We start from the raw sequence: 71194 nt of genomic DNA on the forward strand, positions 1-71194 counted from the left end.
ATGAGCGGGGAGCATCCCTCCCTGTCTCCGACGGGCAGTGGTGCCTTTGGCCAAAGGAGGACATCAAATGCCATTGGAGAGAAGTCTCTGCATAAATGATCTAAGGAGAGCGGGGAACACAGCTGATGCCCTGGGCTCCCATTGCGGGATCGTTGTGGCTGCCCACAAACCTTAGCTTGCTCCCCAGAGAAGGGAGATGTATCAGCTTGTGCTACTCCCTCGCTTAAACTCTCTGTTCATTAACTCCACCCAACCTCATTAATCAAAGCTGCAATGAAACGAGCCCCAGAGAACACCAGGCTTCCCCCTCTGTTTCCAGCCTGCTTTAATTACATTCTCAGTGGGAGGGCTTCCTGCACACACACACACCCCACCAGGCCCATTGTGCTGCCGAGGACCTAGGGACGCTGGCCGGCCGCAAAGGCTCCAGGTCACAACCTGGCCATAGGAAAACAGACATCTTGACCTCTTCTTTGTGTCCACTTGGCAAGTACATGTGGCCTTCCAGGCTCTGAAGTGCCCCCACTGACAGTCTGAAGAATGAGTCAATTAGTCATTTCATCCCAAGTGCCATCTCTCCATGGCGGCCCCAGCCCCACAAGGAGACAGCTGGCTGGAGCGGGACAACAGAGGTCTCGCCAGTTGCACTGGTTAGCCTCTGAGCTGCATTAACAGCCAACCGTTTAATACTGCCAACGAGTGCCCCTCCGACCCCGTGGCACAGCTCAGTGGGCTGGGCTGTCTCTGGAATAGAGAACACGCTCAGCTAGGGAACTGCAGCCCTGTTTCCGGGGGGCAGAGGCTAGGAGCAAACCCTAGAGTTAAAGGTGAAGTGAAGCCTCCATTGTATCCACTCGTCTCGTTCGCAGGCTGAAAATTGTCCGGATCTGCTCTCTGCTCGGGGGCAAAGCACAGGGGAAAGTGCCCCCCGAGCCCCAGCAGTTGGGTTTGAGTTCTGCAGGTGTCACAATAAACAATCCAACGCACGTCTCCTGCAGGTTCCAATCCGAGATGTGGAACAGCGGGGCCGACCCTAGTCAAACGGGGGGGCCGCGTGGATCTCATCGGAGGAAATGGGCTGCAAAGCTCTGAGCTTCTGAGCGTGAGGAGCATTGTCAGGCATGGCCAGTAGGATTTTCAGGCACTTAGCCCCTCAGTCTCTGGAGTGGATGTGAACGGCCAGGGCTTTCCAGACCCAGCAAACCTCACAGAGCACATGGGGGGGCTGGGATGGCTACATGCAGCTTGTGTGGGGCTTTGTGAGCTTTCTGTGGGGCTCAGACGCTGCAGTGCTGAGTGTGGTGGGAAAGCTTTACAGCATGTCCCAGGCAGGAGGAATAGGAGTGGCCCTGCTCCCAGAGGTTGCATGGCAGAGAGGAAAAAGCACAGACTGGGGACCCCTCACTTCTATCCCTGCCTCTGGCCTCGGCAGCACTTACAGGCCCAGGTTCTCTCCAGGGTCCCCACCGGCAGGAGCCAGCACAGACTGGGGCTGCGCAGCAGAACCCCTACAAGCATGGCAAACCTATTGCACCCTCCCCCTTGGAGCGAGGAGCAGGCACCTCCTAATCCCATTCGCACAGAAGGAGGCAAACATCTTGAGGGACTGGCAGTGACCTCACTAGAGAATGCAAAGTATCTGTGGAGGGGTGGGAGGGGGGTGCTCAGGGAGGGTGTGTCAGTTTCAAAAGCCCGTGAGCTGCGCCTTCCCTGCCCTCCTGGGCAGCCAGCATCAGGGATCCCAGTTCTGGGTGGGAGCCAGTTAATGCAGAAATGTAACAAACACGCTCCAGCATCACCAGGGCAAGCAAAGTCAAGGAGCACACACTGCACCTTGCTCCCCTGGCCACCGCTCTGCGTCCTCCTCAGGGTCGTAAGCACACAGCCCTAAATCCATGCACACAGCTGCAGCTCCAGCCAAGCCAATCCTCAGGATCCCAGTGGCCTCCCAATGACAAATGACACGGAACTGCAACCCACCCAGGTAGAGCCAGCATGGGCAGGGGTGCTGGTCTCGGCTCTGGGACGCCCGGCCAGCCGGGGCTGGGGGAGACTCCAGCCCGCGTAGGCCCCACATGCGAATCAGGCCTCTCGTGCGAATGGGAAAGGCCTGGGATGGCACTGCCTGAATTGCGGATTGGGTTCATTTTGCGTGGGGGTGCTCACTGCCATCACACAGGGCTCAGGGGGACACGCAGGCTCCCTCACAGGTGAGAGCAGATGCTGGTGACCTGGCTGTGTCTCACGCTCAGGCACTGGACACCTGCAGCAGGGAACCCACCCCCAGGACAAACACTCATTGCCCCCCGTAAGGGACTTCAGTGGAGACGCTAAGGAGTGAATGGGGCCAGAAGCCTGGACCTGCTCCCCGCTCCTGCCACTGCCCATGCTGCACCAGGCCCCAGACCTGCCAGTCTGCCCCTCGCCCGCTCCCCCTGGCCCTGCAGCATGGCATCTACAAGACGTTTTCTAGGCTCCCTTTTCTCCCCTCGGCTTGGAGCCAGGGCCGTGTCCAGTCCCCAGCGCATCCCTTGTTGGGAGCACTAGCTGGGCAATGGGCTGGCTGCCATCTGTTCTGCACCTGGTCACTGTCCAGCGGTCATTGTGCTTTAAGCTACTGCAGACAATAAAGTGGGCCATATATCAAAGAGCTGCTCAGACCTCCCGCTGCCTGCCGCAGCTCCCCCTGCCCCCAGGCTGACAGACCCATGAGCTGCTCTGACATCACCCTCTGAGCTCTCCCGGGCCCTGCCACATGCCCCTGCGCTCGCCCGGCCCCACCTGTGCTAGCCTGGCCTCTCCCACACGCCCCTGCGCTCGCCTGGCCTCCCCCACACGCCCCTGCGCTCGCCTGGCCTCTCCCACACGCACCTGCGCTCGCCTGGCCTCTCCCACATGACCCTGCGCTCGCCTGGCAGTTCCCACGCTCATCTCCCCTTCCCTGCACTCGCCCAGCAGCTTAAACGTGCCCCTGCACTCACCCAGCCCACCCACGCTCATCCGGCCCCTCCTGCGCTCACCTCCCCTTCCCTGCACTAGCCCGGCCCCCCTGTGCTCACCCGGTCCCTCCTGCGCTCACCTCCCCTTCCCTGCACTCACCTGGCTGCTTCCATGTGCCCTGTGTTCTCCCAGCCCCTCCCTCACTCACCTCCCACGGAGAAGAATCCCCCCCCGAAGAAAGGGTTTGGGCATGTAGGCACCTGGGGAGGGGCCCAGTTCACTGCACATGGGAAGCGCAGGAGGGTATCCCTCCTGCCCCAGAGGAACCCGAAAGGAAAGTGTGAGTGGAGCTTGGGGAAAGGGGGTTCTGCAGCAGGGTGGGGGACATGGAGCCGTCACTCAGCGGAGGGTGATATTCTTTCTGGGGGGTGCGGGGAGGAATCCCATTGGAATTTTGGCCCCTGCAGCTCGACAGACCATTTGGCTCCAAAGGCCAGCCTGTTCCCTCTGAATCCTGCCCCACCTACCCAGAGGAGTCACGCTGTGCCATGGGGAGCGAGGCGAGGTTTGGCGGAGCCACTAGACCCACTCAGGGTTAAACCAAGGTCATTCGAGGTCATTCCCAAGGACAGGCGTGTCCACATTCACTGGCCATGTGCCACTGGGCCTTGCCAGCCCCCGTGGAAGGGGAATGAGGGAGAGGGGAACAGGGGGAAGGGGAACAGGGGGAAGGGGCTGGGCAATGGGGGAAGAGGAGGGAAGGGGGTCTAGGGACAGTGTCCGTGAGATAGCGTCTCTGTGGAGATGGGCTCCGCACCTCGGGGAAGCGTGGAGATGGCTCCTGCCCCGCACTGATGGTAGAAGGTCTCGCACTGGCTGTTGCTCTGGGGAGTGAGGTGGGGGAAGTGGAAGCTCATGAGGGCTCTGTGGGGCCGGGGAAAGCAGCTCACACCCCAAAATCTAACTGCCCCTCTCAAAATGCCCCCTATGCTGGCCCTGCGAGATGCCTAGCGTCTGGGCTGGCTCCAATAGCCCCGGGGCAAGCTGCGTGCTCTCCGTGCCGAGCTCCCGGCAGCCCCTCTTTGCAATCAGCCCGGCGCAGCACGCTAATGAGGCGCCGTGTGATGGGAGCATGGCGTGGCGCGCTGCATGCCCATGGGTGTGTTTGGGGATGTTCCAGAGAATTACTCCACTGTCTCCAGCTCGCTCAGCACCTGCTCTTCCCGTCTTTGGGGCAGCCTGGCCTGAGGTGTTACCGGCCCCCCTGAGACAAGGCTCAGCTGGGGCTGCAGTTGGTAAAGAGGTCCGCAGAGAGGAGCGGCCAGGCTAGACTCCCCCTTTACACTGAACCAGAACAAGGGAGGAGCAATAAATCTGGAGCAGATGCTGTCCGATGAGCTGGCTGACAGGACAGCGGCTGCTAGGGGCTCAGGCTGGGGGGACGTTCAGGCTCGTTCAGACTCTTCAGCAGGACCAGCCTGCAGCTCCCTGCCCACCTTCTGCTGGGGACCAGGTCCCGCTGGTCCACGCAGGGCTGGCAGCTCTGCCAGGTGGCCGGGGAGCGTTGAGGCAGCTTCTGTTTGTATGAGGCGGAAGGTGGCAGACACCCCACACAGCAGGCCACTGTCTGTACCATGCTCGTCACCCTGGTACCCAAACAGCTTCCACACTCACGCAGCATGCAGAGGGTGTCACCCGGTCCCCCCTCACCTGTCACTCAGCCAAACTCAGCAGAGCTAATTGTTTCACTCTTTGTGCGTCCATCAGTCCATCCAGCCCCTGATCATTTCTGTGGCTCGTCTCTGAACATCCTCCACCTTGTCAGTGTTTGAGCACAATATCAACAGGGCAGGGGCCCCCAGGGCATTGTAATCAGCCTGACAACCTCCCTGCATGGTGATGGCATGGCTCTGATATGAAGGCCAAAACTGCCTTGGTCTTTTGTTCTGCCAAAGAGCACTGCAAACTCCTTTATAACTTGTTCGCTGACATCCAGAGATTTCTCACAGCTGTTACACCTTTCCAGGTTTCTGCCTTCCCTGGGGTAGCTGGAATGTAAATGATTTTCCCCCATCTGTGTTGGCTGCAAGACGCCTAACACCCCCACTTGTATCGATTTCAGAGAAAGTGATACGACTGCAGTTATATGGGTTACGGGTGCTTATTCCGGTGTAGCTATTCCTGGGAAGGAAGGGGAATAAGCTCTACTGGTATAAAGCACCTTTGGACTGGTACAGCAGCATCCACACGCGGGGCTCTATTAGTTTAACTATTCTCGTAAAAAAATCACAGCTCGATTCACTTCATTACACCAGAACAAACACTGTGTGCAGCCCAGGCCCCAGCACACTGTTGTCAAATGTGTCTAAGTGGTTTAGGAACCTCAGTCCCATTTTATCAGTGAGATGGGGCTCAGGATGCTGCATGACACTGACAGCCAGTGGGATTTAGGCTCTGGAGGGCCAATGTTGCTTGTGAAAATGGGACACCAGCTTGTACATTGCTCAGGTGCTTTTGAAACATTTGTCTTAAAACTCCCAGGCTTAGCTCCCGCTGAGGTTTCCAGCAGCCGCAGGCCCCTTTGTTTTGTTCTGGGTGGTCCCCGCTGTCTGTAACTCCATTCAGTTTTGCATTATCTGTGAATTTCATTACCCTGCTGTTTACTCCTGCTCTCCTGTTAATGAGACTGGTCTAACGCTGATCCCTGCAGGACCTGCTACACACCTCCCTGCAAGCTGATCCATAGTTCTTTATCTGTCCCCTTGTTTACAGCCTTTTAGCCAGCTTCCAGTGACAGATCCAAGCCGCTGTGAATTAAGGTTTCAGGTAAGATGCTGTGGGATCCAGAATCAAACACTTGCCGATACCCCAGTACATCACTGTGAGGTCCTGCTTGGGACACCCAGAACTGTGAGCCACGGTGTTACCCCTCTGGCTCAGTGAGTGAGAGCTTTGCTGCCAGCCAGCTCCTCAGGACTCTGCTCATCCAAACCTTGTCTTGCAGGTAAAGTTCCCCACCCTTTTTATATAAGTGAATGTAAATGTATACATCTAGGAACAAAGACTGCAGGCCACACTTACATGATGGAGGACTCTATCCTGGGAAGCAGTGACTCTGAAAAAGATTTGGGGATCCTCGTGGATAATCAGCTGAACATGAGCTCCCAGGATGATGCTGTGGCCAAAAGGGCTAATGCAATCCTAGACTACATAAACAGGGGAATATTGAGTAAGAGTAGAGAGGTTATTTTACCTCTGTATTCGGCACTGGTGACTGGTGACCGCTGCTGGAATCCTGTGTCCAGTTCTGTTGCCGGCCGCTGAAGAAGGATTTTGATAAACTGGAGAGGGTTCATGTAAGAGCCACAAGAATTATTAAAGGATTGGAAAACACGCTTTGAGTGAGAGACTCAAGGAGCTCGATCTGTTTATCTTAACAAAGAGAAACTTAAGGGGTGACTTGATCATAGTCTATAAGTACCTACATGGGGAACAAATATTTACTAATGGGCTCTTCAATCCAGCAAAGAAAGGTCTAACACGATCCAATTGCTGGAAATTGAAGCTAGATGAAATCAGACTGGCAATAATGTGTCAATTTTTAAGTGGGAGTAATTAGCTACTGAAATAATTTACCAAGAATTGTGGTGGATTCTCCATCCCTGACAGTGTTTAAATCAAGATTGGATCTTTTTCTAAAAGCTCTCCTCTAGGAATTATTTGGGGGCAGGTCTCTGGCCTGTGTGATACAGGAGGTTAGACTAGATGATTATCATGGTCCCTTCTGGACTTGGAATCGATGAATCTATAAGAACCAAAAACAGAGAGAGAGAGAAAGCAAGCTGTTCCTTAAGAGAGAGAGGCACAGCTCATTCCACCTTTACTGTTAGGCTCTCTGTCTGCAGACTGACTGCTGCTAGGTCCAGATCACATGCATATCTAGCGCGCAAGCAGGAACAGGAAACCCCATAGCACTGATAGTGACAGCTGACAATTTCAGTACAGTTTTCAATACACTGCAGTACCCGAGTTGTCGGTACGGTGCTGGAATTCAATCTCTGTGCAGGTCAATCCAGAGCCTCCGGGAGGCCAGCAGGGCCTTTCCACTGACCTCACCAGGCTTCAGACAGACCCTAACTTTGTTAAAAAGAAGAAGAAAAATCCCTTTGGCTTGCCCCTTCCCATTGCTGGTGGCAGCCCCTAGGCAGCTGCTGAAGGCCGGCGTGAATCTGCCTGGCAGAGCTGGGTTTGTGTCACAGGAAGCAGAGGGCGAACAGTTCTGATCTGTGTAGTGTGTAGCCCCCAGCTTTGGTCCTTCCCTTCCGACAGCACAGGAAGGCTCCAAAATGCTATCCGCAGAGATCAAAGGGTTTCCAGCCTCGCGGACACTTCTTGATCTCAGGGAAGGGCAAAGCCTTTCAGGCCACCGTGGTTTGCTGGCTTCAGCTTTAGAATGAGGGCAGAGACATTACTTGCAGCATCAGACACAAGGACAGGCGCTCCAAGCACCATAGAAAAGACAGGGGTGAGATCCCCAGGGAAGCCGGCACCCCTGGACAGACAGAGAGAGCTCCAAGGAAATGAGCACAGGCAGGCAGCGTGAGACATCGCCTGCTGTCAGGGGACACTGAAGTTAGACCTCGGTTAGAGAGTGACTCTGCAGAAGGAAGCATGGGGCAGTGGTTAGGGCACCCACAGCTTGATATTGTGCCGCCATGAGTCCAGCCTTGCGGCCTCACCAGCTGGCATGTGATGGGGCAGCAGTACCCACACGGACTGGCCTCGGCTGCTCCCAGGAGACGAAGGGTGGCTTGGCCAGAGAGGGGCAGTGCTCAGTAGGGCAGGGCTCTCCCAAGCACTGAGTCCCTGTGCTGTAGGAGGTAGCCTGACTTCGTGATTCTCTCTCCTTCTCACGCGGGGCTCAGTTCTGGCACCTGCCGGACAGAAGACAGCACCAGCCCGGCCCTGTCTGCTCCATGGAGACACGCGCCATGCAGAAGCACCGGGCTCCCCTACATCTCGTGCTGCCCTCCCCACGCCCACTCGCTGCCCTGGGGGTGGCACATGCCAAGACTTCAGTGGCTCAGGGTAGACCTGAGAGCAGCCTCCCATGCTGGATATGCCCCCAGCCCTGGGGAGCTTTCCTTCCCTGGGAGACGGTGACCCAACCCATGCCCTCCCCCATGCTCTCCCAGGAGCTGTGAGAAGAGACGGGGGCCGGGGTAGCTGAGAGTGAGCTAGTGACGTCCAAGGGCGGGCAGGCGCTGGGGGCTGGCACGCTGGCTTTCGAGGTGAGGCAGCCTCACGCACCACACAGAACTGCAGTGCCAAGAATCTGTTCCTCCCTCCCCTCACCCGAGCCCATCTCCCCGGTTCCCTCCCACGAGCCGGGCTTGCTGCCCTCTGAACCGTGCTGCAAGCATGCGAAAGGAGCTGGCAGTCCCCAGGGAGCAGCTGGTCCCCACCAGAAAAACTACCATCCCCCTGGGCACCCTGTCTGGTTGTGGCTGTGTGACCCCTGCCCCAGCTGCTATACAACTGCAGGGGGGCTGGGGGCCCGGTGCTCCTACCGCCAGCCACATGGGGCCCTTTTACTTTGTCCTAGCCCAGACAGGCCCTGAGCGCTGAGGCATGTGGAAAAGTGGAGAGGGGCAGTGCTGGCATGTGGCAAAACTGCAGCCCTTGCCCTCCAGGGCTGTCAGTCTAGCGCCTTGCACCCCAAAATAAAATCAAAATGTGGCCAGCTCCTCCCCTGGGGCCTCCCAGCCCTTCCGCGGCTCGTCACTAAATACAGCCACCGCCAAAGGTTTAAAATATGCAGCTCAGTGCGGTGTGGACATGGGGAAATGGCATGAGCCACTCACTGCCGATCCAGCCCTCTGCACATGGCTGTCATCTTTGGGGCGTCACTTAGAGACACAGCTTCCAACCAGCTGCTTCCCAAAGCACTGATCTACTCCAGGCCCCCAGAGCAGCAAGCCCACCCCTGCAACCAGGAGGGCCACGCATGAAGGGAGAGAGGGTGAGAGAGGAGAAGCAGTTCTCCTCCAACCCCTTCTCTGAGCGCAGGGTGCCTGGGCCAGGACAGGGTCACGGCTAGAACTAGGCAATGCCTACGAAGCAATCCTCCCTCCAGCTCAGTGTCTTCCAGGGAGTAAGAGCTCCCTCTAGAGTTCTCAGCTAGCATAGCCCCTTCCTTACCCTGTTCCCATGCAGTGCATCGGACAGAACATCCCCAACTTCATAAACTCTGGAATAGTGAGATCCCGGGGGCACTTCCAGACATGCTGCTGCCATGCCTCCTCTCCACAGGCACCAGTGAGCCATGCTCTTTGCAGGGGAAAAAACCCGGTGCGATCAGCTCAGCCTAGCACAGAGCGGGAAATGACACATGATGCTGCCAGGCCTTGCGCATGGTACGAGAGGGAGCAGCCGTAGAGCAGGGGCCTTGCTCTGCTCGGGGCTGCACAGGTCCCTCTGTGCTCCCCGCCTGCTCAGCACCTTCAGCCCCGTTCAATGCCCCACCCAGGCACACTGCAGCATCGAGCCCTGAATGCCACCGCTGCAAAAATTGCACATGGCCCCAAGGCAGCTTCCCATTGTTCGGAGGAGGCTGGCCATGCAGGGTCTGGAATCTGCAGTCTGTGGGCAGGTGCTGCTCACTGTGGTTGTGAACGAGGGCACGTGCCTCATTCAGAGCCCAGGGTGCAGCGATGCCCACCCTACAAGGGCAATAGGCCAGCGGGGAGTTAAACAATGGGCAAATCGCCGGGGCTTGGCTCTGCCTTCTGATATTTTAACCTTTCCAGGAATGCTCCCTGCCCTCAATTGACACATGATCTTTGCAACTTACACACCAAGCACAGTCCCTCTGCCTGCTGGTGCAAGGGGGCTCTTCCCATGGGCGGGGTAGCTGCCGTTCTACCCCTCTTCTTCCCTTGCGGCCTCCTGCCCCTGCACTGTCCCCTGCTCTCTCTCTCTTCTCAGTTTGGGGCACCTAGCTTTTGAATCTGTTGGCTTTGCTGCACTGAGATTCTCAGATGTTAATGTTCTCAGGATATCAGCAGGAAAAGGACATTTCCTGAAAGCATCACGGCTGGTGGGTGTGCTGAGAAACCGTGAATGCGTTAGGGCACTGCCTATGTAGCTACCCTCTGGCCCTCTTTGCTGTAGTATCTGAGAGCACTGCTTAGTATGTCCCTGAACCCCAGCAGCACCAAAGAAAGGGACCAGCAAGTGCAATGAGCCGTGTCTCGGCACAGTTCTAGTGTGTCAGATGATCTCTAAGTCTGTGTCCTTTCAGACCGGGACAAAGGACATTATTGTGGTGACCTGGGAGCTATTCCCTTACGGGAAAAGAAGCAACCTTCACATGGGTGGAAGGTTCTTCCCAGTCACCTAGAATTCTTTATTGGTTAACCACTTCCCTCCACCCGTGGTTCAGCCATGCCCCTCGCTCAAGGTGATGGGTCCAGGCCAAATTGGGGATCTCAAGCCACAGCCATTTTTCATTATCTAAAGGACCCAATACATTTGACCTATGCATATAATTGAGAAATGGGTGAACAGAATTTGGGTCAAGACAGAGCAGGTGCCATTTCAACCCCAGAGGAAAATGCAGTAAGAAATGGCTGCATATGGGGTTCTTGGGGCGCTGGCTCTTTGAATATATCTAGCTATATGGTGACATAGCCACTAGCAATCCCCACGGGGATGGGTGACCAGCAGAGGTCAAGGTTCTGCCACGCTCAAGAGATTTTACAAGTATTCTCTGAACTAGCAGAATGAGGTTGGGCCGAGTATGCGATCCCGTGGCTTTCATAGAAACATAGAATATCAGGGTTGGAAGGGATCTCAGGAGGTCATCTAGTCCAACCCCCTGCTCAAAGCAGGACCAATCCCCAATTAAATCATCCCAGCCAGGGCTTTGTCAAGCCTGACCTTAAAAACTTCTAAGGAAGGAGACTCCACCACCTCCCTAGGTAACGCATTCCAGTGTTTCACCACCCTCCCAGTGAAAAAGTTTTTCCTAATATCCAACCTAAACCTCCCCCACTGCAACTTGAGACCATTACTCCTCGTTCTGTCCTTGTTCAGTGGCGATGTGATTAAAAACCCCAGGGAAACAGCACAGCAAGACCATTGAAGGCTGCATGCACATTACTGCCGTACCCAGTGCTGCAGTACGGCGGGGCAGTTCCAAAGCAGCTGAAGAGAGCTGGACTAATCGCCATCCAAAGAGAATCTGCTGGCTGCCCAGTTCTGCACTCGGAAGCGAGGAAAGGCCACCACTCAGACAGCACTAGTGCTGCCCTATCTGCATTGCAATCGTCATTAATTACAGGATCATCCACTAGTTATCGAGCAATGCAATGCAACCTCCGACAATTCCTTCCATTGGCTTCGCTATGCATGTGCAGCCTCCCACCTTACCGGTCTGATTCTTCTTTACTGAAAGGAAGTTTGCTGTCAGAAGCCTGGCCTGTAAGATGGGAGGCGGGCTTGTGGTTAAAAGACTCCAGCCATCTGGGTTCGGCACCTAGCTCTGTCACAGATTCACTGGCGAAGTCCCTCCAGCTCTCAGGCACGGCTGTGAAATGAGGGGCGATATTTCATTCCTTTTCCCCACCCTATGTGGATTGTGAGGTCTCCACCAGCTCTCACTGACTGTAGGTATAGCACCTAGCACACGGGGCCCTGCAAGGAGACCCTCCTGGAGATTTCCTGCCATTTAGCCCCTCCCCGTGTCTTTATAGTAAGATGCCTGAATGAAGCTCCCCTGAGGGTGCTGAGCCTATAGGGACTGAAAGAATTCCCGCTGTCCTTTGATCCCAAGCCCCTCCAAGTAGCAGCACGTGGCCAGGGTTGCTCTTGGGGGTGTGAGGCAACACACCTCTTTCCTCATGCCAAAACTCAGTGTTTCTCCCTCTGTCGATGGTGGGGGGACGGGCTGGAGTAAATCCGTCCTTTGCCAGAGGTTTAATTAATGAGGTTGGTTCATTTATAGGGTAGGCCCAAAAGTTGGCCAAAGAGATTTCTTCAGACAACAGCAAACAACGAAGATTTCTGAACTCCCACTGCAAGCCCCCCGCTCTAATGCACTCTAAGCCCAGCCACGCTGGGAACCAAGGCCCCCAAACAGACATAAACACAAGCTGTCCCCTTGATAGAAAAGGGGAGTTCTTAACCCAGAGAGGCCTTTCCCCCTGGCTGCACACAACCCTTCGGCACCTTGCTTCTCATCCCTCCTCTCCCCTCTCGCTCACTGGCAGCAGAGGTATTGCAAGGTCACAAGCAGCCCTGAATTGAACTCGGGTGCCCATATTAACCCAAGGTTACCTCTTGCGGTTCATAGGAAAACGGGCTTTCACCATTCTACAATGGACGTACCTGCCTTCGACTGCCCCGCCAGAACTGTCAGGTCTGACTTTGTCATACGGCACTTGCAGCATGTTGTCCAAGCACCGCAGTGGGTGAATTTCTCCTAGGATTCCCTTCCCTGGGGCGCTTGTCTGGTGAGCACAGCGCCCACTCTGTGTGTGTCTCAAAGGCCTCACCCAGTGCCCCGCAGCACCACCTAGGCCTAATCAGATGGAATGTAAAATCCTTCCAGCCTCTGATGGGGTTGCTCAGTGAAAAATAATCTCCACGAGAGCATCAGTGATTCCCAGATGAGAGCAAAGCAAACACCCTCTCTCTGGGCCGCACGCAAAGCGCAAGCACTAGGTGCCAGATTCTGCCACTGTCGCGCTAGCTGAACCTTCCTGCACAAGTGACAGCTTCTTACCCTACGTGAATTGCCTGAGTGATGCCTCTGTGCCCAGTGCCACACGGCTACAGGCGGGATCTGTGGAGACCCCTGAGCTGGAGCTGCCCTGGTGTAGATGGAAGGGGACCAACACAGGGTGGTTTCCATGAAGGCACGAGGAATGTGCTTCCCTCCCTTGGCCCAGCCCAGATCTATGAACAGGCTGCAAGACTTGCTTTGGCCGTGGGGGGAGGGGCAAGATGGGTTATTTTACTGCTTAGAATCATAGACTCTCAAGGTTGGAAGGGACCTCAGGAGGTCATCTAGTCCAACCCCCTGCTCGAAGCAGGACCCTGGTGAATGGTGGTGGGTTAGAGATATCTGGGCAGGCTATTGGTATGTTATTGTACTGTGTCTTCAGTGCTGATGGTTATAGTTTAATTATTGTGAATATGAATTGTTAACGTGCCGAGAGCTTTGGATGGGCACTTTGATTTGTTGTATAGTTAAATGCGTACAAGTAATTAAAAGACAGAACACACAACATACGACAGGTTTAGAGTAGCAGCCGTGTTAGTCTGTATCCATAAAAAGACCAGGAGTACTTATGGCACCTTAGAGACTAACAAATTTATTAGAGCATAAGTTTTCGTGGGCTACAGCCCACTTCATCGGATGCATAGAATGGAAAATATAGTAAGAAGATATATATATATATATATATATACACATACAGAGAAGATGGAAGTTGCCATACAAACTGTAAGAGGCTAATTAATTAAGATGAGCTTATTTGGTTATTAACACTTTAATTCATTGTCACTAGGTGGCAGCATTGTCCCCTAGAAGAGTGACCCAGAACACGGGAGCCTTTGGCCGCCAATCTTCCTCCATGTTTCGTGGTCTTCACGCAGCCTCAAGAAGCGCTGTAGAGCATCCTGTCCAGTCAGCCACCTCCTGGACCCACGCTCATCGCGAGTGTCCCCTGCTCCTGGCATGTGGCAGTCAGCCACATCCAACCAGTCAGCCTCACTTCAGTCCCTGGAAAAATCATGGAGCAGGTCCTCAAAGAATCAATCCTGAAGCACTTGCATGAGAGGAAAGTGATCAGGAACAGCCAGCATGGATTCACCAAGGGAAGGTCATGCCTGACTAATCTAATCGCCTTTTATGATGAGATTACTGGTTCTGTGGATGAAGGGAAAGCAGTGGATGTATTGTTTCTTCACTTTAGCAAAGCTTTTGACACTGTCTCCCACAGTATTCTTGTCAGCAAGTTAAGGAAGTATGGGCTGGATGAATGCACTACAAGGTGGGTAGAAAGTTGGCTAGATTGTCGGGCTCAACGGGTAGTGATCAATGGCTCCATATCTAGTTGGCAGCCGGTATCAAGTGGAGTACCCCAAGGGTCGGTCCTGGGGCCGGTTTTGTTCAATATCTTCATAAATGATCCGGAGGATGGTGTGGATTGCACTCTCAGCAAATTTGCGGATGATACTAAACTGGGAGGAGTGGTAGATATGCTGGAGGGGAGGGATAGGATACAGAAAGACCTAGACAAATTGGAGGATTGGGCCAAAAGAAATCTGATGAGCTTCAATAAGGATAAGTGCAGGGTCCTGCACTTAGGACGGAAGAACCCAATGCACAGCTACAGACTAGGGACCGAATGGCTAGGCAGCAGTTCTGCGGAAAAGGACCTAGGGGTGACAGTGGACAAGAAGCTGGATATGAGTCAGCAGTGTGCCCTTGTTGCCAAGAAGGCCAATGGCATTTTGGGATGTATAAGTAGGAGCATAGCGAGCAGATCGAGGGACGTGATCGTTCCCCTCTATTCGACATTAGTGAGGCCTCATCTGGAGTACTGTGTCCAGTTTTGGGCCCCACACTTCAAGAAGGATGTGGATAAATTGGAAAGAGTCCAGCGAAGGGCAACAAAAATGATTAGGGGACTGGAACACATGAGTTATGAGGAGAGGCTGAGGGAGCTGGGATTGTTTAGCCTGCAGAAGAGAAGAATGAGGGGATTTGATAGCTGCTTTCAACTACCTGAGAGGGGGTTCCAAAGAGGATGGCTCTAGACTGTTCTCAGTGGTAGCGGATGACAGAACGAGGAGTAATGGTCTCAAGTTGCAGTGGGGGAGGTTTAGGTTGGATATTAGGAAAAACTTTTTCACTAGGGGGGTGGTGAAACACTGGAATGCGTTACCTAGGGAGGTGGTAGAATCTCCTTCCTTAGAGGTTTTTAAGGTCAGGCTTGACAAAGCCCTGGCTGGGATGATTTAACTGGGAATTGGTCCTGCTTCGAGCAGGGGGTTGGACTAGATGACCTCCTGAGGTCCCTTCCAACCCTGATATTCTGTGATTCTATGTGGCACCAGTCCCTGCAAAACCAGCTTCAGCAAACTTCCTCCGCTCATCCACCCGCCTGGCCCACAAACTCAATTTTCCTTCGTCCACTCGTCCTGACAATGCCAGGTCTCCCTCTGGGTATGCTGTAAAATCGGGCGATTGCGTGTGTGAGGTAGAGCTAACGCGCAGCAATCACCTGCAGCATTTCAGTCTCTTTCGAAGTGACGTTCAGCGTCCCTCGTAGTCACGCTGCCCAGATATTCCACGTGCTCAGCGCACTCCAGTGCCTCCTCAGATTTGGGTAAGAATATCTTCGCCTTAGATGTGACCATTGTCTTTGTCTATTTGTGGGATATCTTTAGATCTAACTTCTCTGCTTCCACTGCTAATCCTTCTAGCAGTTTTTGCACCTAATGACCAATGTCATGCATAGGTGACTAATTTCCCCCGCAACAATGGGTACACCCTCATGCAGGTTTCCATCTGCGGCTCTTCTGTCCGACACCTGCCCTCGATTCCAACCGACTACGCAGCTCACACCCCACAAACACTGAAGCACCATGTTCCATAAAGATTTTGTATATGCCTTATTGCATTGGACCAGCTCCACCCAGACATACAATTGCCCCACTAGGTTTGTGCCATATGCTGTCAAACGCCTTAGCAAAATTCCCCCAAACAGGGACCGCCTTCCCATCATTCCCCAATGTTTTCTCACTGCACATGCAGATGGAATATTTGCTCTGCCGTACCGCTTTTGGGTCTAACCCCAGCTTGCCCTTCAGCCAGGAAGTTCTCTCTCCTGGGTGCCATTCTCTTCCAGCTGACTCAAAGCGCTGTGTTGCTGGGGAGTGGCAATAACAAGACTGTTTGGTAATTGTCACAAACAGCGAGCTCCTCCTTTTTGTAAACAGGAATCATCAGGGCCTGTGTCCAAGGCTGGGGCATCTTCCAGACCTCACAGGGGTTGGGAGCTCGTCCCCAACCCCAGCCTGGACATACCAGCTCTTTGGGAGGTGAATCAAGATTGGAGGGCTCTCCAAGATAGGCTCCAGCTCAGCCAGACATGGGCTTCATGCCGGGCTCGCTGGGTGGGGCTCTCTGGCATGTGCAACGCAGGACTCAAGAGTAGATGATCACACAGGTCCCTCCCGACCTTACACTCTATGAATTAAGACCTGGGAGCTGTGCATGGTGGGGCACATGCATCAACAGCTCGTCCAACAGCTGGGGTCTAACAGCAGAGGAGCAAAGGCCAGGGAAGCAGTCAGGGTCAGGACTGCGCGCCCATGTTCTGAACGAAGGAAATCCTCCAGCCCACGTTTTCAGAAGTGGGCAGTACCCCAGTGTTTGGGTTCCCCGCTTATGACAGACTTGGGCCTGACTGTCTGAAAACCAGGCCAGTGGCAACTCGGGAAAGGGAGCTGTTTTGTCTCCACCAAGGGATACTCATCGACACACATGCATGTCGTGAGGTTCTCTGTTCTTAGTCAATCTGTCTGCGTGCGATGACTGGGCAAGGGACACCCCCTCATGGCTTTATCCAGGCGAAGTGCCACCCTCTGGGAGGCTGCCAGGCCCAGGAGGTCTGTGGAAGTCTCCTTGGCTTTCCTTTGGGGGAACAAATAACATATTTCAGTCTCACCAGCTGGCCTGAGAATCCAGGGCAGTCAGCGCTCTGGAGTCATCCTGGGGTTGGGGGCAGCCACCCCTGGCCAGCCCATCTTGTGGTGTCCACAGTGCAGTGAGGATGCTGATAAACGGGAGAGGGCTCAGAGATGAGCCACAAGGATGACTGCGGGACTGGAATGCTCGCCCTGCAGTGAGAGGCCCCAGGAGTTTGGTCTCAGTTCAGGAGCTGACGGCTAAGGGGTTTATGCCCATATGTGTAAGGACAGGCAGGGAGGCTGTCTCAGAGCAGGGACTTGAATGGGGCTCTCCTGAGTTCTAGGCCCCGTCTTTAACCACAAACCCACCCTACCCCTCTGGCAGCGCCGGGGGCGGATGCTGTATCCATGCTAAATCTAGTAGTTCCATCAGCAGCCTTGGCATAAGCTGTGGCTCTTAGGCCTATGGGCTGGGAATGCACCTGCAGAGGACCCAAAAGACAATCTTTTCTTCTTCCTCTGCAGTGTCCTCCAGAGTCAGAGATGGGCCCTTGTTTTTCCCCATAAAGATGACCTGAAAGGCTTTGTTAAAAAATCTCGCCCGTTTTAACCCTTAGACGTATCAGGAATGCCGAGTTTGGGGCTCCCTGGTTTTCTGGGGACTTGCCGGGCTCTCACAGGGTCCCTTTCCCCACTAGCTCAGGTTGTGCTGCCTTTCCTCCTCTTTTCCTTGGGCTTCCTTCTCTTTCAGTTCCACGGTTTGGTGGTGTGCTTCCTCCTGCTTTTGTTTTTCTGCCCCTCTCTGTCCGTCCCTGAGTCAGCTTCCCGGTTTTGGTGCTCATGTCCTTTTTCTCTTTGTGCAGCTTCCCAGCTCAGCCACTTGCTTGGCTTCTTGTGCTATATCTTTTCAAGCAGCCTCTAATCTGGCCAGTTCTAACTTTGTGGTTGCTTTGCTGTTGCTCATTTTATAGGTTTATTTGTTCTGTTTCCTCACCTGAAATAACCAGACAACCACAAACTAACCTTTTCTGTTTCCAGCCCGTCACTCTGAATTACGTAAGGATTTAGTTTAGCAGTGCTTGAAGTGTGAACCTCCCTCGACCAGCAAGCTGTGTGTAAATCCTGCTGACTATGCCACTGTGACATCATGCTCAGGGCACCCAGAACCAAGAGTCACCATGTTACAGTCATAGGTGTAGTTTGGCTTCTGTATTTGCGGGGACAGCTCCAGTCAGGCCACAAGGGCTGTTTGGGGGGGGGAATTCCACACCTGCCTGAGGCTTGCAGTTTGAGGGGGCAACACCCCCCTAACACCCTCCAAACTATGCCCACTGTTATCATTCTGTCTTAGCTTCTAAACTGCATATCAGCCTGTCTGCTTTGCCAGCCAACTCCTCAGGACACTGCCCGTCCAAACCTTGCCTTGCCAGTGACAATCAGTGAACCCCAGTTCCTGAGTTCCCCCGAGATGTCTCCCTGCAGTGTCCAGCCCCTCTCCCTGCAGCACTCACAGGAATGATCAAGTTCACTGCCTCCAAAGAGACAGAGCACTCCCCAGCCTCTTAGGGTCACTGAAAACTCGCACTCCACTTCAGTACAGCAGCACTGAGATGGTTTATAGTAAAACTAAGAAAATGTTTATTAATGAAGAACAGAGATTTAAACGATACAAAGCAAGAACAAAAAAGGCATGTCTGGTTACAGACAAAACAAAATGCTTTCTAGCAAGTGAAACATAATTTTAGCAAGTTACAATCTTTGCCTAACCAGTTTCCTTACTCACATCAAGTTACCAGCATCCCTAGACTGCCAGACTAGGGGATCCAACTTTCATAGGCTCAGAAGGTGCTGTACCCTGTGTGCCCTCTAATGGATAATTAAAGGGTTTTTTGCTCCCTTTTTATTACCCAAAGTCCATTGTCTCTGTCTCAAGAGGCAGGAGGCCTTCCTGGGGTGCAGATTCTGTCCTCTGGTGTGATTATTAAACACTCTTCTCTCACACTCATTCAGCCTGATGGCTTTGTTTACCTTATAAGTAAATGTACTTTCATTGTCTTCTACCTGCAGCCATGCCGGTCAGACAGGTAAATACACATTCCTTTGTCTAAAGCAGGTGGGGTTCATACTCTGCCTCCCACACTTATTTCAAGAACATATTTCTAGCACAACACGAAGAATAAATAAAAATGATAATAACCGATTACAATACACAAGAAAGAACTTGGGTAAGAACCAGCAAGCATAGAGCGATTACTTCTGGAAGCACACAAGCATGAGATGACCTTTCAGCTGCAATAGCATGTTAGCTAGGAATTGCAGGTGCAGTATAAAAAATGTCATGTGCTCCACTTGATGAAACCCAACCCGAGGATCTGGAACAAGCAGTGACAATAAAGGTAAGCATGATAAAGGCATTGCGAGGAATAGGCGATGATAAATAGCTACGAATGAAATGCTAAAGCAATAAACAAGCTCTAAGTGATGTACACTTCCCATCTGCCCAATCTCACTACAACAGTGAGCTTTCAGTGATTTAAGGGGTTGTGATGGGGCGTACTGGCCAGAAGGGGGTAACGAAGGTCTGTGGGCCCTATTAACCCTGCCCTGCTACATCTGCCATACATGTAGGTCAGACAGGAAGGAGAACAGAACATATCTCTGCCTGATTACAGCCAGGAACCTAAGTCCACTCGCCAGCTAGACACTCGTCCCTCGGGCCCAAGAAACTGGGCCCAGGGAGACTGACTGGGTGACTGTTTGTCCAAAGACAGGCACTGAAGGGAAGCGTGGTGTCCTACTCTGATGAAGTAGGAATTTTCTGCGATATTTTTATAAATCCTTGGCTTGCCTCAGTTTCCCTCTGCACATTGCATTGTTACCCAGTGGGTGCAAAAGTGTTAACACTGCTCCTGGACCAGCACAAGAGACAGAGGGGTGTGTATGTGTGTGTGAGACCTCGCTGTCTGGGCAGAAAGAAGAGAGTTATTATGTAACTGGCTGAAACCAACCCAAACCAACAGAAGGTCCAGCAAGACCAAGGGACACCCCAATGACTGAACAATCAGTACATAAAGACTGCAAGCAGGGCTTGGGAACCAAGCGGAAAAACAAGGTGTCAAGGGACTGGAATGAGGACTGCTCGTCCAGAGGGTCTCAGGAGCCTGCGGCCCTGGGGAGATGGAGAGGATGGAGAGAGAGCCAGAGACAGACTCCCTCACAGCTTGGCTGGCCCCTCATGACACTGGCTTGACCAGGATGATCTCTGGCATAACTCTGCCTCTCTGTGCTAACCTCAGGATGTTCAGAGTCTGTAGCCAGGTGACTAAGAAATGGTCCCTTTGTTTGGAAAAGGCTGCCTGTAAATACTCAGTGAAAGCACTGCACCCTGGAGGGGCCCAAAACAAGCATCTGGCTGTGCTGCATTCATCACAAGGAGAGACAGGGATGGCTGGGGCTGAAGGCCCCATCTTGGAGTTGTGGAGGCCACAGGCCTGCCTCGGTGGGACTGTGTGGGTCCTTGGGATCTGGCGCATGAAAGGGGTCACTCCCAAGAGACTTGTCAGAGCTGGGCTATAGACCGGACCTAGGACCCCATGACACCCTCTGAAGACTCACCAGGCATTTCTCTTTGGAGACCCTTGTTGTAACTTGGCTTTGGACTTGGCTACCCTGGAAAGACTGGAACTGCCGTGTGTCTTAGCCAGAGGGCTACAGCTCCACAGCCCTGCTCCTGGCACGTCATGGTGACCAGGCATTGGAGTCCCGTGTGAGTAGCACCATGTTGGTCCCCAAGGGACTGCCCTTAAAGCTACTGCTACAGGCCTATTTGGGAAAGGAACAATAACTGTGTTCCCTCAGTGCTAAGAAGGGAAGTGGTGGTGAGAACACAGGAAGGGCACCTTGGAATGAGCCAATCCAAAGGAAGATCGGGATAAATTGGATTTTGGCCACAGATGAACAGTGATATTGATAAAAATGGCGAGCAAGAGTGGAACCCACCTGAGATTCAGGCATGCCCAACGGTCTGAGTCTGTGGCACAGCATAGACAACCTAGAATTTCTTCCCTGGGTCAGAATCTGAATTGATTTGTTTGCTCTAGGAAAATAGCCTATCTGGTCATAATGGACTATAAGCCCTGGTCTACACTAGGACTTTAGGTCGAATTTAGCAGCGTTAAATCGATGTAAACCTGCACCCGTCCACATGATGAAGCCCTTTATTTTGACTTAAAGGGCTCTTAAAATCGATTTCCTTACTCCACCCCTGACAAGTGGATTAGCGCTTAAATCGGCCTTGCCGGGTCGAATTTGGGGTACTGTGGACACAATTCGATGGTATTGGCCTCCGGGAGCTATCCCAGAGTGCTCCATTCTGACCGCTCTGGACAGCACTCTCAACTCAGATGCACTGGCCAGGTAGACAGAAAAAGAACCGCGAACTTTTGAATCTCATTTCCTGTTTGGCCAGCGTGGCAAGCTGCAGGTGACCATGCAGAGCTCATCAGCACAGGTGACCATGATGGAGTCCCAGAATCGCAAAAGAGCTCCAGCATGGACCGAACGGGAGGTACGGGATCTGATCGCTGTATGGGGAGAGGAATCCGTGCTATCAGAACTCCATTCCAGTTTTCGAAATGCCAAAACCTTTGTCAAAATCTCCCAGGGCATGAAGGACAGAGGCCATAACAGGGACCCGAAGCAGTGCCGCGTGAAACTTAAGGAGCTGAGGCAAGCCTACCAGAAAACCAGAGAGGCGAACGGCCGCTCCGGGTCAGAGCCCCAAACATGCCGCTTCTATGATGAGCTGTATGCCATTTTAGGGGGTTCAGCCACCACTACCCCAGCCGTGTTGTTTGACTCCTTCAATGGAGATGGAGGCAACACGGAAGCAGGTTTGGGGACGAAGAAGATGATGATGATGAGGTTGTAGATAGCTCACAGCAAGCAAGCGGAGAAACCGGTTTTCCTGACAGCCAGGAACTATTTCTCACCCTGGACCTGGAGCCAGTACCCCCCGAACCCACCCAAGGCTGCCTCCTGGACCCGGCAGGCGGAGAAGGGACCTCCGGTGAGTGTACCTTTTAAAATACTATACATGGTTTAAAAGCAAGCATATGAAAGGATTAATTTGCCCTGGCATTCGCGGCTCTCCTGGATGTACTCCCAAAGCCTTTGCAAAAGGTTTCTGGGGAGGGCAGCCTTATTGCGTCCTCCATGGTAGGATACTTTACCACTCCAGGCCAGTAACACGTACTCGGGAATCACTGTAGAACAAAGCATTGCAGTGTATGTTTGCTGGCATTCAAACAACATCCGTTCTTTATCTCTCTGTGTTATCCTCAGGAGAGTGAGATATCATTCATGGTCACCTAGTTGAAATAGGGTGCTTTTCTTCAGGGGACACTCAGAGGAGCCTGTTCCTGCTGGGCTGTTTGCCTGTGGCTAAACAGAAATGTTCCCCGCTGTTAGCCACAGGGAGGGGGGAGGGTTGAGGGGGTAGCCACGCGGTGGGGGGGAAGCAAAATGCGACCTTGTAACGAAAGCACATGTGCTATGTATGTAATGTTAACAGCAAGGTTTACCCTGAAAGAGTGTAGCCACTGTTTTATAAAATGTGTCTTTTTAAATACCACTGTCCCTTTATTTTCTCCACCAGCTGCATGTGTTTCAATGATCACAGGATCTTCTCCTTCCCAGAGGCTAGTGAAGATTAGAAAGAAAAAAAAACGCACTCGTGATGAAATGTTCTCTGAGCTCATGCCGTCCTCCCACACTGACAGAGCACAGACGAATGCGTGGAGGCAGACAATGTCAGAGTGCAGAAAAGCATAAAATGACCGGGAGGTGGTGGGCTGAAGACAGGGCTGAAGCTCAAATGTGGCGGCAGCGTGATGAGAGGAGGCAGGATTCAATGCTGAGGCTGCTGCAGGACCAAACCAGTGTGCTCCAGTGTATGGTTGAGCTGCAGCAAAGGCAAGTGGAGCATAGACTGCCACTGTAGCCCCTGTGTAACCAACCGCCCTCCTCCCCAAGTTCCATAGCCTCCACACCCAGACGCCCAAGAACGCGGTGGGGGGCCTCCACCACAGAGGATTGCCCAAAAAACAGAAGGCTGGCATTAAAATAAAATAAATTTTAAAGTTGTAAACTTTTAAAGTGCTGTGTGGCATTTTCCTTCCCTCCTCCACCATCCCTCCTGGGCTACCTGAGGCCAAAGGCAAACTTCAAGGAGAAATAAAAGACAGATGAAAAATTGCTGTTCTTGTTTTTAAAGAATTAGTGGGATTTACAAAGACAGATGCTAACGGATGAGTGTGGCAAGACAGAAAAAACCACCTGACTTTTGCAACAATATACCCATCTGCAGAGCCCTTCATTCCATGTATGTAAAATATTACACCCAAAAAGCTACACTAAAGGAATGGTCTTAGGTTGCAAATCAAGCCCTTGAAAGTTAGGAAATGCCAGATTTATAGTTGCCAGTGCAATGTTAGTTCTACCCCTTATGTGTCCACCCTGAATGCGACTGGGGATCTGATCATGTCATTAGTGATTGTATCACAATGCATAGGCACCAGGGAGCAGGTCTGGCATTGCTCAGGCAACCTAAACTCTGGTATTACCTAACTTTTGAGTGCTTCACCTTGCAACTTAAATAATTTTGTTAGTGTTTCAATGGAATGTTTACCTCCCCCCGCCCCCGAAAAAAAGGTTAAAAACAAATTCTATGATGTGCAACTGCAACAACTTCCCCACACTATCAGTAGGGCTTCAACCCCGAACTGTCAGCAGTGCAGCATAGACTATTATCTCTTGAATTGCAGGACATTAGCTAGCAGCTGCAGAAGGCCCCCAATCCTGAGGTCAGGGTGTAGGGTTGCCACTCATCTGGTTTTCGACCAGATCGCCTGGTCGAAAAGGGACCCTGGCGGCTCTGGTCAGCACTGCTGAAAGTCATTGAAAGTCTGGTTTGCCGCCCGCAGCGGGGCAGGCAGGCTCCCTACCAGGCTCTGCGTGGCTCCTGAAAGTGGCTGGCATGTCCCCCTGGCTCCCAGGACAGTAAGGGGGCTCGCTCCCCACGTGCTGGCTCTGCAGCTCCCATTGCCCAGGAACCGCGCCCATTGGGAGCTGCAGGGCGGCGCCCGCAGACAGGGGCAGCGCAGGGAGCCAAGACATCCAGTGCCCGCACCCTGAACCCCCTGCCCTGAGCCTCCTGCCGCACCCAAACTCCCTCCCGGAGCCCAGGCTCCCCACCCACTCCCGCACCGCACCCCCCTGCCCCAGCCCCGAGCCACCTCCTGCCCTCTGACAGGCTCACCCCCAGCCCCTTCCTGCCCCCCAACTCCCACCCCCGGCCCCACCCCTTGGCAGGGGAATGGAGTGGCCAGGGGCGGGGCCTCAGAGAAGGGGCGGGGCCTCAGAGAAGGGGCGGGGCATGGGGCGGTTTTGGGGTGCCCCGCCCCTTCTCTGAGGGTTTTGGGGTGCCCCGCCTGGAGGCGCGACGCTGGTCTCAGGTTCGCTGTTAGACGGGCGCAGGGAGCGGGCGCAGCCAAGCCCAAAGACACCCCCCCCCCGCGCGGCCCTGGAGCCCCGCCCCGCGGCCAGGAAGCCCCGCCCCGCCCTGCCCTGCCCTCGAGCGCCCCGCGAGCGCGCGCACCCGCTCCCCAGCCCACGGCACGTGCTTCCCGCGCGCGCGCGCGCGCTCTCCCCCTCCCTTCTCCCGCCTTCCTCCCCTCTGCCGGAAGCCCCGCCCCCGGGCGCGCGTCATCTCCGCCCGCTCGGCTCCGCAGCTCCAATATGGCGGCGCCCTGTGGCTCCTCGCAGCTCCCGGCCGCCGAGTCGCCGCTGAAGATCCCCAAGATGGAGGTCCTGTCGCCGGGCTCGCCGGGGGCGCTCAGCGACGGCAACCCCAGCCTCTCCGACCCCTCCACGCCCAGCGGCGCCTCCCCGCTGGGGCCGGGCGGGCCGGGCTCTGCCAGCGCCGCGGGGGCCGGGGCGGGGGGCGCCGGGGCGGGGGGCCGCGGCGGCGGCGCGTCGCCCTCCGTCTCCTTCTCTCCCGGCGGCGGCGGCGCGGCGGCGGCGGCGGCCGCGGCCGCTTGCCGGGGCATGTCGTGGACGCCGGCCGAGACCAACGCGCTGATCGCGGTGTGGGGCAACGAGCGGCTGGTGGAGGCGCGGTACCAGCAGCTGGAGGGCGCCGGCACCGTCTTCGGCAGCAAGGCCCCCGGGCCCGCCATGTACGAGCGCGTCTCCCGCGCCCTGGCCGAGCTGGGCTACGAGCGGACCCCGTCCCAGTGCCGCGAGCGCATCAAGGTACCCGCCGGGCGGGCAGGGGGGCGCCCCGCGGCCGGGAGGGGCTGGGCAGCGCGGCCTCGCCCCGCCCCGCCCCGCCGGCCGGGGCAGGGGGCCCGCGCCCTCCGCCGGGGCTGGCGGGGCGCGTCCCGGCCTGACCCCGTGGACAGCTCCCGGGGCCGGCGCCGGCAGCTCCGCCACGGGGCTCGTCCGGCGGGGCCGGCCCGCGGGCGGCTGCTTCCGGCGGGCCCCGCGGTGGGGCACCGGGGGGCCCTGGTGCCGGGCTGCGAGCCGGCCGCTACGCAGACGGCGGAGTCGTGTCTGGTTTGTGGTCGCCTGAGCGATGGACGGAGGGACGGACGGGCGGATTTTCTGCTTGGCGGGGAGGCAGTGTTCCCTCCTCAGGGCTTTTCTCCCCTTGTCTGGGACTCTGGGGCAGACGGGGGAATGGGCATGCACATGTCGTGATGAGCGAGGCTCCAGAGGCAGGCTGGGTGTCTTGCTTCGGAGCATCCTGAACTTCAGATAACCATCCTATTCTCATGGGGCGGGAAATCTCTTGCAGGCTACTTTTCTTGCAAGAGTTTTAGTCAGGTCATAAATATGGTGAAAATAGCTGTGTTTCTTGAAGCAGGTGCTGGTGTTATGCTTCTACTTGGTCATTTGATGCACTGTAAAACTTCTTTAAGTCCCTTATTCTTGGGCATCTTCCAAGGATTTGCTGTGTAAATCAACTGGACTTCCCTGCAACATGTGCATTTCTAGTTTTACTATAGGTACTAGACCTGGTGAAAAATTAATTAAAACTACTCCTCACTAGGGCTGCATTGTTTGTCCAGCTTTCTTTCATGACAGTCTTCCGCTGTGTCTACACTTAAAACGCTACAGCGTTAAGTATAAACACTTCTTATAGCAATGGGAGGGATTCTCCCATTGCTGTAGGTAGTCCACCTACTTGAGAGGCAGTAGCTAGGTCGAAACAAGAATTCTTCAGTCGGCCTAGCACTGTCTACACAGGCATTAGATTGTCTTAAATACATCTGTGAGGTGTGGATTTTTCAGATCCCTACAAGACATAGCTCTGTCGATGTAATTTTTCAGAGTAGACCAGGCCTTGGTTGCTACAGGATGTGGAGGGAATCTTATGCAGTGACTGCGGAAGACTGTTGGATTAATTCAGCTGTACTAGTTACGCACTCTGGAGTAAATGTAATGTTTCCCAAGAGCATTACGTAGTAGGTTCTGTGGTGAAAGGCTGTCACATTTAGTGGCATTTGGGGCACTTGGTTTGGGTGAGCCTGTTGGTTTGAACAGGTCAAAAGATTGCCAAAAAAAGTATCTGTATACCAGAGTGAACGTTTTAATGATTAAGTCCATTCACGTACACTGTTCTAAGCTTATTTCTAGGAAGAGTCTCCCCCGCCCCTTCCAATTAGACTGAAAGTTTTGAACAGAACTTTGTTAGCCTGAAATGATCAAGGTTGGCAAAGTCAATGAATTAGCTACATTATTTCATGCTTACGTATCACAGTGATAAGCAGTTGAGAAAAACTAAAGGTTTTCTGTTATCAGGCTTGGACTTGTCATGTAGCGATATCTCCAGCAGCATCACTTAGCATTTTTGTCAGATACTTGTCTATAGACCCTTCTGGATCAATCTGATACATTTATAATGAACTGCGTAGGCTATTCTAAGCATTAGAAAGTATCACTTAGGCCCTGTCTGCACTGCCACTTTACAGCGCTGAAACTTTCTCGCTCAGGGGTGTGGAAAAAACACTTCCCTGAGCGATGCAAGTTTCAGCGCTGTAAAGTGGCAGTGTAGACGGTGCACAAGCGCTGGGAGCTACTCCCCTCATGGGGGTGGGTAGTTCTTTGTTTTTTTACAGTGGTGGGAAACCTCTCTCCCACCGCTGGTGTCGCGACTACACAGTCATGTTAAAGAGCTGCCGCGGCAGCACTTTCACGTTGGCAGTGAAGATACACCCTTAGTATCTGTTAAAACCATTTGATTTACTTTTTTTGTGAGAGTGGTTCCCATTGATACACTTTCTGTGAGAGGCTAAGCCTAAGGCTTGCTGCCAAAATGGACAGGTGAAGAACAGCAGCTAAGTGTTGCTGCTGTCCAGTAATGTGACTCAGCTGCTGCCCCTTACTCCATGACGATGACTTTTTTTGGTGCATTCTTATTACATCTTGAACACATTCCATAACTGCGCTTAATGCGTGACAGTGAGATCATGCCGATACCTAATCTTCTGCATATCCTGGAACCCTGCTGTTACGATGCTCTTTAGTAGAGTCATCTGGGAGGATGAGAGTCTCATATGGAAAACCTGTTCAGAGGACCATTCAGGATAGTGCTGGGGTGCTCAAAACCAGAATTTTCTCACTAATTATCCAGCATCAACCAGGGCTGGCATTTTTTTTTTTTTTTTCAAAGGAGCCAAGTGTTGGTCTTGATGCAGAAATTACTGAGTGAAATTCTCTGGACTGTTTATGCACAACACCAGGCTAGATGATCACAGGGATTCTAGTTTTCCATGATATAATATTAAAAAAAAAAATTCTCTGATGGAAAAAACAGTCTGAACTTTAGTTTTCCTAGCCACGCTATATTAGTTGAACATAATGTTTTATTGATACGGTGGAACCCCATTTATCTGATCTAATTGGAATCAGGCCCAGCTCAGACAATCAAAAATTCAGATAACCCAGAGAGCTAAGACCCAGGTGACAGGACTCGGGCTCTCGGCCCCAGTTCAGTTAATACAGAGAGCTGAATAATGGAGGCTCAGATAAACAGGGTTCTACTGTATGGATTTTTTTCCCACAAAATGTAAAAACTAAAGATTCTCCGTAAAAACACACATTCTATGTTTTGTGTCGTCTCCTCCCCCCCGCCCCTCCCCGGGCAGTCCGATTTCTAGGATCCCCGATTATCACAATTGTACTTTCTGGCTTTAAAATACCAACTCCCATGGAATTTCAGTGAGATGTGGATGCCTGGCTCCTTTGGAAATGTCGGCCTAAATTACTTAATTAAATGAAGTTATAGCCGAACCTCCACTTTGATTTTTATAATCTATTTTGACTGGTATCCCTTGACATGCATTGAACAAAAACTAAAATTAATGATGTTGCAACTATAGTGTATAAACATAAAGTATTTGGGATGCCACTTAAGTCAAGATTTATGTTTAGTGTTTTTAAACAGGTTTCAGAGTAGCAGCTGTGTTAGTCTGTATTCGCAAAAAGAAAAGGAGTACTTGTGGCACCTTAGAGACTAACCAATTTATTTGAGCATAAGCTTTCGTGAGCTACATGCATCCGATGAAGTGAGCTGTAGCTCACGAAAGCTTATGCTCAAATAAATTGGTTAGTCTCTAAGGTGCCACAAGTACTTTTCTTTTTGTTTTTAAACAAAAACTTTATTTTGGTTTTCCTCAAACACTTAAATTCCATGGAATCTAGAATCTTGATTCACCTCCACCCACGAACTCATTTAGCCCACTCTTCTGAAGAATAGTGTTTTCCCTTTTTCAGTTGTATCAGATACATGCATCATGTTTGAATTAGGGTAAAATGCAAAGCATGATTACAGTTCAAATCGCCTGTCTTTTAACATCTGCATATACTTTTCTCCACATATGCACATCTGGCCTGCAGTCTAGGAAGTTCTCTGGACCAATCGGCTTGGTAACCACGAAGCACAGAAAATTCAGATCTTAGTTTCCAGATCAATGAAATCCCAAAAGATTTTTTTTGAGCACGTATTTTCCCTATTCTATAAATTTTAAATGATATCCTTAATTTTATCATTTCTTGGTCATTGATACTTTCTACTGATTGTTCAAATTGCCTGTGGTCTCCTAGTTCATGTTAACAGAAGAACTATTTGCTAAAATACATGTGGTTGTTGCCCTGTACTACAGTTACTCTTCACTTGTATGTGAACAAAAATTATTCAGTAGAGAAACCAGGCAAAGTGGTTTACATGGCGTTGGCCTAGCTACCCTGGTGCAGTAATGTGAAGAGAGAGTCTCTACTGTTTGATTTTGATTCAGAATTAAAAAAAAAAAACTTTCTCCAGAATATAGCTATCACAAAACATCCCACATCCTGCATGAAGTACAAATTTATTTTTTAAGACTATGTATCTTCCCTTCACCTAAAACTCTCTCTGCATTAGAGAGTGAACAAGAGCTTAGTTCTTAATCTCTGTGCTTTGCGATTCAGGTTAACTACCTAAAAACTGAGCTTTTATATAGTGCTTTGCATTGTCAGACTGATGTATGTACAATAATGTGAAGATCAAAAGCTGATGTGTTCGTGAAAGTGGTGTTCCTCAGGATTAGTTATAACTGAGTTACAATACTTGGGTTATGTGGTCTCATCCCAGTCCTAACATTTAAATGCATCACTAAAAACAATACATATAGATGCACTGTGACAGTGGGCACAGTGTGTGAAATCTTAGATCAGTCAATCTCCTCTGGCCAAAACAGCAGAAATGTTCAAAGGTTCTGCTTTTAGACTTTTTTAGAAGGGAAAAAGAGTACTGTTAAATAGTATACCTATATCAGTTTAAAAAAATACTTTGCAGTAATCTTATACATCTTAAAATCCTTTTAAACAATTTCTCCTCCAGTAACATTTACACTCTTCAGCAAAGGAAAAATTGTTTATCTTGTGCATTTGACAGCATTGTGTTTATATGTTTGACTCACAGACAGAATTTTCATGTTAAGTTGTGTCAGTTTATCTGTACCTACTGTAGCGACAACTATCACCATCTTTCAGATTAATGTGCCTTTCCAGGTGGACAGTACCCTTCAGAGTTGCAACTTAACATTGTATTGATGCTGGTAATTTGTTTGAATTTGTCTCAGTTTTTTTATAAATGGACTATTTATCTGCCATTGTTGTATTCAGTATTGCCATGTTGGTCCCGGATATTAGAGCAGGGGTGGGCAAACTCTCTGGCCTCAGGGCCACATTGGGGTTCCAAAGCTGTTTGGAGGGCTGGGTAGGGAAGGCTGTGCCTCCCCTAACCCTATCCACCCCCTTCCACTTCCTGCTCCCTGACTGCCCGTCTCAGAAATCCCGACCCATCCAATCCCCCTCTACTCCTTGTCCGCTGACCACCCCCTCCTGGGACCCCCGTCCCCTATCCAATCCCCCCTGCTCCCTGACTCACCCGTCCCCTATCCACACCCCTGCCCCCTGACAGGCCTCCTGTGACCCCACTCCGTATCCAAACCACCCCCTCCAAAGCCCCTTTCAGAATGGGGCCCTGCGAACATGGGCAGAGGACTCGGGAGGAGCAGGGGCAGCTGCGCAGCCGGAGAGAAGCGGTGGCTTCCCCTTCAAAGCGCCACTTCTCTCCGGCTGGCTATGCGGCCGCCCGATGCTCCTCCCGAGTCCTCCGCCTGTGTTTGCTGCACTCCCACTGCCTGCCTGCTCCCCTGTGGCTGCAGGTGAGCCTCCCTTCCTGCTCTCCCCTGCCCCTGCAGTGCAGCCCCCTCCATGCTGGCGCACAGCAAGCTGAGGCTTCAGGGAAGAAGGGATAGCAGGAGAGGGGCAGGAGGATAGCCTCCCCGTATGAGAGCTCAAGGGCTGGGCAGGATGGTCCTGTGGGCCAGATGTGGCCCACCTCTGTATTCGAGAGACATGGTAGGTGAGGTAACGTCTTTTATTGGACCAACTTCTGTGGGTGAGAAAGACAAGCTTTTGAGCTACACAGAGCTCTTCTTCAGGTCAGAAGAAAGCTCAAAAACTTCTCTCTCTCACCCACAGAATTTGGTCCAATAAGATGTTACTTCACACTGTTTGGCTTCAGCTAGGGTATGAATCCATTACAAAATACTGACGCTATATCTATCCACTGTTGTGACTGAGCCCTGCGTGGCCAACCTAGTGTTGATCTCTAGCTGTATAATGCTGATCTGAAGGAAGAGAACTTATGACACAACTCAAGTGATGATTAGATTACAGAGTAACTACCTCCACTGATCTGTCCACGTGATTCCCATGATCTTAGCTGAATACTTGTGTCTAGCAATCATACCCCGCGCTCCAAACTGTTTGGTGGATTTCTGCTGGTCTTCAGATATTCTCAGCAGACATTTTATTTTTTAATTGTAAGAGTATCTTTTAAACAGTTTTCCTATGATTGATCCATTTAATCTCCAGATGTGGTTTAAATCACAGAAGAAAAAAACGCCCAGTCTGGCGTTGGAAAGTCTTCTGCTAGATGACTGAGAGATACAAGTAAGGGGGAAACAACAATCTGTATTTGAATATTAACTTAAAGTGACCAACACTAACTCTAGAACACATCTCTTGGGCATCCCATTTTAAATGAAAGATTTCAAATCGTGATCCTGCACATCTTCTATTGAGCTGTTCCAGTGGCAAGTTACTCACTTTTAAAAATTTGAAACTTGTTTTCTGTTTTTCTAGCTTCAACTTCCAGTCACTGGCTCTTACCCCTTTTGTCTGATAGATGAGAGCCCTGTATGGTATCCTCCCTGGGCTGATACTTATAGACCATGTTCAAGTTACCTCTTAACCTTTTCTTCAATAAGCTGAATAGATTTAAATGCCTTAAGTCTCTCAGTGTGAGAGATGTTTTCCAGGACTTGATCGTTCTTGTAGCTCTCCTCTGAATAATCACCAATTTCTGAACCTCCTGTATCTCTGAATAGATGAGAATAGTTCTTCCTGGTGGCACCTGTAAGGTGGGGGGAAATTACAATAGACAAATACAGCAATGATTGGGATGAGTTTTGGAACTTCCTTGTGGACATCTTTTTGAACTATGGTGGAGGAGCAGCTCCTGGAGATTGCAGTGGGCTATTGCTGATAATTGTTGTATGTCCTCAAACTATGAGTAGATCCTGTTTTTCAGAACTCTTAATATTAAGGTTTTCAAGGTATAAACTTCTCCAAGGTGACTGAGCCCTGTCTGTTTACGCAAATATACAATGGAGGAATCTTTCTTCTGGAAATTGACTACAAGAATATTGAAATATACAGGGTAATCTGCACTAGTCACTTCCAAGTGGATAGTATAGTCTGTCCCAGGTGACAAAAATCACATGAATAATTCCGTAAGTGTTGGTCTATTGGCACTTCGTTCACTTTTTTAATTATGTGTCCTTAACTAATTAAGGCAGACTATTATTTGGGCCTCCTGTCTTTGACAATGATGTTCCGGATTACTTTGTTGGTAGGTAAAAATCTGAATGGCCAAGATGCAATAGTTGCTGCTGGAAGATTGAATGTTTCTGTTCTGTCATCTTCTACATTCTGTTAAGTGTTTCAGAATTTACTGGATGCACCTGAAACTAATGAAACCCACAAATTCAGAGCAAAGTTAACTGTGGTACACTGGAATTGTGGGTTTCTGTTTATATGGCTAAATGTACATCTACATTAGTTTCTTGAGCAAGGATGGCTAAGACTGTGGTCTTGCCTGTTACCTTTTCCTGTCTAACTTTTTGGTTTTGGGCAAGATTGAGAAGGTGGTATTGGTGTAATTTCTTTCATTAACTGAATTCCACACATTTCCATGATCTCAGACAATCTGGTTTCAGATGTGTATGTTCTCAATGGAGGCTAATAGCTCTCTAGTGATGCCTCAGGTCAAAGTGTCAATGCTTATCCCGGTATGTCAGCAGCTCTTGATGGTGTTGACTAAATTCTAGGTTCTTCTAAGGGTGGATGAAAGAGCCTCATGCTGGAGTAAGGCCTTCTTTCAGAGGTTAATGCTGGTCTGCTTACTTCCAAGAGCCGCGAAATGCATGGGTTCCATTACATCTGCTCTCTTTGGCTTCCTGTGAAGCTACAAGTGAGTCACAACAGGATGTAGTGTCACCTAGGCATTAATATTGAACAATGTCCCCTCCCCATCATTCCTGCTCTCAGCAGTCTCTTTGCTCTCCAGTGCTTCAGGGACTGTGATCTGCATGATGAACCAGCTGTGATTCAACCCAGGTCAGAAACAGCTGATCTCATGTTAGAGAGAAGCACTTAGAGGAATGGATGGAAGCAACATCTGCAGAGGATTTCAGCTTTTTGCCAAAGTGGCTTCTGCTCTCATGGTTCTATTTGATCCACCACGTCTCAATTCTTAGATGATGCTGGCCCTTACTGCCATATATTCTGCTGCTAGCCAAGAGGCTTGACCTATCAGCAGTGCTTTTTGTCACTTCTGTACTGGGAGCTGCCCTTGAAATCTGCCTGCATGACCAGACCGAAGGAATTTGATAGGAAGGTATAAAGGAGGCCCTAATACAGTCTAGGATGAGGAATGCATCTGAAAAGTAATCCTTGATGGCCCTTGAACAGTATGGAGGGTGTTTTCCTTGAAGGCAAGCAAATCCACTCTGGGATGCCCTTATTCATTAAAGATCACCATTAGTGCTTTTTAAGGACTGTTATTAAGTAGTCTGCACAATGTCTTGGTCAGCAGGTGAGAGTGCAGTAGCAAAGATCTGGTGAAGAAAGTAATCGTCCCCTCCAGCTCGCCCCAAATGCATGAGCTAATGCACCATGGCTTTGTTTTTGCTCAAGGAGCTGTATCTTGAGATACAGCTTGACACAAGGAAGGAATGCTTTTAATGGTAGCTGTGTTGAAGTTCAAGTAATTCATTGATATGGAGTCTAGTTTTTTCCCTTCCTTTTACAGTCACATGCTCAGATCTAGATCTGTTTAGTGCTTATTGCCATGATATTGGTGCCTAGATGGGTTCCTCATACCAAGTTTGAAGCATTTTTTGTACTCATTAATGCCTCCATTAGTACCAGTAAGACTTTCTGTTGTCTGTCTTCGACTGTAGCAGGAATCCTTCCCCTGTTACTCCACTTCAGGCTTTGCCACCAGAGCCTTAGCACCTAGGAACACTGATGGTTGTGTTGCCATGAGGGGTGGCACTGACAGTCCATGCCAGACTTCTTTGGTGCCTTGACTAAGTTGGGACTTATTCTGCTTGCTCCACTGGGCTGGATAACAAGCAAGGGTCTCTTCCCTGAATATGCATCTGCCCCATCTTTGCCCTTTTTTTTTCTAAAGCCTTCTGTACTTGTGGAGATCTTCCAAACTGCCTCATCCTTATGGAGCCATGGGTCCTCAACTTTTGTGGAAATGGACTAGACAGAGGTCTAGATCTCCATCCTCAAAGGTGATGAGGTCTAGCTGCTATTCTGCTGCTTCCAATTTGGCTTCTCCGGAGCTGTCATCTCAGACATGATAGGTTAGTAAGTAGACACTTCAAAACTTCCTATCATTCTAATTTTCTTCAGGCATTACTGTGGACTTCTCATTGCTCCTTAGCTGACAATGTCTCCACTACTAATATCAAGTCCCTCAGAGGATAGGAATGGTTTTACTCCGCAGCAGCTCTGGCTACTGCTGCTGCCACTGATGGAAAAAATCAAGCCAGTTGGATCTCCTTGGGGTCTAAAGCATGTGCCTCAGCCATTGCAGATGAGAATCACTAACAAACTACTGCTTTAGTTAAATGAACTGAGGATGGAAGAAAAGTTCAGCATGTCTGAGGGCTATCTGGTGACCAAATAAGTCCTAAGAGCAAATCAAGAAGTGGTGGATCTGAGGTGGTCCAAAATAAGTCAGAGCTATCTCAGCTTTCTATCTTCTTGTGTGCGGGTTGTTAGTCTTAACTTACCATACAAATGACCATTTTTGATGGGTTTGAGCTGTGTTCCCATGGACTGCATAAAGTTCAGATCTCAGGACAGAGGCAAATGGAGCTCATGAGGTCATTTTCCCCTTATCTCTTCTATCTCTGTAAAGACAGCATCCTCTCTGCTATTGTAGTAGATAGTAGACATCCCTTACACTGTTACATTGGATAGAGTAGTCCCGTTTCCTCACCCCAGATTCCTGTCTCAAGTGATCTCTGGTGCTGGACATCAACCTGCTGGTTTTGTTCTCCAAGCCTTAGTAGCATCGAGGGAAGTGTTTTTTCACATCAGGGTCCCTAGTGTGGACAGAAGACTCTTAGCTATTTAAATGAGACCAAAACAATCCAAACATCCTTGGTCACTCTGGCTCATAGGGATAAGAGATAGGGTCAGTCCTGCTCAACCCACAGGGTGATTTATTTTCACAGTCTGTGTATAATTGACTGTTCCAACTTGGCACATGTTCAGCCACCTCTGGGGGTTGGATCACATTCAGATAGGTGTAAGGCAGCCTCTGTTACTTGCTTTTTTCAAATTCTTTCTTGCTGAACTATGCAAGGCTGCTCTGGTCCTTTGGAACTCTGGTCCTTTACTCAGCATTATAACTTGGACTTGGTGGTCTTATGGCAAGTTCTGGACACTCTTAACTAAGCCCTGCTTGCCTGCAGAAGGTTGACTACTACTTATTTATTTGCTGAGAGAAAGTCATATGGCTAGCTCTCAAAGGGTCAGCAAGGATTCCTGAATTAATAGAACTGATGGTGGTTTTGGCATCTGTCCCTTTTGTGCCTTATAACTCCAGAGCAATGGGGAGGAGGCAAGTGTCCCCAATAGAAACTGCTTGCTTGAAGCTTCTGAGCTGAGCGCACACTATCAAGATTGTAGATCTAGATGAATAATTTGAAGAATCAGTGTTACAACTTCTTGTTCTGCCAGGATGGTTTTCAACTGGGTTTTGGTATTTGCTCCCTATAGGCTCTAGTGACAATTTTGAGTAAGCATGTTGGACTCTGACACTAATTCCAGTCTCTTGAATCATCCTCTCATTAAAAAGTTCTTCAGGGCACTAGTTACTGAAAGTATTTCTAGTACAGAGATGTTAAACTCCAAACCCTTTCAGTCCCCTCTGTGTTGCTTTGCTTGTATCTGCTACCATGGCAAGAGGACTTCTGAGATGGGAAGTTTAGTAATATAAAGATGTTTAATGTACCATTCATTGGATGGGCTCTACCCACCGTTCCGAACTTTATACCAGAAGTAGAGTTTACTGGTCTCAGAAAACAATTCCATTCTTTCAACCAAACTGTCTTTTATTAAAAAAAAATAAAATAAAAACCTGCTTGCACAACCCGCCTGAGCAGAACAAAAATTCAGATCATCCATGTTTTTCATCCAGTATGTAGAATTTTTTTTTTCAGGCCTAAAGGGACCATTATGATCATCTAGACTGACCACCTGCTTAACGGAAGCCAGAGAATTTCACTCAGAAATTCTTGCATCAAGCCTGTAATTTCTGCTTGGGCTAGCGCATATCTACGGCCCTTTGTTTTCAGTTGGGTGTTTTTGTTTGTTTAAAACTTCCTGGTAATTTTAGTGTCTTATTACAAAATTAAAGGGCATTTTCTGGATAAATATTCTTCTCCTGTATCTTTTGTTTGAAGTTGTTTGTTTGTTTTAAACTTCCACGTTCTGAAATGTAACTGGATAGCTTTTCATTTTGAACCCATTTTAGGACGAAAAGTAGTTCACTAACATTTCATTTGCTCTGAATGCTGATAGCACGGATAACCATCTCCAACAGTGGTAACACGTATGTGCTGAGCATTGGATTGAAAACAATACATACACCAGTGCTCAAGTCATTCTGATACTTCTGAATTGGCTCCCCCAAAGTCTGGACTGGCTCCTGGCTCCAGAAGGAGAGAGACCAGTTAATAAGCTACCATCTCTCCTTCCAAAGTGGGAAGCTGTGTTCAGAGAGTTCTGGCACTTCCAAAATATGGGTGAAAATCAGTAAAAACTGAATAATAGCTCTGGCAAAATCTGGGAAATTTTCAGTAAAAATCAATAAACTGAAAACAAAGGGTCATAAATCTATTTTTGATCAAGATCTGGAGTATTTCACAGCAAAAATTTGTAAGACCATTACCTGGTCATACATAAACTTTTAGCAAGCACTACAAAAGACCTTCCCTTTGAACTTTTTCCCTTTAATTGGAGACAGTTGCTTGCTGTTGGAGAAATAAACGAGAAGCTGAGGATCACCGACTTGTGTGAGCTTTTCTCTGTTAACACTTTCAGCATGTATGGCAGCTCCTCAGCCCATTGCCTTTCAGTCTTTTCCAGGGAACTTGTTACTTTTGCTTAGCTACGCTGGTGATTCATAACGAGATCAGGTGAGTCAGGTATACAGCTTCAGAAAACATAGCTGCAGTGGGAAACTGGTGGGGATAAGGACATCAGTGCCCATATTGACTGGTTGGAAACTGTAGCTGCTGAGGGGAGCTTGGTTTCAGCGTTGGCGGGTAAACTACTGGAGGTACCTGTATGCCGCAGCAGCGGCGAGGGGTGACCTGTTTCCAGTGTGGCTGAGCATGAAGTGCAAGCGTCTCTGGATTTCCTTGTGTCACATTTTCTATGTATGGCTTTTAAGTTATAAATGTTGAGCAGAGATGGTCTTTATTTTCTGAGCATAGGGCCCCCAGTCCCAGTATTTGTTTAGTAATAAAATCTGAGAAGGCATCTGATGGTTAGCACCAGACATTGAATAGTTATATTAAAAATAGACTTTTTTCCCTTCTGAAAAGACTTACGATGATATAAAGGTGCTGACAGGACACTATATGGAGATGCATTGTTAATGCCCTTGAGCAGGAGTCCAGTTGCATTCTGGGAGGGACTACAACGCTTGAAAAAGCCACTCTCCAGTGATAACACAGGAATCCTTATAGATGTAGGGAGAGTTAAGGCTTCATTTTCAAAAACACCCCCTCCCCCACTCCTAGTTGTAATAATTATGCAGAAAATCTGCAGGATGTTGTGCTGCATTCTTGAGCTTGCAAACACCTGCAGAGTGAAATGAATAACTCTTGTTAGCGTCAAGGTGGTCATGCAGAATCATGTGGGGCAGCAGTGAACCAGACCAGAATATGCCAGTTTTAGTTCAATGCTGTTAAAACCGTGTGCTGTAGAGGCACAGAGATATCCATGATGAAGAGAATGGAAAATGCCTGTGTGGAGTAGAAAATAGTGGTAGTCCCCTCTCTCCAGGGAAAGAAAATAGAGGTCCCACCAACCGTTTTTAGCTATGGGTTGTTGGCAGGAGGAGGGAACCTTTTCTTTCAGAAGCTAGTGGGGTTGTAGAAAGCTTTGAATTTATCAGACCTCTACTAACCAGAGGTGGATATGAAAGATGGAATCATCCTAGCAAGCTCCTGGGTCCTTTTGGCAGTAATCTCAGCATATGCTTTCCATCCTACCAAAGTATCTGGAGATGTGTTCTAACCAGGGCACTGCCTCCTTCATCTTTTGCATTGGTCTCTGCTGAGTAGGTGCTTGGTGAACTTCTGCCATGGTCTTAGCAAAATAACATTAGAGTGGGGGCTGAATGAAATAAATGGCTGCTAATAAGATTGCCTCTGCTCAAGTCTTAAATGGATAATTTGGTAACATCCGTGCAAGGGAGAACTCTTTTGAAACATAAAATTGAGTTTTAAGCATTTAAGCCAATGTTTGCAGATGTTGAGGGCTCCCAAAGGACCTAATCAGAGAATATGGACGCTTCTCAGTTAACTTTGCTGGAGACAACACTGTGTTTATTTAGGTTGTCTATTAATAAAGCAGTTAGAATCTCTTGGGCCTTAAAATTGAGACAGCTGTAACATTGTTTCTCAGTTGGATAAGGAAATATTGTAAGGCTTGTAAGAACATAAAATTGTTAGGAAAACTGTTTTAAAATTTGAGTACACTGATTTCTAAGAATGATATGCAGCGGTGGAGTAGCTGTGTCAGTTGTAGGATCTTAGAGAGACAAGGTGGGTGAGGTAACATCCTTTATTGGACCAACTTCTGTTGATGAAAAGGACAAGCTTTTGATCTTACACAGAGCTCTTCTTCAGGTTACAAATGATATAGTAGTTTACATTTTCCCCTATGAAACTGTAATAAATGAGGTGGAACATTAGTCTAGAGTGAGACAAAGTATCTATCTGAAAATGTACTTCTGCTCTGCAAAGTGACTGTTTAAAACTGGTACTTCCTACTCACGTATTCTCCTTGCACCTGGGTATTACCTGCTTGGTCTAAACACTGACCTATTTAGTGTTTACTTCTTTAGCCTTGCAGTGCCTTCTTGCCCTGCCCTGCCCCTCAAAAAAAAAAAAAAAAAAAAAAAAGGGATGCAGTTCTCCTGTGGATCATCAACAGATTTAAGCATCAAATGCAGGATCTAGTTCTACCCACAATTACTCATCCAGCCCCACTGAACACAGAGTTGTTAGACAGGTAGAAAGTGATGATCAACACTTGAAAAATTTACGAAATGGAGGACTCTGCCTAGTAATCAGCAGTAGATACGAAAGACACAAGTGGAAGGGGGACAGTAGCCCTGCGATCAGTACCCCATTGAGAGGCCAATGCCTCTGCTACCTTTGCTCGTATTTCAACTAGAATATTGTCCTACAACCTTGCTTGGGAGAGACGGGGGTTATAGCTCTGACACTTTAAAGCACCTCTTTCCATTTATGGAAGAAAAGGAGTTTCTCTTCCAGTCGGGTCTCCTGGCTGTTGCATCTTGGGTGGGATGAGATCTCTGCTACTCTGCACTGTCACAGTTTCCATTTTTTGACTCTTCACCATTGAATAATGGTGCGCCTGCTGTTGGTGCTGTTTGTAGCTTTCCCAAGCAGCGGCATGGAACTAGCATGGGTTTTTGATAGCTGCACTCCTTCCCTCCAGATTTCTGAATATCAGCCCTGGAACTGATCAGAGTTGTTCGTTTCCCACTGCTGTGGCTAGAGCAAGCTAAGAGCCACACTGGAGCTGTCTTGAGAATCAGGAAGAGACATCAGTGTACATTCTTGGCTTGGAAGGCTTTTTTTGCAACCAAAGGTGCTAGAAACTTGGTGGCTCTGTAGAAGGTGACATAGTAGGGCCCAGGAGTGCATCTTTCAAGCCCTAATGGTTGCTTTTGTGAGAGAGAACGCAGCTTGATTTTCTTATTCAAGGTTCAGTTTGAAGTGATGGCAGTTACAAGAAAAATGTTTTGTAAATTGAGTACATCTGATAGGAAGTCCTTGAAATACAGTAAATATGGAATCCTACAAAGCAATTTTTAGTCACTTTTCAAAGTAGAACCACACTTTGAATTAAAAACATTAAGGGATATGAATAAAGACTTTCTAAACCAATCCTCCTTGACTTGGAAAATTGGAAGCAGATGCAGAAGAGTTAGATTTCATACTGTATCTTATAATAATGCATAGTACTTAGCCTCTAGAATAAGAAATCAAATAGGTACAAAAAACCTGGTCTAAACTTGGTGATACGTCTTTATTGGAGGCTTCAGAATCTAGACTGGACTCTGTTGTAATGGATTATTAGATGTGGCCATCTTAGTATTGTTTCTTGATGATTTGATGTGTGAGTCTGGGAATTTGGAGCATTATTGATTTGACCTCTTTTAAATTTCAGCAGCTTCCCAAGAGACAGAGTGAGTTAGTAAGGAATGCAAAATATGTAAGTAATAAATTTTACTAGCTAACTAGTTTAGGCAAACATTTTTTACCTTGTATCTCCTTACTAGAATAAGGAAGGTTGGACTGTCTTTGCTTTTGGGGACTCTTCTTTCTTTCTCTCCCTCCCCCACCTTCTCCAAACTGTGGGCACAACAACAGCTGTACTCTCTCCTTCCTGTAGAAGGTGTGTGCATTCTACGGGCTGGCTGGTATATTGGATGGGATTTGTGTTTGTTTTCCTGTAATATGTAGCAGATTTATGTATTCTCTCCCCTGCCCTCAAAATCCCCAACTTTGAAACTGGTGAACCTGTAGATGCTATACAACTTTATTCTTTGTAATTGATATTCAAGCTAAAGCATCGTGTGTCAGGAACATCAAAGTTGTGATGCTTCCTGTCTTACAAAGGTTAATTTGGCAGTTTGGTGATTGGATTATAGTACTTGAACACATGTGACAAAGATTGAGCAGTATAAGTAAAAATAAACAGATTGTCTAGCATTCTTATTCTATCTGCACGTGAGTGTGTGCCGTTCTGGAAAGCTAGCACCAATTGAGTAACACAAGGTTTTGTGTCTTAGACCCTTCGCAGGTGTTACAGTCGAGTGAAAGAACATGGTGTTGGGAAAAGGAAAAGCAGTTACACATTTGAACAATTGGAACAGGTGTTTGGTCAGGGAGGATGGGACTCGCAGCCCTGCCAACCTGTACTCATTAATAGTAGCGGCCTGTACCAGGAGCTGGAATCGGATGGCAGCACTATGGAGGAATATTCACAGGAGGATTGGGGGAACCACAGTCAGGATCTTCACTGCTACCAGGGAGGAGACCCGGAATTGGGTAAGAAATTGATTATTGATCCTTCTGTATGTTTTGGTTTTGCCTGTGCTTGTAGCCACTCTAGTGCTAATCCTACTCCATGATCCTAATCCATCCTATGCCATAATGCTGCTGTACCTACTTCTGTGCCTTTCTTATACTTGCTGGCTTAAGACTTGTCACAAGCCAGAACAGTTATTGGGAAGGAGGGGAAACGAATTCCTATAACTTGTATAAATCTAAGGTGCATAATTTGCAGGGCTCCCTAAAGCTGTCAAACACCTTCTCTGTGTAACTGTAAATTGTGGACTGAACTGATTTACTGCTAGTGAATTCTAACAAGTAGAATATTTGAAATAAGTAGACTTTAACTTGTTTGCATTGTTTTATTTTAAAACAGGTACAGTAGCTCTTTTGTTCCTGACAAGATGCTAGAGTGGCCCTTTGTTTAAAGTTTGAGATTTGAGTTTTAATTTGAATGAGGGGTGGGAGGGAAGAAAATATGAACTGTTGAACTTGATGTTAATTGATCTGTACTGCTGATGCTCATGGTCACACAACAACAAAAATCTTGCAGGTAGATCTCAGTATAAACTCATAATTCGTTAGGAGACCTAAAAAGCTAGCAAGCCACACACCACAACTACTTTTATGCTGTGCAAGCAAAATTGCCAAATTTTTGCTTTTTCCAAAAAAAAACTCCCTAGTCTTCCAAATGTTGTTGTTGCCCAGCCCTGACAGATAGATATTACAGAAAGATCTACTTTCCTGAAAATATGCTTACATTTAACGTCTGAGTATTTTACACAGAGGTACATTCTTGCCTACAATAAATAGGAGGGGAAAAGGTTTATGTATTGACTGAGTCTATGGAAGCTTATCAAAGTTAATTTAAAAAATGATTCCAGTGGGATTGTAAGAGTGAGGCAACATTTACAGGGGAAGATGAATAAAGGCACTGTTCTTCCTTTTTCTATCCTATTTGTAGGTTAGATTGGGGGGTGAGGGGAAAGGCACACAAATATACCTCCATCTGTAGCTGTATTCAGGGGACTGGTAAATTCTGACTTTCACCAAGAGATGGATTAAATTGTATTTTCAAATGAAAATAGCAAACCTCCTCAAACGAACTGAAGTATGAGAAAACTAGGAATGTTAGCTCTTTAGAGGATCAGAATGTATGGGGGGCTTGGGGAGAAGAACGCATAAAAGGGAGCTACTTGAGATAAAAGGGAAGGAGTTTCTTAAACCATGTATTTTAAAATGTACATAAATGAGGACTGTAATTCCATATAGGGGTTCTGGTGACTCAGGCTTTGCTCTGATGGTTTGTCACCATTATCCTTCAGAAGAATTACAGCAACATTTACGTGCAGTTGGGGCTCACAATATTCTTTATGTTCAGTGAATGGTGCACACAGTCTAAATGGGATACAGATACATTTGTTCTGGTGCTTACTCTTCGGATGTGCTGTTGAAAGCAGAATGGCCTTTCCCAGAATGTAGTTTACAATGAAATCAACTTGTGACTTAAAAGCAGGAATTACTCTTGTCCTTGAACGATCTTGCCCATGTGAAGCCAGGTTTTGATCCTGTAGCTAAAAATTCAGTCATGGTGATGTAGCTTACATAGTAGCTGGTTTTAAGAGCTGAAGCAGTCTTCTCAGAGTGTGACGTCAGAATTTTACTGGAAAGCACGAAGTGGACAACTTATTACCTTTCAAAGTAAAAAGCTTTGGGAAAGTTTTAAATATATAACTATCTGTCTGAACTTTGCTTTTCAGATGAAATGCCTGCCACAAAGAGAACATTAAAGATAAAACAGGAATCTTCAGAAGAAGCACAGTAAGTAACTTATGAATGCTTTGCTATTGAGTGCATTTCCCTAGGGGTGCTGCGCGGGAGGAGAGATGTTTGAAACTTCTGACTATAATTATAAATACATTGTGCAAGACTATTGAAGAATCTGCTTTTTGCATCATTCCAGTTACCTCAAAACATGTGGAAAGCTTCACAACTCAAGTCTCTTTTGGCTCTGTTATACAGCACATGAAACAGAACTCTCTTTACATGAATGCAAAAATTTGAACTGTGTAAAAGACACATCCTAACCTTTGGGGATGTGGGCGGGCAGGTCTTGGGGTGCGCTGGCAAAAATCGTGACTCTTGGATCTATTTGTAATTTGGTTTCCATCTGCCTAAAGTTTTGTCTCTTTGGGCATGCAGGAAAAGGAGCATTTTAAATGTAGGTTTCAGAGTAGCAGCCGTGTTAGTCTGTATTCGCAAAAAGAAAAGGAGGACTTGTGGCACCTTAGAGACTAACCCACTTATTTGAGCATAAGCTGCATCCGATGAAGTGTGCTGTAGCTCACGAATAAATTTGTTAGTCTCTAAGGTGCCACAAGTCCTCCTTTTTCTTTTTCTTTGAAATGTAGATGTTCATTAAAGTGTATGGGTATTCCCACTAATGAGTATAACTATAGTAGCTTAAAATTAGTACACAGACCTCTATCTAATACCAGCATAATGCTGGGGAATACAGAAAATAGCTTAGAAGAGGGGGGAAAATCAAGACAAGGAGGAGAGGGGTATTGCTAGTTGAGCAATGTACATTTCTGTTGGCCTTGAGCCTTACTTGCCTTATACTTGAGAACAGGCAAGTAAAACGTTTAGCATTATAAGGGATGGGCAAGTTTACTCTGTGCCTAGATGGTAACTTTTTCTGCAGTTTTGCAAAGCTAGATTGTAATCTTTTGCTGCATTGGTTTAACGTGGCAAATGGTGGGACGTTTAATGTGCCTTTGCTCTTGCGGGAAACACATGAATCTCACTTTCTCCACCACCCCCTATTTTGGGGGCCGGGGCGCACATGCTATGTGTGGATATTCTTTGCTGGAGAATGAGCCAGTGTGGAATAATAGTTTAATCTTATTTTGGGGCAGCATTTTTATGTAATGGCATGGTGACTAAGTGATGACTACCTTACATATTTCTCTATGCACTTAACTGTAGAGGTCAATGCCCCTCCTATTAAAGTAAGCACCGTGATTTTCATTCTACTACCCTGTTTTCAGTCTCTAATTTTTCAAGCTTTCAGGCTGGGATTTTCCAGACTTGGTGTATGCCTCAAAGTGAACTTCAAATCTGATCTGAATCATTTTAGCAGATGGAGCGTGAATTAGGAATTTTCATTTTCCCCCATGTAAACATTTGTGGCCTCTCTTTGAGCCGCTCTGCAGCTGGAGGTCAAAATTTATATTTAAATAGTCCCGAGAAGTGTCATTTCCTTAGAAAATGGACTTTCATTTTACTATGCTCAGACTTTGAAGGACATGTTCTCCATGATAACAGTACACTTGACACTGTTCATACAAGGCTGGGAAGATTGATTTGTTCACAGATGTATGGCTAAATTACACAGTGGCTTTACATCCTGCATATCTTAAGATACCTTTTCATAAAAAGCAGAGGAGCTTTCTCTGAACCCCTGCACACTTTGCAAAGTGCATAGGAAGTAGACCTGCACTGAAGCACTTCAGGAGCTCCACAACTGAGAGGTGTAAAGCATCTTCCATAGCCAGACTTTTCCTGAGATTGTGGGGGAGTTTGGTTTTTTTCCTCTCGCCAAGGAGCCTTTTAATTATGCTTTAATTCTTTATTTAAAACAGGCTTAAATAAATACAGAGTTAACAGGATTTGCAACCTTTGCTGGAATTTTGATAGCATTGCATTAAGCAATCAAATTCTGAATGAACATCCTTCACTCTGTCCTTTGTACTTATGAACACGATGTAGGCTGTAATTGGGTTGCTAGGGATGATCATAAATGGGTGTGCATGTAGAGTTGTAGAAAAACAGGGTCTGAACTAGAGGCTGTAGCATAATGCTCACAGTCACACTAGGGCAGCACGTACATTGTCCAGTTAGCCTTAACTTCCACATTCTTTTCTCCTGAGGGCTAATTAGTGCTATATTAGAATTGGAAAAGGTACAGAGAAGGGCAACAAAAACAATAAGGGAATAGAATAGCTTCCATATGAGGGGAGATTTAAAAGGCTGGGACTGCTCGGCTTGAAAAAGAGACGACTAAAGGGAATATGATAAAGGTCTATAAAATCATGAATGCTGTGGAGAAAATGACGACTAAGAGAAAGTGTTTATCTCTTCGCATAACACAAGATCCAGAGTATCCAATGAAAGTAATAAGCAGCAGATTTAAAATAAACATAAGGTAGTACTTTACACAATGCAAAACCACCATGTGGAACTTGTTGCCTTGTTGTGACGGCCAAACTACACTGGTGTTCAAAAAAGAATTGGATAAGTTAATAGAGGCTAGGTCCATCAATGGCTATTAGCCAAGAGGAATGCAACCCTATGCTCTGGGTGCCCCAGCCTCTGACTGCCGAAGCTGGGAGTGGACAACGGGATGGATCCACTGGATTGCCTGTTCTGTTCATTTCCTCTGAACCACCTGGCATTGGGCATTGTCAGAAGAAAGGATATTGGGCTAGATGGACCCAGTATGGCCATTCTTATGTTCTAATTTTACAGCAGTTGCAGTTCAAACATATTTCATATAAAATAATGCAGAACTGTGAGATAGCTTGACTACTTGTAAAGCTACTAGCTAACACAATTAAATTGCATATCTACTGTTGCACGGCTTTCTCATGATCACACACGCTAACCTTTTTTGTATTTGCTTATGTATCAAACAGTGTCTCCGCTTTCTTTTTGGAAATAAGACAATAAGATAAGCTTTCCAGTTGGAATGGTTAGAGCAGAGTCTGGGAAAATTTGGCCTAACATGTAGAAATGCCAGGTTTCAGAGTAGCAGCCGTGTTAGTCTGCATTCGCAAAAAGAAAAGGGGGACTTGTGGCGCCTTAAAGACTAACCCATTTATTTGAGCATAAGCTTTCGTGAGCTACAGCCTGACGCTTATCTAAAAACTTGTATAATATTAAAGTGTACAGTGTGTTAAACTCTTCTCTGCAATGTTAGCAATGCTATGCTAATGCATGAGAATTCGTGAAACTGACTAGAAACACAAATGAGATTAGTTTTATTTGCATGGTCCAAAATGAGATTGCACAAAACAAGCTACATAAATAGAAAACTAGAGAATGTTATTTTTAATCATGTATTAGGAATAGCCAGTGTTCTTAAACTGTATGGTTGGTAGAGCATTGGGGCCCTGAGTCAGCAAGGTACTTAGGCTCATGCCTAATTTAAGCAGGAGTAATTCCATTGAAATCATTGGACTTAATCACATGTTTAAAGATAGGCAAATACTTAAGTGGTCCTTGGGCCACTTACTTAGTACCTAAGTATATGTTTAGGAGCCTAATTCTTGGCCCTAGCCTCTCTTCCATTCCACAGGTCAGCTTAAAGTACCCAGGAAAGGAAGGGAGAAAAGCCAGTGTAGTATGCTCCTTTTTCCCCCTAGCTCAGAGACGACCTGTGTCTACTCTGCTCCTCTGGGATTGCCCTGATTTTAGGAAAGTGGGACTGGGGGGATGTTCCCCTGCAGACCCTGGAGGTTGAGCTTGAATTTCAGGTAGATGTTAATTCTATGACTGCTGCTTTTATCAGAGACAGGTGGGACAGGGTAGGCATCCAGCAGTAGCATACTTCCATGGCCAAAAGCAGCTGTAAGAGTAGTGTGGAGGAGCTGATTCTTTGCTCTGCAGATCTAGGGGGCTGTGCCATACCTATGCACTTTTCCTTTAGGGAAGCTTGGGGGAAAATTCCACAGGGTATACCTTGTGTGGTGTCCTAAGGCCTTCATACCCCTTCTGCAGTCCTATAGTGAAAGGACACACCATAACACATGTGGTGAGGTTTTTCCGACAATGGCCCTTTGCAGTGGAGGAAATCAATGCAGCTAGTGAGGGGCAACTTTCTAGGAGACTTGTCGCTGAACCATGCATTGGAATTAGTATGGCACTTTCTGGACACTGGGGGTTCTGACTAAGCCTTTGTGGCTGCACACGTACATACATGAAAACACCTTTCCCATCAACCGCCTGCAGAAGCAAGGAAAATGGTACATCGCTTCTACCCTGTTCTGTGAATTAATGGAACAGCTCCACTTTGGGCACTGTTCCAGTAGAGGGACCCGGTGCATAGGTTTAATACATAGTCTCTCTTCACTAAACCAGTCGTGTAAATACACGACTCATCACACTGACTCTGCTGCCTCTCTTGACTTAAGAACGGCCAGACTGGGTCAGACCAAAGGTCCATCTAGCCCAGTGTCCTGTCTTCTGACAGTGGCCAATGCCAGGTGCCCCAGAAGGAATGAACAGAACAGGATCAAATGATCCATCCCCTGTTGCATATTCCCAGCTTCTGGCGACCAAAGGCTAGGGACACCATCCATGCCCATCCTGGCGAATAGCCATTGATGGACCTGTCCTCCATGAACTTATCTAGTTCTTTTTGAACTGTTATAGTGAGCCTTGACAACACCCTCTGGCAAAGAGTTCCACAGGTTGTCTGTGTTGTGTGGGGAAAAAATACATCCTTTTATTTGTTTTAAACCTGCTGCCTATTAATTTCATTTGATGACCCCTAGTTCTTGTGTTATGAGAAGGAGTAAATAACACTTATTTACTTTCTCCACATCAGTCATGATTTTATAGACTTCTGTCTTATCCCCCCTTAGTCATCTCTTTTCCAAGCTGAAAAGTCCCAGTCTTACTAATCTCCACATTAGAGACCCCAATTCATTTTTGTTGTCCTTTTCTGAACCTTTTCCAATTCCAATCTTTTTTTTTTTTTTTGGAGATGGCGCGACCACATCTGCACGCAGTATTCAAGATGTGGGCGTACCATGGATTTATATAGAGACCATATATTTTCTGTATTATTGTGTGTCTGTCCCTTTCTTAATGATTCCCAACATTGTTTGCTTTTTTGACCGCCACTGAGTGGATGTTTTCAGAGAACTATCTACGGTGACTCCAAGATCTTTCTTAAGTGGAAACAGCTAATTTAGACCATCTTTTGATATGTTAAGGTGTCAGACAGTAAATGCCTCCAAGCTCTTATGTGAGATAGGTAATGATAATTTTCCCCCTTTTATAGAGGTGGGAAGTAGGGAACAGAAGTGAAGTGGCTTGTCCAAGGTTACACAGCTAAGTTAAGAACATCTGTGATAGAATTCAGGAGTCCTCCCATAGTCCCTTGCTCTGTCAGTAAGCCATTTTCTATCTCTTCCAAACTTAGCTTTGACAGTTGGGCCTATAATATCTTTACCCCAAAATGTACTGAATTTATGGCATAGCGTGCTTGTGCTTCTCTTGCTAGACCAGTATAGTGCCTAGGACTGGCTTTCTAAATTTTTCTGCAGTACCTACAACAGGATCACAGGGTAGGAAGTGCACATGTGATCGTGCAGTGTTAGCTTTCTGCTGTGCTGCTTGGAACTCTGTATGTGAAGTCTGACGTTCAGTGGGACCCTTTCTTAGTTGATATGGGCCCAACCATCATAGGACTTGGAACTTACTAACTCCATGAGCTACTGTCTCAGAATAAAATGAAGGGGGAAAATATTTAAGAATTTGTTCTGCTATTTTTATTCTCTTGTGAGACAAAATAAAGAGCTTTGAAACATGTTGGCTCCTTCACTGAAACGGCTGTGCTAGCCGCTGCTGCTTGGAGTCTGATTTGTACAGAAACGGTTTAAAATTCCCACCAAGCTTTGAATCACCACTCATTTGAATCATGTAAGATTTCAGCAAGACCAAGGGAGCCATTCCACCATCAGTGGTCAGTGTCCTACCTGCAGCCATGCAGTTGGGAATTCCAGCTCTACCGGTAACTTGCTGCGTGGCCTTGGGAAAGTTTACTGAACTCCTATCTGTCACTGAGTGACCTACCTCACTGGCTGTTTGGAGCGTTAATTCATGGTTATAAAGTGGTTGGGGAAGCAGTTGCAGCGTAGCACACTTTTCTCTGTTTTGTGTGCACATGTGGTCACTATTACATCTGAATTTGAAATTCACAGGTAGTTGGTACAGTACAGCCTTTTAAATTGCATGATCCCTATTTATAACTTCCCTATTGGTTTGAAGACTTCAAGTCAGACTGAGATGCTGGATATAATCGTAGAAACCCTGAGTTAGAAGGAACCACTGCTGAACCATCTGAGCCTCAGGGAGATGTCAAACTTTGGGTGTCAAAATAGTTTCCGTCATCCTTGTAGCTTTCAGAGTGCTTGGGTTGGTGATTCTGTCCTTGGCAATCCTTGCGTCTTCTCTAAAGCTCTTCTTTACCTATCACTGTCCTAAGTGAAGTCACACTGGTGCCTGCCAGCACTGGCCTGTTACAAGAGATGTTGTTGTTGTTGGTTGTTTTTCACCAGGAGTCTCCTTTTGAATTCATCTGAAGTTAGTTTATTAATCACCTTGTGTAGTACTATTTTACAAAAGACTTTATTCTAAGCTGTCTCTTCCACTGTTCAGTTGAAAATTACAAGTTCTGGTTTATCAGGTTTTGAACAGAAGTGTTTCTCTAAAAGAAAATTGAGGCTGTCAGCTGCCTTTTAACAAACAAATGTATAAATGCTGCTGCCAGCATAACTCTGTACTCAGACAGCAATGTACTTAATAAGACAGCCAATTATAATGTCACCTTGTCTGTCTTGTCCCTAGAAGATGATGAACTTACAGTCCCAAATGTCTAAAGTGAAAGTTTGAGATGGCATATTCCAAGCTGTAAGTGACACAGTGCTGCTCAGCATCTCTGAGGCTTGGAATCTGAAGAACCAACAGCAAAGCCATATATAGAAGGCTGTCTTTCCATCTTTATCCATTGCAAAAGTACAGGCTTGTATGCTATAGTCTTTCATGTGTAAGTGTAAATGTGTATCTTGTATAAATACTTAGGAATATTGTAAAGGTGCATATCTTTATCCTCCTGTTCCATGCTGCTAAACCTGAGCAGGTCCAGGTACTCCCCCAGCCGCCATTAACACTGCTTCTAGCATGAGAATGGGAGCCCTGGCACAGCAGCAAATGGCTGGCTGAGTCATAACTCTGCTCCTGTGGGTTCTCAGCGGGTTCTTTCAATGGCTTTCTCATAATTAGGTGCAGCTGAGTAAAATGTTGATTAAAAAAACTGTCCAGAAATCATAGTGCGTTTATGGTATAATTACTCTTGATGTGTGGCTGAGACACACTGGATGTTAATGACATAAAGCCACTGCTGTGCTGGCTATTAAGTGCTCTGTGAAGTGAGTGGTCTGACTACTCTTAATAGAGCTGTTGCATCATTAAATCCTCCACCAAAATTGCACCATCACCCCCTTGTTCATAGTCTCGTCAAGGCTCCAAGGCTTGACTGGAGCTGGGCACACACTACCCTCTCACCTGGAATTGGCCCCCGTAGGTCAGGGGTGGATACTGTGGGGAAAGCGCCATTCCCGTTCATTAGGGTGTGAACTAATGCTTGACCTCCAGGGCTATCAGCCAGGCACCATTTACTATTCTAAAAGTGCAAGTGGGAGAATCGGCTGTTGCACCCATTCCCAGCTTACATCCCCTGTGGAAGGGGTCCTGGCTGACTTGTGCAGCCTTAAGGCTCACATTTACAAATGCTTACTATGACATCCGTGAACAGTGGTTATATAATGTCTTTCCTGTGTATAACCCAAGTATTGCAACTATTTGAGGTCTTCAGTAGAGGCGTGTGCATTGTGTTTGGTAAAACATTCAATGAGTGCCTATCCAAGGCTCCAGTTTAGGTTAAATGTCTGTCAGTGTCCCACTCTTACCTGATGGAGTTAGTTCTCCAATACCCTCTAGCAAACTAAGGGAAGCCTGTCTCCTCATTGCCATGTCATCACTCCCACCAGTGCAAAGTGCCATAAATGCATTTGTATTGCACTGGTGTAAATGACACAAGGTGTAGGCCAGTGGTGAATTGGGTTCCCACTACCCTTCATCTTGGGCATCGTGCTACCCCTTCAGCCTGTGACCCATCCTGTCCCCAAACGTCTGGAGAAAAATATGGCCTCTGTAGCTCGGGCAGACGTTGGCAAATCTGGGCTCTGGTGGTGCAGAAGAGGAGAATTCCAGAGCTGCAAGGTTCCATGGAGATTGGCTTCCTCTTGGTTGTATAAGGCGGGCTATAGGTCAAGCACCGCTGCTGATTCACCTGTGGCAGTGTGCCATTGGGTGAAAAGGGGGGCCTCAAGTAACCTGGGCCCAGTCCACGTAGGGCTTTAAATGTTAGAAGCACCACCTTGAGTTTCACCCAGCTGCACTTGTCTGCGGCTTGTGGAGTGATGCTCTCTTGGCATGTAGGCCTACTTAATACTCAGGCTGCTGCTTGTCTCCTTCATTTCCACTTCTAAGCGATCTTGAAACAGCCCCGAATTACAGATGTTATGAGAATCTGATCTTGAGGAGTGTAGCCTTCAGTGGAGTGATCTCCATCCTGGAGAAGAAAATAATAAATCATTGCGGAGCTGGCCCAGGCTCAGAATAAAGAGCCTGGACCAGCTCCGCAGTTGGTGTAAATTGGCATAGCCCCACTGATTTCACTGGAGCTATGCTGTGGTTTCTGACAGCTGTACTCTAACCTGAATTTCCATGCCAGTTACCTTGGTGGACACAGTCTGCATATATGGTATTTTCCTTTTTCAACAGAGTACGTATGAAGCTTTCAGGGAGGCATCAGTAGCTCTTTAAATTCTGAAATCTGTGGGATACGCAAGGAAGAATCTGCAAAATAAATGAGTTTTTTCTGGTTTTTATGTAACTAGTGGCCAAATGTGGAAAATGGCAACATTTTAAAATGTACTGCTGGAGGAAATGATTGATTGGGCACTCTGCCGTCTCCTTTTGAGAGCTCTCCTGAGCTCACTGTAGGCCTTTCCCACTGCTGAAATACCAGCTTCAGCTATAGAAACATTACTGATCCGCAGCCAGAAAACACCACCTAGTCCTGTTAGTCTATGCAATATGGAATGTCTGTAGTCAGAGACGCTCTGTGTGAGGACGGAGTACAGAGCATGTTACTAGGTGTACACGCTGAGTTTGAAATTCAAAACAAAGTGGTTAGCGAGTTATCTAAATACAAAAGATTCTTTGTGTTTAAATTCTCAGATATTTTTTTAAATGAAAAAGTACAATTGCATAGCGCATGTCCAAAGGACTGCCTAAGGCGAGGATTTAGGTTTCCTTCCCATGTCCCCTTTCTCTGTCTATCTCAGGCACTTACCTGGCCCTGTTGTAGTATTTGGATGCCCCACAATTTTCAGCGTCTTCATAGAGAAATGCTCTTACCCCCATTGTATAGATATGGAGCTGAGGCTGCCTCATTTCACCATAGCTCCTCCACCACCCAAGTTGGTACAGGGAATCTGTAGCAGAGGGGGAATTGAACCCAGAGCTGCTAGGGCGTAGCCTAGTGCTCTAGCCACTGGCCTGTCAAGAGTCTCCCTTGCTAATTCCTCTCCATGACACTTCACAGCACCAGGTTGGCTTTTCCAGAGTCGGTGCTGCTTCTCTCAGATGCAGGGGCATAGTTTCATAGAGTATCAGGGTTGGAAGGGACTTCAGGAGGTCATCTAGTCCGACCCCCAGCTCAAAGCAGGACCAACCCCAGCTAAATCGTCCCAATCAAGGCTTTGTCAAGCCAGGCCTCTAAGGATGGAGATTCCACCACCTCCCTAGGTAACCCATTCCAGTGCTTCACCACCCTCCTAGTGAAATAGTGTTTCCTGATATCCAACCTAGACCTCCCCCACCGCAACTTGAGACCATAGCTCCTTGTTCTGTCATCTGCCATCACTGAGAACAGCCTAGCTGCATCCTCTTTGGAGCCCCCTTCAGGTAGGTGAAGGCTGATATCATATCCCCCCCCACACACACACACACACTCTTCAGCAGACTAAATAACCTGTTGCCTCAGCCTCTCTTCATAAATTGTGCCCCAGCCCCCTAATCATTTTCATTGCCCTCAGCTGGACTCTCTCCAATTTGTCCACATCCCTTCTGTAGTGGGGGATCAAAACTGGATGCAGTACTCCAGGTGTGGCCTCAACAGTGTCGAATAGAGGGGAATAATCACTTCCCTCAATCTGCTGGCAATGCTCCTACTAATAAAGCCCAATATGCTGTTGGCCTTCTTGGCAACGAGGGCGCTGCTGACTCAGATCCAGCTTCTCATCCACTGAAATCCCCAGGTCCTTTTCTGCAGAACTGCTGCTTAGCCAGTCGGTCTAAGTTTTTTCTGATCAGACTTTGCTGTCTCCTTCTCTTCTAATGCTACTTTGTTTCATTTCTCCCCTTCATTTCTTATTGTCTCACCTTTCTCTGCACCTGTTTCCAAGAGGTCCCTTCCCCTTATCCCCAGCTCTGTAGTAATAAGGGACACGTGTGCAAGGCCTGCACACCAGAACGCATTGATGCAGTGCCTCCCTTCTCCACAGGAGGAGGGGCAGAGACTCCGTGCTTTGTAGGAGAAGGGAGAGCACTTCTGGGCGAGCACTCTTGGGCCCTCCAGAAAGAGCACTTATTCTCTGCAAGTTTGAAGATTCAGAAGAGAATTTCCCCATGGTGGCGGAGAAAGGAGATGGCCACTAGATCCAAAACACACACTCTCCTGCTTGTGCCCAATTGTAGGGGACCAAATACAAATTCACTACAGTTGATCAAAGCATGAGAAGAGTTAAAATGGCATGTGTTTCGCAAATGGGATTTAGCGGACTGAGATGGATTTCTCAGTTACTAAAAGAGCTGTAATACCTGCTTGTGGCTCTGATATGTTAGCTTGTTCTTTACTACAGATACAAATAGAGTGCCTACCCTGTGTGAAGCTGCTTACGCTTGCATCAGATGTGTGCAAATTAGTTATAAAAGTACTAATTCTCTTATTGCTATTTGCTTTGACATTGTTAGCTAACAGGGTGGATTGATTTTAATCATGTTTTGCATTTTTTAGTTTTTCTACAGAAAGTTTGATAACCATTAAAACATGATTTCCAACTAAATATAGTCTTTACGGTAAATTTGGTGTTTCTTTTTACTAACGAGGAGGACACGGTATATCTATGTACACATTTATTTAAGCAATTATATCATTTAATTTACATTGATTTAAATGGTTAATTTTTATTATTTTTAGAGGATGGTGAATGATGCATTTCTTTAATTACTTTTTTACTTGTGATTTGTGAGAGACTATTTGGAAATTCAAAATCAATCCACAGAAACCGTATGTAAAATTACCTTAAGTGTGCTGGAAACATAAGAAAAAAGCTTATAAAAGTGTTTCAAAACATGTTTTGTATTTAAAACTAACGTTAATTAAACAAAGTAGTTATCTGTAGCAAAATTTAACTGATTACTTCTGGTCACCGTGTTGTTCAAGATTTTAGTACCAGTAGAGCTTGTCGTCTTGCATCTAAGTTTTGTGTGGGAGAGGAAGAGGAAAACTAGCTATCCTGCTTTTAAGGGTTCCAGTTGGTTTCTTAACTGAATGAAGTAGTCACTGAATTGAACTAGTTGAATAAACTGAAATGAAGGTTTCATATTTAAATCATTTACATTAAATAAAAAAAATTTGAAAATTGGTAGCAAATATGTACTAAGAAAGTCAAACCACTGAACCAGAGTTTGTTGAAGTGTTAAACCAGCTTTTGACAAAACAGTGGCGTCTTCTACAGGGCAGAGAAAATATTTTCTTCATTTCAGTTTATTCATCTAGCTCAGTTCAGTGACTAGTTCATTCAAAGTCAAGAAACCAACTGGGAGTTGCAGAAGTAGAAAGCTATTTGTTTTTTTTAGAAATGATTGATAGAAAAATATATCCAAGTACAATCGCTGAGAAGTAAGAACCTAAGATAATAGGAAAGGCAGTGTATTTATGGTAAGACAGGCATTTGAAATTTTTCTTTAATCCTGGTTGTTTGGAATATTCTCCAGCTTTCCATTTTGGCTGAAATGTCCCACGTGCTTAGTCTTGGCCCAGAAATAAACACTCTTTGGAATGCTTGTGCAAAATTCATTGTTCCTTTTGAATTATGGGAGCATGAAAAAAATCTTTTGGTTTAAGAAAAAGTTCTGTTTGCTTTTATAAGATGAAGTCAAATTGTTGAACCTTCACAATTCCATACATATGGACCTCAGTGAAGAAGTTAGAAGGCTAAATTTGGGGAAAGCTTTGTACCTTTGAAATTACTATGTTTAAAATTACATAATTGAGCATGCGCCAATAAGTAATATCTTAGTAGATTGTGGTGCTGAGTGCGTAACTCCCGGGCCATAGCAGCAGAGGAATGTTTGCTCAAAAGCACTGTTAGTCAGTAAAGTTAAACTGTTTTGTTCTTGCACTGCCCATTTGCATGTCATCATGAGAATATGATGGGGGGTGGGGGGAGATGAAGTTTTGTGCAAAAGTGGAACTTGAAATACATCAGTAAGGGAAAAATGCACTTTTTTCTCTACCGATTTAACTACCATTCAGCTTTTGCAGAAAATTATGCTTGTCAGCAGAGACTCTAGTTTGCTTTAAAAAAAAAAAAAAAAAAAAAAAAAAATTCTGGTGTCTTGGCTTGTGTGTTGTTTTGGTTTGTGTTTTGGGGGAAAGGGAGGATACATTAAATGATAAATTTACTGCAGTGTTAAGATTAAACAGATACAAAAGTAATATTCATACTGCAACATTAACTTGGCCTCTTCGCACAGAATGTGTATATGATGTGTCATGGGGCTACATTTTTAAAGGTATTTAGATGCCTATCTCCCATTGGGTTGTGTGTGTTTTTTTTTTTTCCCCCCATAGATTCCAAGGCCAGCTGGGGCCATTATGATCATCTAGTCTGAGCTCCTGTATGACACAGGCCAGAGAACTTCCCCCAAATAATTAATAGAACCATAGACCATCAGGATTGGAAGGGACCTCAGGAGGTCATCTAGTCCAACCCCCTGCTCAAAGCAGGACCAATCCCCAACCAATTCTAGAGCAGATCTTATAGAAGAAGATTTTAATGGGAGTTAGGTATCTAACTGATGAAAGAGCATTCTAGAACACGTGTATGTTGTGTGTAATATGTGTAGGTTAAATGTTCCTGTAGGCTTCTGAATTTTAGGAAACTATAAATGCCCATTCTTGTCCTTGTATTAACATAGAATAATACTTATCTGCTTCACAAAGCTCTTGAAGACATTTCTAAAGCATTTTGAAAGAGTTAAATGCTAATGATGAATTCTATAAATTAGGGCTAACTATGACATTTTTGATGGCTACCTTTTCTCAGTTGGCTACCAGTATCTCAGATCATAGATGCTCTTGCTTTGGTTAATGTTTTCTGAAAGTTGATGTGCTCTTTCAAACTTAAGCAAAACTTAAAAAAAAAAAAAAATCTCCAGTCTGAGCTGAGCTCCATCTTATGGTTTACATTTGTGTTAATTTTTCTAGGAAGCAAGACGTCATGCAGAACATTGTGCAAATCTTGGAATCCGTCCAGTTAAAATGGGAGCTGTTTCAGAGCTGGACAGATTTCTCCAGGCTACATCTTTCTAACAAACTAGCCATTTTTGGCATTGGTTATAACACACGCTGGAAGGAGGATATTCGCTACCACTACGCTGAGATCAGTTCCCAGGTGCCTCTTGGCAAACGGCTTAGGGAATATTTCAATTCGGAGAAGCCAGAGGGCAGGATCATCATGACGCGAGTACAGAAAATGAACTGGAAAAACGTTTACTATAAATTCCTAGAGATTACTATTAGTGAAGCAAGATGCCTGGAGCTGCATATGGAAGTTGACTGGATACCTATAGCTCATTCTAAGCCAACTGGAGGAAATGTTGTTCAGTATTTATTACCAGGGGGGATTCCCAAAAGCCCTGGCCTGTATGCCATTGGTTATGAAGATTGCCAGGAGAACCCCCACTCACCTCATGCAGACCGCAGAGGCCCAGATCCTGGGAAAGAGACTCAGGGGGAGGTAGATGTCCCTTCACCACAGGCCTCTCTCAGGGTGGAGATGGAGTCTGCCAGAATTATCTATTGTTACCTTGGCATTGCTGAGGTTAGAACTCTCCAGCAGTGCTTGTTTTTACATTTTCAGGCCAACACCAAAACCTTCAGCAAAGAGTGGGTTGGAATCAATGGGTTTTTGTCTCAGAACTGCATCGTAGAACCAGGGGTGTCGCCTAAATCCATCTATATCAAATTTGTGGAAGTGGAGAGGGATTTTCTTTCTGCTGGCTCTTTGGTAGAGTGCCTGGAAAAAGCCATTGGATACCCATTGAAGTTTAACAACTGAATCTCGTCCTTCATAAGGATTAGGGCTTCTGCCTCCTTTCCATGTTGCTAGCAGACGCTTACAGATCCTGTCTGTTCACAGTGGGGCAAGTAAGACTTTCAGAGTGAAAATGAACTTCAGAGTGAAAGATGCTTGCAAATGATTCAAAACAACTTGTCCTGAGCAAGTGAAATGTACAGCTAACTTGCTTGGCAGGTCAACTGGTTTTATAAAGAGATGAAGGCGAGCCTTGTAAAAATGACTGTAGGTACATTCCACATTGGACAGAGCGTATACTTTGCATTTCATATGAAAAGCTGTTTTTTCCACAATGTTTCATTTTTACACATCTGTCTCTATATAAAGTGTTATTACCGATCTGAATAAATAAGCAATAGATAATGGCAAGTTAAACCTTGGGTCACATGAAATGAGACTGTTTTTCAATGCCACCCTTAGCTACTATTGTATATAATTTAGAGTTTCACTTTTTTCACCCATCAAGTGTTTTACTATTTCCAACCAGTGTTGCCTGCGAAGACTTTTGTTTCTGTGACGTATCCCACTTCACTAGTAGTGTTGTCACATCAGCTTTTTTTTACCATTAAAGTAATTCCTGGCCTTTTTGAGTCCTAGTTAGCCTCTTTGTGGCAGTGAGAATAACCTGACAGCTGGGAAACATTTTGTCAAACCGTGCTTATCAATACAATCAAAGCTGTGAGAATTTTGGGGGACAGGGAGGGGCGGGATGAGGGGAGGGGAGGGTTATAGATGGAGGGGGAGTAAACATTTAATGCCTTTTCAGAGCTGTTACTATATAAGCCCCATCCTCCTGCTGGCTGGTGCTGGCATTTTGATTTTTCTAAGACTCATTGATCAGTGGAAGTTGTGACATACAATGAATGTGTCAGTCCTAATAAAAAAACCAAACGCCTATGGACTTCTAGAAATGTGTTTCTCTTACTAACCCTGATTCCCCTGGACGGGTTTGTAGTAGAGATGTGCATGTTGAGTTCATTTGAGGTCACAAATCTTACCTGTGGAACCTTGCACCTGGGCTTCGTTCCATGGGCTGGAGCGGTCCTTCCGTCCTGGGTGCTGGTTTTCTTTTATCTGTGGGGAGGAGGAGGTAAGATTATAAATCTGTCTGTACATGATGCTGTAGAAAGCTGGGCATGTGTAAATCTTACGTACGCCAGCAGGGCACTTGCAATTGTGTTGTTGAACTGCCAAATCTAATCTGGACCATAATGGTCCATTTAGCTACCGGATCTTGATTCAGAATTACCACTCATTCTCTTTCAAATGTGTGTGTAGGAGGGAATTTACTGTGATTCTACTAGGCCAGTGTCCATGAAGGCAACAACACAGCAGTGTGTGTGAGTAAGCAGGGGTGATGGTTTTATTCAGCACTATTAAGAGAATAGTGAGTTTGTAATAAGTACATTCACCAGTTGTTGTTAGTTTGAGTGCATCTTTCATTAATCTTGAGGTCACTGGGGTTTGAGGTGTGAATTCAGATGCTGGAGGAGCCCAGGTGAAATGAGACAGTGTGGTAAGAGGCCGGGTCAGCCTCTGAAGCCCTGTCTGCATTAGAATATTGGTGGCCCCCATCCTGGTCCAGGCACGTGGAACATTGTACAGCACTCGGTGCACCGAGCATCGTGCAGATATTCCACCTACTGGTGCCACGGCACCATCTCAGTGCTAATCTTGGAGACGCCTCTGCCCGCATCACTTCAATTCAGACGGTTCTGGCAGACTGGAGAACAGCCAATGGCGGCACTGAGGCCCAGCTCTCTACCTGGCCCCTTCAATTAGTGTCCCTAAGCCGTACTCGGGTGCTCTTAGTTCCACTCAAATCCTACCTTGCTGCCCTGTCGTCTTCACCCCCCCCCAGCCTTGTTGCAGCAGTCCAGCTAAGACAAGAGGTTGTGTGTTTGCATGGTCTCTCCTTCCCCCAGCGTTGCCCCTTATGAACAATAAGCAAAATGTATTGATTCAATCTATTTTAGTTTTAAAATAATATGACGCTTGCTATGAAATGTTTGTGTAGCTGGAGAGCTTGTAACCAACTGTTTTTAGTAACACTTGCCTTTTTATTGACGGATTCTCCTGCCCTGTGTGTTTAGGTATGTATACATCAGCTGTGTGGAAATCACGTAAACTTGCATGTGGCCCATATGCCGAGCATCTCTTAGGAGTGGGCCTTTCCACTGCATCTGACTGACAGAAGAAAAAAAAAAATCTTACCTTCCTGCAATGCAGGGTTGGTGTTGCAGCTGGCAGAAGAATCTGCAAAGTGCCAGATGCCACAGAGATGTAAGATAACAGTAGCAGGCTACGCTGAAGCACCAGGTAACGGAAGTCACACCCCAGTAAATCTGAAACCTCAAACTAGGTTTATCAATCATGGCTTTCCAGCCACTAATATGTCTCCCACATGTACAGGAGTGGTAAAGCTGCAGTTGTCGTTGGAAGCTAAGGATGTTGACTGGGGCAGAGTGTGAAAATGGGTAAAGTCTTAAGGGGAAAAAAATGTGAACTACCTAGCAATTTATTTGCATGCCCCTCCTCCAGTTTGTGGAGGTAGATTCCTGCATGCGAGGCCCAGAGTTGGAAATAGACCCATAGGGATCCCTGCCATCATGCTGTTGGCTTGTGAGCGCATAGCACCTTGGACGTATGAGCAAGTTCTCGGGCCACAACAAATCAGTTCACTAAATCAGGGTTCCCAAACTTTATCATTTGTGTGACCCACTTCTGAGTGTCTCATTGACACCTGTCCTCCTGCTCACCACCATACAGACTCAGCTCCACCCCCCAAAGGCAACAGAATAACATCCCTGTGGCAACTAAATCACTTGCTTACATGGAAAGGTAATGTTAGGGAATTATGGTGGTTTTAGCTCCTTTTAGTGCACTTTTAGGACATGGAAATGAGGTGAGTTAGCATCCTGTGACCAGCAAGCTCTCTGGACTTCTGTGGGAACCACTGGCCTAAACCATTGGGACTACAAACCACTAGAAACCAATACAATGCATTTTAAATATGGGATTAAAAGATGTGCGTTATACGTTTGCCATCTGTGCACCTTTTCAGGGGAGCTTTGTGGGGATGGAATAGAAGCGTCCATGTACCGTTTTCTATGTTACAGCTTTCAAGGTCAGCAGGGGCTATTAGATCAGCTGGTCTGGCCCCCTGTATAGCACAGGCCACTGAATTTCACCAGTTATCCCTGTGTTGAGGCCAGTAATTTGCATAACTTGTGTTTTGGCTAAAGCCTCTTCCAGCAGGGCTGCCAGGCTCTGTCTGAAGACTTCCGGAGATGGTGACGGCACCACCAACGGCTTGGTTCAGCAGTTAATCACCCTCGCTGTTAAAAATGGACCTAATTACTAATTTGCATTTGTCTGGGACTTCAGCTCCCAGCCATTGGTTCTTATTCTGCATTTCTCTGAAAGATTAAAGAGACCGTTAGTACCTGGTACAGTAACTCCTCGCTTAACGTTGTAGTTATGTTCCTGAAAAATGCTACGTTAAGAAAAATGATGTTAAGTGAATCCAATTTTCCCATAAGAATTAAAGTAAATGGGGGGGTTAGGTTCCAGGGAAAAAATTTTTTGCCAGACAAAAGACATGATATACATATACAGTATACGTTTTTTAAATTTTAAACTATTTAATACTGTACTCACCAATGATTGTGAAGCTTGGTTGATGCGGGGCGTAGTGGGGTAGGGGTGCAGGGCCTTGCCCCACTCCGCCTGTCTGGCGCTCCTGTCCTGGAGCGGGGTCGGGGGCTTGCCCACTCCCCAGCTGGAATGCCAGTGGGCGGAGTGGGGCAAGCCCCTGTGCCCTGACCCCACTATCTGGCAGGAGCAATGGGTGGAGCAGGGCGAGCCAAACAGCTTTATAACAGAACGTTGCATGACTTTAAATGAGTATGTTCTCTAATAGATCAGCAACCTAATAACAAAACAATGTTAACCGGGATGACTTTAAGTGAGGAGTTACTGTATTTAATCAAATCACCTCTCAAACGTCTTTTTGATAAACAGCTTGAGCTTGCACTACCTATGCCAACGGGAGGGGTTCTCCTGTCATGATAGGTAATCCACCTCCCCGAGAGGCAATAGCTTATGGAAGAATTCTTCCGTCGACCTAGCACTGTCTACACAGGGTCTTATATTGGCTTAGCTACGCCACTCAAGGATGTGGATTTTTTTTTAAGCCCCTGAGTGATGTAGTTAACCTAATTTTCTGTGTAGACCAGGCCTTGGTGTCTCACTGTAAGGTATTTTCCCCAGCCCATAAGTCATTTTTGTGGCTCTCTGCTGCACCCTCTCCAGTTTTTCAACATCCTTTTTAAAATGTGGACACCAGAACTGAGCTCAGGGTTCCAGTATTTGTCTCACCAATACCATGTACCGAGATGAAAATCACCTCTGTATGGCTACTCACCCTCTTTGTATGTCCAAGGGTCTTACCAGCTCTTTGTGGCGTGGCATTGCACTGGGCACTCACATTGAGTTCCCTGTCCCCTAAATCCTTTTCAGAGTCACTGCTTTCTAGAATAAGGCCCCCGCCCCCATTCTGTGTTCCTTGTTCCTAGATGTGCAACTTTGCTTTTGGTTGTATTAAAATACATTTGTTTGAATGGGCCCAGCTTGCCAAGCGCTTCAGATCCCTCTGTCGTCTTCATTATTACAGTCCACCAATAGAAAGCTGCAGTTTCAATGCGAAAGCCTGGCAAGGTGCAGTCCTCCAGCATCTACTAGGTGGATACTGCAGACAGACGTTCTTGAGGAAGCCTCGTGGCTTGATGCTGGCAGGTTCCAACAGGAAGAAACCTCCTTGAAGGGAAACGCAGAGGCTGGGCTGGAGCATGGTTATGGAAGGGCCCACAAGTTGCACTTGGAGTGCGTACAGCATGATTGTAGGGCTGCGTATTTCTGAGTGCTAGCTGGTCCTAGTTGCGGACCAGTTGTAGGCACTGGAATTACAGCCAAAGCTTTAGAGACAAGGCTGAGAAACCAAATTGGATAAGGGCATGGGGGGAGGCCGAGACTGCAGATGGGGTTGATGTGGAGGAGGAAGAATGTGACAATGAAGACTAGAAATACTAGGGGGTCATACACATCACAGCTTCTGTTGGCTGATCTCATTGCACCCACCAGGGGGCGTGCGCACGCAACCCTCCATTCCCGCCTCCCTGGGTCCTGCCCCCCATTCCCCCTCTACTGCAGGGACTCTCTCTTACTCCCACCACTCCCTCCCTCCCTCCCTCATGCCTGGGACTGTGTCCCCATTCTCCCTTCCCCTGCCATGGCATAGTCTCGCTGTGCCCTCCACTCTTCCCACTGTCACATGCCAGGGTCCCCCAGTCGCCCCTTGCCAGGGGTTCTGTGTGCCCCCTATTCCCCCTTCCTCCCATAAGTCATCCATTCTCCTCCCCCGTGTGCCAAAGACTGAGTACACCCATACCAGGGTCCCTCAATTTCCCCTTCACTCCTCCCTCCTCCCCTCCCCAGCCTGCCAGGGGCAGGGCACATAACTCCCTTCCCCACCCAACATTGTTATTTGTCTCCTTTCTCTTTAGGAGATCAGACACTCAGCGTGTCCATGTATAATAACTCCTGGGAAGCTGGACAGAGCTGAGATTGGGGTGGAGGTGGGGGTAATTTTTATGCTGGAAGGCAGTAAAGGGTGCCATCAACCGCTCTTTAATCTATAGGCCGTTGCAGAGCTTCTTGAAGCTCTGGCCATGTTAAACAGAGGCTGAGGCACTGTGCGTACCCTATTTCCCCCTTTCCATTTTCAGATTTCCTCCCGAATCAATAGGGGTCTGCCCATTGATGCCTAGAACATTCCCTGAAAACCTGGAATTGATGGGGTGCAGTGTTTGAAAAGTGATGGCATGACGGACCACAAGTTGGGCGTAAGGCCTTGCAAGCTTGGCCTGCTAAGAGCAGAATGGGAAAGTGGAGCTATACAGCCCTGCAAGAGCTAGTCTGACCTTGCCAGGATAGAGGAGGACAGAGAGAGGTCCAAGTGGGGGCGGGGGTGGTGGTGGTAAGGAGCCAAACTGAAGAGGCACTCATAGAACAATGGAACCACTATCAGTGATCCTGAGCGGCACCTCCTGCATGGATGGGGAAGCTGACCTGAGAGATCTGACTCAGATAAAGAACAGCATAAAATCTGGCCTCCTGGGAGCCTGGCTAGATGTGATGAGAAGGGCGGCGTGTACCAGAAACGCTTGCACCATCCGTCTCTGCAAGGACAAGTGATGTGAGTATTGTCGGTTACCAGCAATTTGTTCAGCTCATGTTCAGTGTTGCGGGTGATTGGGCTCCCACTCTTTCCCTGAGCTTTTCCTAATATCCAGCCTGAACAGTCCCTTTTCTCTGCCTCTCATTACCCCAGTTCAAACTCTTTCCCTTCCACTAAACAGTTCCTCTCCTCCTTGGCTTTTGCCCTTTCCCCTCCCCATCCTTGGCTAGCTCATGTCCAATCCACACTGATTTAGTTCTTACGTTTCCTCATCCTTCCCCCCACAATCACTTGTGGTGTTGCCCTTAGTCTGTCAGCCTCTTCAATGAGGCGCTGAGAATTTAAGGGCTCAGTTCGGCAAAGTTCTTGCGCCTGGAGACCCAATGTCTGTTCTACCTAAGGTCTGCCAGCCGCAGTGTTCCCACTGGTTGCAGCTATCGTAGTGGCCTGGGGAGGGAGAGACAAACTATCTCACGCCAGCCCTTGTCTGTTAAGGGTTTGAAAGGCCCCTGAGACTGGTGCGGTATCTGATATGGAACCAGGGCAAAGAAATGGTGCCATGTGCTCCCGCCAGGCCAAAAGGCAGCTGCAGGGTGTTCACCCAGCTGTTTCATAGTGCCCTGCCCCACTAACCCAAGGCTCTGCCATTGCAGGAGACAGCTTGGAGCAGGGACGTGCCAGTATCACCATGGAAGATCAGTCTTCTGAAGGGAGCGCGTTTCTGGCCATTGTGTCTGTACGAGCAATGAGCTCAATGAGCCCCAAACCTCTGTGCTTCCCCCAGGGCATCCTCCTCCTCCAGCCTCCTGGGGTAAGATCACCACCAGTTACTCAAAACTGCCCTCATCTTCTGGCCAGCATCCCACGATATGTCCTGCCACAGGTACTGTGGGAAAGCATTCATTCTCTGTATCGTATCTGTTACAGGCACCAGACACTAAAATGCCAAGCAAGGCACAACTTTCCGAAAGGCTCTTGCAGGTCACAATTACCAACACAGCGTGGCCTGGTTCTGTTCTGGGAGAAGTTTGGACAGTGTCTGTTCACATCTCACTTGCTGTACAACTTGTGTCCTCGCGAGAGGGTTTTTGGATTGGTTGCTTTGCTCTTTAGACTAATCAGTTACATAATGTAGCGCCAGAGAAGTGCTTCTGATTGGGGTGGAGAAGTGTCTAACCGTTGTGGCAATCGGAGCAGGACGAGTCTGGAGGAGAACAAAGACTGGAACGTGCCTTCACCGAGTGGCGTTTAAATTAGGCAAGCAGCAAGGAAACTCATGATGTTCTGTACAAAATAACCATTTGCTTCGTAAGTGGGGAAATACCTCAGGGCTTGGAGTTCTGCAGAGATTCAGTCCTGACCTTAGTCCTGCTGAAGATGATGCACTGAACCCTGGGCAGTCTACCCTCTCTCTGCATCTGTTGGACGGGATCATAAATGAAAGGTCCTGTCTGCTCTCTGGGGACAGGAAAGATGCCGTATCACTTCTTGTAGGCCAGGGTTTGACCTAGTATCTTTGGCCAAATCGTCCCCCCACAGTACTGTCTGTCAGTGTACGCAACCTGCATCTCATAGTCCATTGCTCCTCCCTTACCCCACCCCCACCCCTGCCAAAGTCAGAGGCACTGAATGCCAGAAGGGCTGTTACTTCTCTGAACTGTACTAGTGTTTGTGTAGGGGTGGATGTTCTGGGCCACATGCAGAGGTGATGCGTACTGGGGGGGAGGGGGGTGTGGAGAGAGAAATCAGCTAAGACCAAGCTGCTCTAATGTCCCATTTTCATTTCACAGACAGCAGGACTGGGCCCTTGGTTTGCAGAGACCTTAGTGGGGGGTTTCACATTGTAAAGTAAACAGAAGTTCAAACTAGCACCTTGAGAATCCACCTAGTACACCAGCCTCATCCAGAGGCTTTTCTAGCAGAGCCAATGGCCACTTGGCTCCTTTAGTTTCGTTGAACACCATTGCTTCCTCTGGAGAAGAATCCTTGGTGGAGGCAAGTTTTCATCCCCTTCTCTACCCTGCCCCTGGCTGTGCTTTGACAGGTCACAGCCCCCCACCCTCAGCTCGCTGAGCCCAAAGAGGCTTAGACAGGGGTGTGGAGCTAAAAATCCTTTGAACTGGCTGGGTTCAGGCATCCTGTGTTGAGGTTAGGGTAGAATGGGGTTTGGAGAGCGAGTTGACAGCGGAAGCAGAGGCGCCAGTCCACAACGGGGTACTCTGGGGAGTGGAAGTGCCCATTCAGGGTCCACAGGCAAGGCTGTATGCACATCTGGGCACATCCGGCTCCTTGCGTATACAGAGCACCCACGGACAGTTCTCTGTGTGCATAGTGCCTCATCACACCCGGTTAGCACTCCCTACGCATACAGGGCACCTAAGGGCTCTGCCCCATGTGCATGGAGCACCCATCACCCCCAGGGACTGCTCCTGGGCCTATGGGGCACCCAGGGACTGAGCCCTGTGTGCATGGAGCACCCATCACCCCCAGGGACTGCTCCTGGGCCTATGGGGCACCCAGGGACTGAGCCCTGTGTGCATGGAGCACCCATCACCCCCAGGGACTGCTCCTGGGCCTATGGGGCACCCAGGGACTGAGCCCTGTGTGCATGGAGCACCCTTCATACCCAGGGACTGCTCCTGGGCCTATGGGGCACCCAGGGACTGAGCCCTGTGTGCATGGAGCACCCATCACCCCCAGGGACTGCTCCTGGGCCTATGGGGCACCCAGGGACTGAGCCCTGTGTGCATGGAGCACCCTTCATACCCAGGGACTGCTCCTGGGCCTATGGGGCACCCAGGGACTGAGCCCTGTGTGCATGGTGCACCCATCACACCCAGGGACTGCTCCTGGGCCTATGGGGCACCCAGGGACTGAGCCATGTGTGCATGGAGCACCCTTCATACCCAGGGACTGCAACATAAGCACAGCGCCCAGCAAACATTTATGTTGCTGTAAACCAGATCCTGAACCCATGCACTAATGACCTGTTGTGGCGTGTATTGAGCACTGGACTAGCTCTCCATGGGACTCAGGCTCCCAAATGAGTGCTGAGACTCCCAGCCTTGCCCAGCAGTCCTCAGACCAAGTGATTCTGTTAAGCTACCATTATGGCCAGCAACCTCTGTGCCCAGCACGCCACCTGTGCACCCTCCCCATGCACTCCCTCTCCTTACCCTTGCACGTCTCCTTGGTGCTGGCACCAAGCACCCATCTTCCCTAGGAACCGCTCCATGGCACCCAGTAGCCATGGCAGAACACCCATTGCACCATGCAAGCTGCATGGGCATGCTGAGCAAGCTCTCAGTGCATGCCAGACTGACCAGTGACCCTTTCATGAGTGTAGCATGCCCTTAAGGGTCTGCACCCTCCATACACACTCAGACTCCCCTTTCCTTCGTGCTTAGAGGCTGAGTGATCCATTTTCGTCAGGAGTGAAGTGTCTGCTGTGCCCAGAGACCTTCCCATGTGCACCCAGTGCATTCAGTGTACACAGACTTGGATCTCTGCGTGCATCACGCGACTGGCCCACCTTGCAACAAGCAATGCACACTGACCTCCTGTGTGCGCACCAAGAGACTGTCACATCAGTGACTCCTCCCCAGGCACCAAGACTTACAGTCAACCTCTCCATGAGCATTGAGAGAAGCTACAGCAGCCACCAAGTGACCTCTCAGGGCCCCAAGATTCACCACGCCAGCCCGTGGCCTCTGCCTGCACCTTCCACACGTATCTGGCTTGGCTCGTTTATGCATCCAGGATATGGGTGAGCGCATTCTCCTGCTCCTCCATCATGAAAATGTCTCAAATTTGGGAACTAGCCAGTGGGAGGAGTCACGCCCAAAATTCTGAGACCAAGTCATGGCTCCATAGATGGGCAGCTGCTTGGAAATCAGCTATTCCATGTGTCACTCACCAGTGTGGCCTCATTAATAGTCTGCCGTTATTACACTCATATTTAAAATGGCTATAGCCCATTTAACTCAAGATCCCAGCATGCCTGACAAGCCACCTAGAGCAGAGGTGAGTAAAACTTTAACACTGAGGGCTGAAATGGCAACTTGTCAGGAGTCTGATCTGTTTAGCTTAACCTTCTCTTTGTTAAGGGGTGACTTGATCAGTCTGTAACTATCTACATGGGGAACAGATATTTGATAATAGGTTCTTCAAACTAGCAGATAAAGGTATACCAAGATCAGGTGGCTGGAGGTGGAAGCCAGACAAATTCAGCCTGCAAATAAGGTTCTTTATGTGAGGGTAATTAGCCATTGGAACAACTCACCAAGGGCTGGGGTGGATTCTCCATCCCTGGCAATTTTAAAATCAAGACTGGTTGTTTTTTTCCCTAAATGATCTGCTCTAGTTCAAATAAACAATTGAGGGAAATCCTTTGGCCTCTGTTTTAGAGGAGATCAGACTAGATGATCCCAGTGGTCTCTTCTGACCTTCTAAGCCATGAATCTAGATTTTTAAGGCCAGAAACGATCGCAATGATCATTTAGTCTGACCTGCACCACACAGGCCAGAGAATTCCATCCAACCATAGGAGTCAGAAGAGATGAGTGTAGCAAGGAAAAACCGCTGATAGGAGCTGATGTTCAAGTAGTCCCCACCCAGCTTTAAACTCACCGGCTCTTCCAGCTCATCACTGTACAAGGTTTTCTGCTGGGCCTGGGAGGTGCTCAGGGCCTCTGCCTGGCAACCTCTGCTCCTGCTGAGCTCAATGGAAGGTGTAGGCAGCCAGACTGGATCCTGCATGATTTGTGCTGGCTCCAGCAGAGGGAGCCCGGCTGCAAAGAATGATCTGTCTCTGCTGCTCACAAAGCTTTGGGGAGCCAGTGCCGGATCTCGTTCAGGTTTAAACAAGCACCCAGCTGTGCTACAGGCTTATGTTGGGCCAGAGCCTGGTCTCAGCTGCACCAGAAGAAATCCACTGACTTCAGGAGTTAATCTGGATTCACATCCGTGGACCAGACCAGACCAGATTCCAGGCCTGTGCAGCTCATCAACTGTTACCTCGCTGGAGGCCAGCAGCATGGGGGGCACTGCACAAGTTATGCACTCTCTAGTGAGATGGCTGGCAACCACTAAAAAACACACTTTGTCTGTTCAAATATTCCAGGACAACTTGTTCATCTGGTGTTTTGTACCTAGCTATCACAGGGCCAGTGTGGAATGAGGTCAGCAGAGGCTCCGGTTTGAACAGTCCCCCTCTGTGCGGGTTAAGCTACCATTATGTTGGGGAAAGGCCTATGGCTCTAAGGAAGCTGGTTTCCCATTTCCCATCCCTTATCCCTGCACCTGCATGCATGCACACGTCTGTCCCAGCAGCTGCCTGTCCTCTCCGTACAACTCCCCGCAGAGTAGCTGCTCCGGTGCCTTGATGCTCCGGCCCTGGGGAGTACAGCTCCCTTGGCAGGGCACCCTTCTTCAGGGTATTGGCTCCTAAATACCCTCAGCTGCACTAAATCCCTCCCAGCTGGCAGTGCCTCCCTGAGTTCCAGATGAGAACCCTCCAAAACCCAGGCAACTGGCTGGCTTGGTGGAGCCACTTCCTGTGGACAGTGCTGGGGTGGGGTCCCTTCCAGGGTGTGCCTAAACACCCCATCTCGCTAGAACACCCGATTACCTGGTTTCTTCCATTGCCCAGGCGTTATCAGACCGATCCAGATACTGATGGGGGAGCATCGTGCCTCCTGCTGAAGGAAGGCCCAGGGCCATGAAGGCTGCAAGGTAGGCTGTGCCCATGATGTCTGGCTTAAAGCTGCACTGAGTTTGTTGTGTTCCTTGGCTGTGCAGAAACGGGGTGGGGCGTGATCTGAAATCACCCAGACCAGGGTGGGCTGTCTGACTCCACCTTCCCCTGGGTTCTCTGGTTCAGCTGGAATGATCTCTGGCTAACTGGGGCCAGAGACTTGGATGGGTGCAGGAGGACAGGAAATAGATTTCTCTGCAGGTATAAAATAGATTAATCTATTGCTGGGGCCCCCACACAAATCTAATCGGTTTGTTCATATTTAGGGCTTTGGTTAAGTCCTGATTTGATTTAAGAACATGTTAAAGTTGTTACTTTGCAGTTCTAATCTGATTAAGCATCAAGCTAACATTGCCCATGTTCATCTGGAGGTTTATTTTCCTAACTAGTAATTATTTGGGGCATATTCATTCTCCCAGTGGTAGGGAACCTGCAAAGCGATTACTTTAGAGAGCTCCCTAGACCAGTTCACATGGGGTGAAATTCACCCATCCGTGCCTAGGCCTTTTGCTAGCCCAGGGAACAGATGGATGTCTGCTCATCTCGAGCTAGCACGTGTGCTCTGGATGCGGGTGTTAAAACCCAACGGGGGTGGGATCTGGGGGTCCTGCCCACCAGTCATATTTCTTGGCAAAACGTGGCTTGGGGCAGTTGGTATCTAGACAGTGAGGGAGACTCCCAAAGCGGTCAGAGAAATGTATCCTTTTTCCTCTGTAGCTCAGCTGAGAAGTGCCTTCTCTAGTTTACTCCGAGGTGCATAAATCTACACATGTTAATATCATAGAATCATAGAATATCAGGGTTGGAAGGGACTTCTGGAGGCCATCTAGTCCAACCCCCTGCCCAGAGCAGGACCAATCCCAACTAAATCATCCCAGCCAGGGCTTTGTCAAGCCTGACCTTAAAAACTTCTAAGGAAGGAGATTCTACCACCTCCCTAGGTAACACATTCCAGTGCTTCACCACCCTCCTAGTGAAAAAGTTTTTCCTAATATCCAACCTAAACCTCCCCCACAGCAACTTGAGACCATTACTCCTTGTCCTGTCATCTGCTATCACTGAGAATCGTCTAGATCCACCCTCTTTGGATCCACCTTTCAGGTAGTTAAAAGCAGCTATCAAATCCCCCCTCATTCTTCTCTTCCATAGACTAAACAATCCCAGTTCCCTCAGCCTCTCCTCATAAGTCATGTGTTCCAGTCCCCTAATAATTTTTGTTGCCCTTCGCTGGACTCTCTCCAATTTATCCACATCCTTCTTGTAGTGTGGGGCCCAAAACTGGACACAGTACTCCAGATGAGGCCTCACCAATGTCGAATAGAGGGGAACAATCACATCCCTCGATCTGCTGGCAATGCCCCTACTTATGCAACCCAAAATGCCATTGGCCTTCTTGGCAACAAGGGCACACTGTTGACTCATATCCAGCTTCTCGTCCACTGTCATTCCTAGGTCCTTCTCTGCAGAACTGCTGCCTAGCCATTCTGTCCAAAGTCTGTAGCGGTGCATTGGATTCTTCCGTCCTAAGAGCAGGACTCTGCACTTGTCCTTGTTGAACCTCATCAGATTTCTTTTGGCCCAATCCTCCAATTTGTCTAGGTCCCTCTGTATCCTATCCCTACCCTCCAGCGTATCTACCACTCCTCCCAGTTTAGTGTCATCCGCAAACTTGCTGAGGGTGCAATCCACA

At 47.9% G+C, this 71194-nt stretch overlaps 1 protein-coding gene across 6 annotated transcripts; it reads left to right on the top strand.

Moving 5' to 3' along the window:
• The first annotated feature begins 24414 nt into the window (after window positions 1-24414).
• MSANTD2 (Myb/SANT DNA binding domain containing 2) lies at window positions 24415-57886 on the top strand. 6 transcript variants are annotated; one of them, XR_012155945.1, is made up of 6 exons: window positions 24415-24960; window positions 40342-40386; window positions 40967-41225; window positions 42989-43049; window positions 49866-50033; window positions 56641-56729. XR_012155945.1 is itself a non-coding variant. In XM_073321107.1 (5 exons), the coding sequence occupies exons 1-5, from the start codon at window positions 24445-24447 to the stop codon at window positions 57491-57493; spliced, it is 1734 nt and encodes a 577-aa protein (XP_073177208.1). In that variant the 5' UTR covers window positions 24415-24444; the 3' UTR covers window positions 57494-57886. The 6 variants fall into 6 exon arrangements, 4 of the variants coding, with proteins under 4 accessions (XP_073177208.1, XP_073177209.1, XP_073177210.1 ...); XR_012155946.1 differs by having other exon boundaries at window positions 49866-50064; window positions 56641-56714; XM_073321107.1 differs by lacking the exon at window positions 49866-50033 and having other exon boundaries at window positions 56641-57886.
• Window positions 57887-71194: the final 13308 nt, after the last annotated feature.

Source organism: Lepidochelys kempii, chromosome 22 (genome assembly GCF_965140265.1).
Source record: "Lepidochelys kempii isolate rLepKem1 chromosome 22, rLepKem1.hap2, whole genome shotgun sequence".
In the NCBI taxonomy this organism is placed as follows: Eukaryota; Metazoa; Chordata; order Testudines; family Cheloniidae; genus Lepidochelys; species Lepidochelys kempii.

Bases quoted from the DNA above. Each gene is read 5' to 3' on its own strand.
- MSANTD2 (XM_073321107.1), top strand. From the start codon at position 24,445: ATGGCGGCGCCCTGTGGCTCCTCGCAGCTCCCGGCCGCCGAGTCGCCG. The intron at 24,961-40,341 runs GTACCCGCCGGG...TTTAAATTTCAG, and splicing joins AGTGCCGCGAGCGCATCAAG to CAGCTTCCCAAGAGACAGAG. The intron at 41,226-42,988 runs GTAAGAAATTGA...TTTGCTTTTCAG, and splicing joins GGGAGGAGACCCGGAATTGG to ATGAAATGCCTGCCACAAAG.